The following is a 68,421-nucleotide window of genomic DNA, read 5'->3' as shown; positions in this document are numbered from 1 at the left end:
TTGTTTACATAATATATGTGTGTATACTGTGCATATTTATTATGTGTATATATAAATACACGTACAGTTTTAAACATATGTATATTTTTAAGAAAAATGTTACGTTTATATATTAAGTGTGTACATTAATGAGGAAAAAAAATTAACTTAAATGATTTTAGCAAATGGCTGCAATATAACAAAGAGTGAAAAATTTAAGGGGGTCTGAATACTTTCCGTACCCACTGTATATATTATGCAAACAAAACTTTTATTTTGGATGCGATTAATCGTTTGACAGCACTAATATATATATATTCATATTCTAGGTAATTCTATATTCTAGAAATTATATATATATATATATATAATTATTTTATTTTTGATTAGATGGACAATCATAGTTATATGGCTATTACATTTCTTGACAATTTTTGACAAACAATAACAGTCATTAGATACAGTAATATAATGTCAATTAAAAATGTATAACAAACTAAAAACACATGCATGATTCATGATGTATTCATGGATTCAGTACAAAAATAATACTGTATAAGGCTTACAGTATTCACATTTAAAGAAGTAAGAATGCTTGGTTTAATTTCCCAAACAACAAATACAGGCTTTTGGTTACTAAATCAACTTCGGTTAATATAAACAACTAAAAGTAATGTAAGAATTAACACGCAAATGTCCAATAATAAAAAGCAAATTTATTTCACAACTATTTTATAAAAGGACGTTCCCACTATTTCCAAGAAAAAAACATCGTCTTATATTCGGGTCGATACGGTATATCATGATGTAGTCATTTTTGCTTTAAATAAGGTCTTTATGATATAAAAATAAAAAAAAGCTCACTGAAGTAAACAGTCAGTGATTAAATAAGAATAAGAAACTAATTACAAGCCATAGGACAAAAAAAACTATGAATAAATTCTACATACATAGTGAAGAATATGCAATGTTTTTATACATTTGATTACTTTATACAATGTAAATTAAATGTTTGTTTGTTTTTTAGTCTAGTCTAATCTAATCTAATCTAGTCGAGCAGTGAGAGATTTTCTCTTTTGTTGTTTGATTAACATGAATGGCTGCTGTCACTTTAAGAGCTGCCCGGATCCAACATACTGTTAAAGGTTTTTATATGATTGTCCATTAACATTGAAGTCAGTGGTGGTGGCCGATGTAAAAATGTAGTGCTACAACTGAAAATATTCAGCTAAAGCAGGGGGGGGGGCATCTGTTTCGGCAAAAGCAGTTTTGGAAGGCCGAAATGGTGATGTTTGAAGCGTTTTGACTTTGAATAATCTACAGGTAAATTAGTAGCAATAACAAACCATAAGGTAACGATAACAAAAAATTATGCTAGAGTAGAAACAAGTAAAATTTGTATATATCTCAGTCTGCCAAACAACTTTACTTGAAGAACTGATTTAATATTACACAAATGTAATTTATTTATTGAAACTTTGTTTTCGGTTTCAGTTTTCAGCTAGATGAAAACTGTATTTATATTTCAATATTTCGGTAAACAAACAAAAAAAAAATCGATGCATTACAGTAAAAACATTGACTTTTTTTCTCTCAAAGACAAAAGAAAGTTATACAGGTTTGGAACAACTTGAGAATGAGTATCAAAATTTCTTTTTTGAGATTTTGCGAAATACAAAAATCTCAAAAACTACTTGCCAAACTTCCATTTTGACATTTTGAAACATGACATTTTTCAAATCGGTTAAACATTATATAAACATTGTTTCTTACTCTCAAAATTTTTTAAAATATATATATATTATATATATATTTCAAGTTGGCCCAGCCATTTACTTCAAAAATGTGAACTTGTTTCCAGGATTTAGGATTGGTCCCTGCATCCCTCTATTGGCTGTTCCCGCTTCTCCCATTCATTGTAATAGCAGTGGTCCATCTCAGCTACACACAGTCTCTGGTTAAGCTCATTTATATTTGTTTTAGATCATTATACATGACATTACAGTGCCTTGGAAGCCTGCCCGAAACCTGTGTTCTTAGGAGGAACTTTGATACACAGATGCAATGTTTAGTCATTGTGCAGCTTGTTGTCCAGTCAGTCAATCTAGGCCACTTCTGGTTGCCAGATGTCCATAGTTAATATGGCCAAACTGTACCTGCAGTTACATGCAATGACATTATTAATGATTTAGTGTCCAAAGCATCTATAGGAATTGTTTTATTTCCCCAAGTATCTTTTCAAAAGATTTTGTTCCAAGTAATTTTCATAGTTATGTGTAACTCATATGACCCTGTGTTTATGTTATATATGTTTAATCTTCACAAAGCTGTTTTTTTCTTACGGGTTCATCCCACCATTTCTAATCTATTTCTAATGACTGATGTCCAAACGCACCAGCATCCGCTGCTCAGGCCAGTGTCCCGTTAACCCAAATTCATATCAGCTGCTCAGCACGAGCAGGAAACATACATGTGACACACCCAGATATGAAATTGAAGTTCAGCGTTTATCAGTACAGATACACTAAGCTCCATGTTAGACTACATGCCACTGTGTTATTGTAATACTTATGTAGATTGCTTTGTTTGAGTACTAAATGCTTGTGTTTTTGCTGCAGAACTCATGCCTGTGTTTGTTGGGTCAGGTGCAGTAGAGAGTGCCATGCAGGAAGGAGAGGAGAGGAAGTGAGGCGATGGGCTGCACCTCAGCCAAGCAGTTGTCATCTGTACCCAGTGATGAAGAGGGCCGGGGTAAGGCCTACAGCAATGGAGATGCCTTCTCCGGTCAGTGTCCCAGCTGTGTGTCCACAGATATTCACTGATATAGAGCCGGAGTCAGTGTTGAATTTCATTGAAAATTCCAATTTGGTACCTGACTTAGAATTGACTGCATATATTGAACTGGGTGAAAAATTTGAATTCTTTAAATTGTGTATTAAATTGCAGTATAATATTGCTCAAAAACATCTTATTGTACACACAATATGAAATATATTTTATATGTATTGATCAAATGTGACAGTAAAAACGTTTTCATTGTTCTTAAAGATTTTTATTTCCAATAAATTCTGAGAATGCAAAGAATCCTAAAAAATGTTTCTTGAGCAGCAAAGCAGCATATTAGAATAATTTCAGAAAAAGAAAAATGGAACACCGATATAGATCTAAACGAACGTGAGAAGTGGTATAATTTTGAAGCTCTTCTTGGTCCCGCAGTGGGAATACAGTTTATAACAAATCAACTTTTACACTCCTATTAGTGTAAGTGGTGATTTAGCAGGTGCTTTTATCCAAAGTGAATTACAGTTCAGTTATTAACGACAGTGCCTCTGGAGTGACCTGGATTTAACTGCCCTTAAAACAGTGACGACAGGTCATGCCTTGTTCTTCTGGGGTTGAATAATCAACATCAAATAAAAACGTACCATGTTTACTTTCTTACTATGTTACTGGTATTACTGTACATGATCCATAAATGCAAGTTATTTCAAAGAAATGTCTTTGTGAGTATTGGTGGTAATTCGGGGGTTATTTTGTTAAATATGTTGTTTAACTCCGAAAGATCACATTACCGAAGTAAAATGGATTGGAAGGTGATTTTAAGTGTACTATACTCTTTCTGTTTAGATGAGTACAGAGTGAAAGGAGTTGAGAAAGTGAAGTACATGCATGGAGAAGAGGAGCGCACGAACACACAAAACCAAGAGAACTTGGTAAAGATTGATACATAGTATTATGTATCTCCAAATAGTCACAAATAATCATAGTATCCTGTAGAACATACATTTTTCCTCTTTATGTCTTGCAGGAAAAGAGCACATTTTTGCACAAGGGCAGGCACAAAGATGCCACCGGGAATAGTAATAAGATAAGGTGAGTATGTGTTTGGTTTCTGCTCTAGTATTCAGTAATGGAGAGATGATGACCAATGAGATGTTCACCAAGCCTTCATTGTTCCTCAGTATCCACTCTTCAGAGAGCCAGCAGGAGTTCTTCAGGATGCTGGATGAGAAGATTGAAAAGGTGATTGAAGTAGCATCACTATTACTATTGCTCAAAGGTTGAGAGGCTTTCTCAAGTCCCTAAAGCCCATGGTATACTTTGGTATTACGCTAGTGCATGTGATGTAAATTTTATTACAATCATAGTATGCATGTACTGTACACACGCAGCGTTTTCTAACCATGTGTTCACATGCGCCCTTTAATTTTTTCACACTTTACACATTGTTTGTCCTATGCACACTTAGCTTAAGCATTTGTGTAAAAACTAGAGTATACTTTAGGGATTAAATGTTTCAGGCTTAAGCATTTGCGTGAAAACCGAAGTATACATTAGGCTTAAAGGGTTAGTTCACCCAAAAATGAAAATTAGCCCATGTTTTACTAACCCTCAAGGCATCCTAGGTGTATATGACTTTCTTCTTTCAGACGAATCCAATCGGAGTTATATTAAAAATTATCCTTGCACTTCCAAGCGTTAGAATGGGAGTAGGCGGGTGTTTTTTGTCAACAGTCCAAAAGTAGTCAAATAAAGCACATCCATCCATAATAAAACGTGCCTCACATGGCTCCAGGGGGTAAATAAAGGTGCGATGCGATTTTGTACGAAAAATATCCACATTTAAAACATTATAAACACTTTTCTCTCACTTCCGCTAACTTGTAGGCGGAAGCCGTTCTGGGCAGATGATGTAGGACGTAGCCGGTGATTAGTGACAAATGCGGAAGGGCGGAGGAGAGACAGCAAAACAAAAAGCCGGTCACGAATTAGAAGCACAAACTGAGGATTTGTAAAGAAGAATGTCAGAGGAGTTCCATTTAAGCCAGGAGGAGACTGGTTTTCCTTTGGTAAAGTAAGGAAACTTTGCTTCCTTTGGTCCTATAAACAAACTCGCGAGATTAGCATCTCCCCGGCGCATGCGCTACGCATACGTCCTACGTCATCCGCCCAGAACGGCTTGCACGAATGACAGTTAGAGGAAATGAGAGAAAAGTGTTTATAACGTTTTAAATGTGGATATTTTTCTTACAAAAACGCATCGATTCACTACAGGAGGTCTTTATTTACCCCCCTGGAGCCATGTGAGGCACGTTTTATTATGGATGGATGCACTTTATTTGACGACTTTTGGACTATTGAAAAAAAACCACCCGTCTACTCCCATTCTAACGCTTGGAAGAGCAAGGATCATTTTTAATATAACTCCGATTGGATTCGTCTGAAAGAAGAAAGTCATATACACCTAGGATGCCTTGAGGATGAGTAAAACATGGGCTAATTTTCATTTTTGGTTGAACTAACCCTTTAAGTGTTTGTGTTAAAACCAAAGTATACATTAGTCATAAGGGTTTGCATAAAAACCCGAAGTATACTTCAAGCTTAAGCGTTTGCGTAAAAAACGAAGTATACTTTAGGCTAGGGCTGGACGATATGGCCAAAATTTATATCACAATATATTTATTAATTTCGGTCGATATGATATAATTCCAATATCGATATGAACAATATTAAGTATACTTCAAGCTTAAGCGTTTGCGTAAAAAACGAAGTATACTTTAGGCTAGGGCTGGACGATATGGCCAAAATTTATATCACTATATATTTATTAATTTCGGTCGATATGATATAATTCCAATATCGATATGAACAATATAAAAAAAAAAAGCCTGAGAAAAACTGCCCAACTTCTGAAAAACGAATTTACCAAGTCTATGAAACCTCCTCCTATACAACTTTATAATATTTTAGAAATAAAAATGATACAAATAAATTAATGTTTACCTCTTATTTGTATTTAGCCCTCATAGAAACAAGAAATGTGAAATCACCGTCAAATAAACAAAAGGCTCTCAGACTCACCTTATTAATATTAATATCTTTAACTTTCAACTATAACATAGGCAGATTATTCTTATAGATTGAAACAAAAGTGCTTCAGCCAAGATAAAGAATATGAAAAGTGCTCAGAGTTGCTGCGGAAAACAGAAAAAAAAGAGTGAGCAACAATGAAAACATGTTGCTGGAGAGGGGCTCATTGAAAATGCAAATTCATTCTCTGCCAGCAGGAGGCGCTTTTGTAGCGGCAGAAGCAGCGGCTTCCCAGGTAACGGCTATAAACAAAGCAGCGCTGCACTCATAAATGCTACTTTATCAGATAAAATGAAAATGCCATCGAAACTTTTCTGAAGACAGCCAGTTCCATTCAAAGATTCATTCATATAAAACACCCGTGCCACATTTTGATTTTGAAACGTGCAGTGCACATGTTTATTCTACGAAGTCAACCACCACAAATAAATCAATGTATGGGAAACACTGGTGATGTATATCGGAAATGTGTTTAAAGCGGTCATATGATGCGATTTCAAGTTTTCCTTTCTCTTTGGAGTGTTACAAGCTGTTCGTGAATAGATAAGATCCCTGAAGTTGCAAAGACTAAAGTCTCAAAACCAAAGAGATATTCTTTATCAAAGTTAAGACTCTGCCACGCCCCCCTAAAACGGCTCGTTCTAACACGCCCCCACATATCTACCTCACTATGTGGAAATATTTGCATAATGCGGCCCAAATGTTCACGCAAAGAAAGAAGGCGTGGTTTCAGTAACCGCAGTTAGTGTTGAAGCAGCATGTCAGGGAGACGCTGTGTGTTTCTAGGCGAAAGCAAAAGCACTTTATTTGGCCTTCCGGAAGTAGATGCATTTAGGAATCTTTAAGATCACTTACAACAGAACAGCAATGCATTTTATGGACGACCGTTTCATGAACCTAGGAGAGGAGGTCATTCTGACTTTGCTATGACAATCTGGCGCCTCTGAATCAGTGACTGTTTTGTTACTAGTTGAAGTATTTGCTATTGACTGTTCAAATGCAGAGTTTTGCGGCAATCCACCTGTCACTCAAGTGGCCACGCCCTTAATTATGCAGAACTTAAGGCTTAATATAATTTAAACGGATGAGTTATAAAAAAATTCACCCCCTCACAGTTGTCATGAAGGGCAAAATTAGCTATATCGACCAAAATCATTTTTTGAACCAGGCTGTAAACATATTTTTTTCTGCTGTAAAGTTGGGCATTTTAACATGGGGAGTCTATGGGATTGACTCCCTTTTGGAGCCAGCCTCTAGCAGCTGCACAGTTGACGAATTACAGTTTAAGTCACTTCCGTGTTGGTTTCACGAGAGAGACCGGAAGGTTGCCGCTAGTTAAAAACTGAAGTATACTTTGGATTTAAGCGTTTGCATAAAAATCGAAGTATACTTCAGGTTTAAGTGTTTGTGTAAAAAAACGGAAGTATGCTTTGGGCTTAGGTGTTAGCATCAAAATAAAAGTTCACTTCAGCTGAACTATGAGTAATACACTTCAGAAAATGTGAAAATCTAGCATGTCTATTTTAATTGCTGTTTTTTGTTTTGTTTTTTGAGCTACCTTCCCTTGTAATATGACTCTTACATTTACAGGGACGGGACTACAGTTCGGACGACGAGGATATGACATAGCATGCTGAGATGTTTGACTCACGCCAACATTGAGTCAGTCCTGTCCCAAAGTTCTTTACACTTGCTTTCCATGCCTCCTTACCCAACAAGTATTAATCTTCAAGAGTGTGGGTTCAAGTGACATTCAACCCAGTTATCTACTCCGTTTACAATCTACACACTCTCCCAAATGTCTTACAGGTCAGTATTTGAGACTCTTAAGGACTAGTATTTAAACGGTATGGTGGCATGGAAAGACCATGGTTAAGGAGACTGGGATTTGGCGCAAGATTTGAATGGGAAAGCCATTTTCAGACTGTTCCTCAATCCCTTGCCTTACACTATCCATAAGCCTTTCTCCTACTCATAGACTACATAGAGTGGAGAGAGCCATGCTGAGAATCCTGGATTTCGCCCTCCCTTGACATGGACACTACACACGCTGAACTAGCAGCGGAGATGATATCTCCCAAGGAGGACATGCCTACCGAGAGACTTGCGTGATTCTGTCCAGCTCATGCTGTTGAGACACAGTAGGTGAAAGCGTATGGACAGAAACACAAGGCCATTTCTAGCATTCCAATTGTTTTTTTAACAAAGTATTTTTCACCCACAGTGTATTATGTATATGTCTTTTTGACCTTTTTCTTTGAGTTATGTTACAACGCTCAGGACAGCAGTGCTGTATGAATCATCACTAGATTTGTTGGTTAGATGAGGGCAGTGCAGTTCCTTCAGGGCCGGTCTTGAGGACGTGTTGGGTGGTGGAGATAGATCACAGCATCTAGCCGTGTTTAGAGATGCCAGTTACAGCATCTTAAAGGGGTCCTATTATGCTTTTTCACATTTTCAACTTTAGTTAGTCTGTAATGTTGCTGTTTGAGCATAAAAAAGATCTGCAAAGTTACAAAGCTCAAAGTCCAATTCAAAAGGAGATATTTTATTTAACAGAAATCACTTTTTTCGACGAATGGGACGAGACCTGGTTGAGCTGCATTAGAGAAGGCAACGAGTGTTATCACTATGTCAGAAACACGCTAGCTTTCCCAAGGCAGACGAACTTAGAGGGGCTACAATCATCCGGGTTTAAATCGCTCTCAAATTGATTTGATTTTGACGCAATATTTACACTGAAGCTCACATGTGGCTATGGTAAGGGGCGTGACATTTCCCGACCAGGCGCCGAGTGCTGCCAATCACAGCACACACTGGCCCAGCTAACCAATCACAGCACACACTGGCCCAACTAACCAATCACAACACACATTGGTCCAGCTAACCAATCACAACACACACTGGCCCAGCTAACCAATCACAGCACACACTGGCCCAACTAACCAATCACAGCACATTTCGTATTTCAGAAGGCGGGCCTTCATTTGATACAGGAACTATTCGAGCCGTTCATGCCAGACTGGGGAGAGAGGGGTTGTAATAATGTAAAATATGTGGAAAATAATGTTTTTTTTTTTTTTTCAAACAACCTAGTATGAGAGCCTGTTCTAGTACACCCCCAAAACAAAATCAAGACTTTGTAAAAGAGCATAATAGAACCCCTTTAAGGTCATGTAGTTTTCAAATACTCATTTTACTCTATATAACAGGTGGATATCATACGTTCGCTTCACATTTATAGTCACTATTCCTGAGTTAAAAACCAGTACAAGTTTCAAAACCAGCCTTCAGAAAGTTTTACATAGATACGTTTTTATTACCAGGAAGTGTTTCTTCCTTTTACAGTATGACAGTATTTTGCCTTAAGCACACAGTGTTTTCTTTTCTGAAATGAGATACAACAGTAAGCCATTAATTTCTGTATTTTCACACTAAAGTGAACAGTATGCCACATGTATGCTTAAGTTCTCTATGTACACAGTTGGGCCAAACAAAATTGCCAAAAATGTGATGCTGAGTGAAAGAATAAATAAATACACAACTAACCAAGGAAAAGCATCAGGTTTATTGATGTTTTTTTTTTTCAAATAATGAAGTCAATGGGGTCCATTGTTGTTTTGTATTTTTTACAGAAAAATTAAAAAGTCATTAAGGTTTGTACTAACCAAGGAAAAGCATCAGGTTTATTGATTTTTTTTTTTTTCAAATAATGAAGTCAATGGGGTCCATTGTTGTTTTGTATTTTTTACAGAAAAATTAAAAAGTCAATAAGGTTTGGAACAAGGGGTGAATAAATGACAGGTTTTGGGAGAACTATTCCTCGGTTCACCCAAAAATGAAGATGCTGTCATCATTTACTCACCCTCATGTCTTTCCAAACCTGCATGACTTCCATTCATCTTTCAAATGCATATGAAGAATTTTAATGAACCTGGGAGATTTTTGTCCCTAAACATTTAGGCTTCAAAAAACATCGTAAAAACAATCCACATGATTAATCCAAGTTTTCTGATGAAACCTGTTCGCTTTATAGATTTAAGTAATGCTTTTATTCACACATAAACATTGATCGACACATACATTGAGCACATCAAAAATGGTCAATGAAAGCTCAACTGAACTTGCTTTATGCTTGAGAATGAATGAGGTTTGTTTTTGTTAGTCATGCAAGCACTTGAGTGACTCTTCTGAAGACTTGGTTGGATTAAACCACTCAATTCATATGGATTACTTTTTTCCGATGTCTTTATGAACTTTTTGAAGCATCAAAGTTTTGGTTGCACGGACTTTCACTGGAGGACAGAAATCTCTCCGATTTCATTAAAAATATCTTTATTTGCGTTTCAAAGATGAATGGAGGTTTTAATGGGTTTGGAACAACATGAGGGTAAGTTAAGGAGAATTTTAATTCTGGGTGAACTATCCCTTTAAGATGGATTTTATACAGGATTCAGATATCCATGTATTTTTCAGCTTTCTGTTGTTTTTTTTTTCCCACATTTCATTACACCAAATACACAAAATAATGTTCTTTTTAGCAGCATCATATGACCCCTTTAAAACGAGTTGAATGAAAAAAAGTATTTGAAAATGAGACAAAAAAAACCCCCAAAAGTACAAGACTGTGTACTTAATTGAGAGAAGGTAAAAACTGCCGTCCCATGAAGCATAAGAACACAGTCAATTATGAAACACTGCAGTACATCTGTCTAGTGTGCGTTCACATAGAAAAACAATGGAAAACACATACTGTGTGAACAGTCCCTTTGGGAAACCTGTTTGGAAACAGTTCTTTCAATTCCGTTGGTATCCGCTAGGGGCTGCATAAATGTGTCATAGAAGCTTTAACACACCATGGCTCAAAAGCTGCTGCTTAGTAATGAGAGTGTTATAGTAAAAGCTGACTGTCTCCTACTCTCTGTGTTTGATGGATCTGTGTGAAGGCAGAGGGTAGACCATCTGGACTGTTTCTCCTTCCTTCTCTCGACCCTCCAGCAGAACCGCCTGCAGCTCTGGGCAGGAAACTCCAACCACCTCTTTCCATTTACGCACTGCAAAAGAAAAAACACAAAAGGGTTATCAATGATTTGATAAACTTTATGTTCCACTTCTAACTAAGTACTGCTGACCTTCCGTCAGATCCATGTACACCAGGAAGGCAGCATATACTTGAGCACTGTCACCGACATCTAAATGCATCAGGTCTTGATACTAAAGAGAAGACTGAATTCAATTACACGTCTCCAAATATGCAGTGCATCAATTTATATTAACAGGAATGTTACTCGCTCTTACGACGGCGTGCTGCTGGATCCAGCTCGGAGGATCCGCTCGATTTACTTCATCCATAATAATATTCAACTCTCCTCCTTTTATTTCTTAAACCGCAAACTGAATAAAAGCACGACACAAAAACTGTTTACAGATTCACCACGTGCGCATATATCCATCTGCACTCGCAAATTACGAATCCTACTAGTGCAAAGGCATGTCTCATGAATATTAAACAAGTTGCGTGGTACGCGTCCAATCACGTGAGTGAGCTCATTCATTATGCAATATCCGAGACGTTCATTCGCCAGCTTAACTGGAGCGTAGCGTCTGCCAGCAAATCAGCGTTGTCTACTGTGCGAACGTCATATGACGTAATTAATATTCATAAACCTTCGCCATAGTAGCGTTCTTGACTGCACAATTTATTCGTCCTAAGTGTTGTTTACGTCCGTTAAAAGGTAGCTCTAGAGTTAGACAATGAATTTATAGTTTTTGTATGGACGTAGCTGCTCTCAGACCACCGTCCAAAACGGTTTAATGCTTCTCTACCCCGTGTACATGCTGATAAGTTTTTGGACACAACCAGATTGTTATTGTCCTCCCTTTATTTGAGTCCGTGTGGAAAACGCTACAGTATCTCAATGAGCCGACATTGAGTCTCTGATTTTAGGACAAATCTTACACATTGTCTGTTTTTTTTTAGCAGTCAAAAACACAATTAACCATTCAAACACTTTATTCGAATTTCAAGACGAATTACCTGCTTTACAATAATAACATACTTATAAATAATGTATGCATTGTCTGCAGCTTAAAAAATGGACTTCTTACATTCTTGTCCTTTTATTGGTCCACATATACGATTAATATATATACCATTAATACACAATAGAAACAGTGTGAATATTTTGAACACTGCCGTTCAAAAGCCTATCCAAAATACAGTAAAAAAAAAAAAACTAATATTGTAAAATATTATTGCAATTTAAAACTATTTTCTATTTTAATATACTGCAAAATGTAATTTATTCCTGTGATGCCAAGCTGAATTTTCAGATCCAGTCTTCAGTGTCACATGATCCTTCAGAAATCATTCTAAAATGCTGATTTGCTGCTTAAGAAACATTTCTAATTATGATCAATGTTGAAAACAGTTGTGCTGCTTCATATATAACCGGGCTACATTTCTTTCAGGATTCTTTGGTGAATAGAAAGTTCAAAAGAACAGCGTTTATTTGAAATGGAAATCTTTTGTAAATTATCAATGACTTTACTGTTACTTTTGAATAAAGTATTAATTCCTTCTTACTGACCCCAAGCTTCTGAACAGTAGTGTGTATCCTAATCAAGTCCTTACTAAGGTCCTGAGGCTCAGTGTGGCATCACAATATTCACTGTTGTATTATATATCAGATACGTCCAGACCACTTGAAAGTCTTCAGGAGCTGCGCAGCTGGTCACCGAATCTTCACTTCACTCTTAACCTTCTAAAACCACAACAAAGATGCAACACAGACAGACTGCGTAAAATGGGTACTTTTATCAACATATAGTTTATAGTTAACGGTGCATGAACGAATTCTTACCTCCTCGTTTTCTGTAAGTAAAACTGCAGCAGCCAGTGCACAGCAAAGGGCCAGATAACTGTCAGTGCTACAGTGATAGGGGACATGTTTAAAGGCCACCAGGGCAACCTCTAAAAACCAGGATAAACACAGATGCGATTAATAATTTCTATTAATATAAACTGGCATTTCAGACAATGACATTCCAAGTATTTAAAGTAACATAAACAGACCTTTTTTGGTGACTTAGAGTGCTGAGTTTTGAGAGCAAGGATTTCAGCCTAAAACAAAACATAAGCAAATAGATTAAGTATCAACTGTAACTGTACTCAAGGTTTTAATAGCTATTTAAAGGGACAGTTCACCCATAAATGACAAAGCCTACTTTATCATATTTGACACACAAATTCATTTGGCCTCCAAATTATCAACATGATCAAAAGAATAACTTTTCTATTGTTATTAATATTTTAAGACGAACATTTAGTAGACTGAAGCAACTTAGGTTTACTTGATCATCCATACACCATTATTTAGGGAAAAAAACATGTTAAAATGTTAGCCTCAAATATGATCCAGTTTGATTTACATCAAAAGCTATCAGAATTACATCTTTCATTCTGACCATATAAATACCAGCAACTGCACCAAAATTCATATTTTTGCACAGTTTGACCCTCTGAATTGATCCCTCCTCAAGTATGAGCTCCATATTCTCACTATATCCAGAGACATAAAATCCAGATGTATTTAAATATTATATATTTGATCGATCATATTTGATACATCTGAATTGTATTCATTTTTATGTATCAATATATCAAGCATTTTTAGATTTTAATTAAAGTTTCAATAAACAAACAAACAAAAATCAGACTTATTTCATTGACCTTACAAGCTCATAGTGATGAAAGGAAATAAATGCCACATGCAATAGCAATAGAGGCTTGCCTTATTAGGAAATGATTCCTAGCAGAAGTATAATAGTATTCACTCGCATTGTACGTTTATACAAATGCTGGTGGAAAATTGGCTTGTTGATCACATTATTGCTTGTTGACGTCACGGTGCTCAAGACTTATTCAAACACTGACTCGAGCCCAACCTCTTCCACTGCCTGCTGAGATTCTGTCAGTTCGGACCGGTCCAAGTGTCGGTGGGTGGGGGACGGGGAGTGTAGCTTCCTGTGGCTTTCCATCCTGACTCCCACACTGAGGCTCTCTGTTTCCCCCTTGTTGCATGCGGGCCCCAGCCACGCTCACATCTGCCAAATGGACCCTAGGAACTCCCGAACCCTAGGGAAAGCATCACATACTCCCATTTATACCGCTCTGACATGACAAACAAATACATTTCTTCCTTTAGTTCTCGCTCTCTCTTTCTCTCCAAAAATGTCACAAGCTTATCCTAACTCTGTATTGATGGACTGCAGTTGATGTCACTTAATTCATGGTTTTGCCAAGCATTTCGAGTCATACTTGGTTTTTTGCCAAGGACCACTTAACACTTTCAAATCTCCGGTGATGTATGATGCATCGGAGTGACCTCATAACATGATGGATTCGATGGACTCAACCCAGATTATAAATCACATTAATGATTGTTGTTTCAAGGGTTTGTCTGAATTTGAAGGCTTCAATACTAAGGTCAACATGAAAGTGTTTAATAAGTTAATCAGCTTATTAATAAGAACATTGAAAGAACTAAAATTGAGCATTATACTATAGAGTGAATTTCACAAATCCAGGTCACACAGAACCCTCAAAATTAAAAGAAATGGTAATCCTATTTATGACAAAAATCTTAGGACAATTTTGAATATTTTTAGAACCTGTTCTTTTTGTAGTTCCAAATATTCATATACACTAGATTTGTTTGCATTATATTTATATAAAAAGATTTGTATATTCTTACAAAAGATTATTACTTTAAATCAATTTTAATCAAATCTATCTATCTATATATATCTATATATATATATATATATATATATAAACTGAAAAAAATGTATCACAGTTTCCACAACTGTTGACAATAATAATAAATGTTTAAGAAATCAGCATATTAGAATGATTTCTGAAGGATCACGTGACACTGAAGACGTAATGATGCTGAAAACAAAATAAAATGTAATAAATTACATTTTAAAATATATTAATAGCAAGAGACTTCTTTCAAAAACATTTTTAAAAAATGATTTCTGACTCGAGCCATAAAATTACTGCAATACAATTGTTTTTTAAAAATCATAATAGAATTGGATTTATTTTAATTATGCAAAATGTGTGTTTTTCTTTTATTTATTTTCAAGCTTCTTGAGCCCGTGACAGACTTGAGAACATCACTGGAGACTGTACCTTCTCTTGAGTTGCTGGATTTTCCATCGAGTCACTGTACATCTCATCGTCTGAGTCATCTGCGTGATATTTGGTGAGAATGATGTCATCAAATCATATTTTTCAAACACAGATTATAACAGACACGCCGTTTACTTTATATGCCAATGTAGTTTCATTAAATGACTGCTCAATCTTAGCCCCCAAGTTTTGTATTCTCCAACACAACTGCTCGTTGGGATAAACCGTATACCTTGGGCCTAGAAATGGAATTAAACACCAGAAACTATACCATAAGTCAATTCCTCCTCTTCCTCCCCCGTGTTCAGAGAACTATGAGCGTCATCGGTTGAGGAGGACATGCTGTTCTCCTCACTTTCATTAAACACTGATGAACCTCCTCTCCCTGCTGCAAATGTGCTCGAGTCTGCAGAATAAAAAAAGAGCTGAGAAGTCCTCAAATACAGTGTTATGAATCCTTTCAGATCACCGTCTTGAAAATACAGACACAAAGCTGTTCCTGTACCTTTCCTCCTCTTCTCCATCTCCAGCTCATCTTTCTTATTTTCCCCATTAATTTCACTTTCCCCCGCTTTAAGTTTCTCAGCAGCATCATCATCATCAGTTTTTTCGCCATTAGTGTTTCCTGTTTCAAAATTAATTAAATGTTGATTAAACAGGCGCAGATAAGGACAAATCTTATGGTTAATAAGTACTTTTAATGCTTCTAAATAAAGTACCTGTGGATAAGGGTGCTGCTTTACTGAATGCATCATCTTCATCATCATCATCTTCCGCCACCATCTCATAAAATGGGTCAAGAGCGTCCATTAATTCTGCCATCCTGTCTGTGACCGGGAGGGTTTCAATTATCTATGATAAAACATTTGATTGTTTCTGGTTTAAACTCTTTTTATTGATACCTCAATGCGATAGAGCTTCATCTCTGCAATCTATACAACTACCAACCTGCTGTATTTCCTGAACATATTCCACCATGGCTTGGTCCTTTGACATGTTTCCCAAAATTTTCCATGCCTCCCTGCAAAGAACACACATGTGTTTGGGTTTAATATTCATATTTACAATAAGTAAACATTCCAATTGAATAGATACACCATATTCATATATAGAGGCATGTAGATTTAAGTTAAAAATCATCTACCAAAAAAAACCATATTTTGAAGTGAAGTGACATGTGGCCAAGTATGGTGACCCATTTACAATAAGTAAACATTCCAATTGAATAGATACACCATATTCAAAATGGGCATGTAGATTTAAGTTAAAAATCATCTACCAAAAAAAAACATATTTTGAAGTGAAGTGACATGTGGCCAAGTATGGTGACCCATACTCAGAATTAATGCTCTGCATTTACCCATCCAAAGTGCACACACACAGCAGTGAACACACACACACCGTGAACACACACCCGGAGCAGTGGGCAGCCATTTATGCTGCGGCACCCGGGGAGCAGTTGGGGGTTCGGTGCCTTGCTCAAGGGCACCTCAGTCGTGGTATTGAAGGTGGAAGAGAGCGCTGTACATTCACTCCCCCCACCTACAATCCCTGCCGGTACGAGACTCGAACCCACAACCTTTGGGTTATGAGTCCGACTCTCTAACCATTAGGCCACGACTTCCTCTGTGGTGATTGATATTTACCATTTAGCTTTACCAATAGGATCCCAAGAGTTGGGTTTCGGGGTGTTACACGGTCCTGCTGTAGCTTGTTTGTAGTAACTGTAGAACATAACCAGCATATCATCAGACAGGTCATAGGAGCCTGTGTGAAATGAGGAAAGAATGATTAAAAGAAGATATTTCATTGTTGTTTAAAAAGAAAACCGTGTAGTTCAATGCTTGACACTGATGTTTAATACTTAATATAGAGGTATTACCATCTTCAGGTACACTTCGGATCACTTTAACAGCCGCTTCAAACCTCCTCTGAATGGATTTGGGATCTTCCATTGCTCTTCCTGTCATGCACAGGTCTACATCCTGATTGACAGATTGTCAGAAAATGCAATAAACATTTAACCAACAGACGTGGACCAATAAGCATATCATGCTAATAAGGTAATAAATGACATGCAGACTTAATACTTATTTAATATGTTAATTGTATATTGCACACCTTCGGTTAACTAGTCATATCAGGTTAATTAATTAACCTTTAAAAAATTAAAAATAAACCTTTCGCCATACTAAGAAATTACTGTGTAAACTCTTTTAAAAATGCTCGAAATTTTAGGACACTGAACAACAAAAAGCAACCAGCATAAACCAGCAAAGGACCAGCATAAACCAGCATCCCAGCGTCAAAACATACCTAACCAGCATATGCAGTTTTTTTCAGCAGGGTTATCATCACAGTATAGCATGATTAAATTATTTTATATTATGAAAAGCCTAGGATTACCTCTAAAGAAACTTAAAACAGCAGCACATTCTTAATGTCTAAAAAACATTGCCCGCAACGGTGTACAAAAACTCATTAGTCTTAATACAGCCCTCGGTGCAACTCTGCTGCTTGTCCAATGTCACATTCTGGTCAGAAAGCTGTTGTAGAAAATCGCAGCATTTCTCATCGCTGAGAAAATCGTACTCCTCTCCCATTGGCCAATAACGACTTCTCAGAGCCGAACAGCCAATCACAGCCCAGTGCGTAAAGCGCTGCGTTGAGAATCGTCGGCCTGCTGAAAAAGAGGAGCCAACGGGAATCCCACAATGCCAGGCGAGGGACCTCCTGTCGGAGAGTGAAGCTCCGCTGGTTTCAATGAAAGAGGGGGAGAAGAGCAATGCAGAGGGATGTAAGATGGCAGAGCTACAAATGTTGTTAGAGGAAGAAATTCCGGCTGGAAAAAGAGCCCTTGTAGAGAGCTACCAAAACCTTTCAAGGGTCGCGGAGTATTGCGAGAACAATTATGTGCAGGTACGCATCGAAGAAATTACCTTCTCCTTTCATGTATTGTCTGAATCAGTGTGGATGTGATTGAAACGCGAGCACTGCATATGTAGCGCTACAGAGGATCCTCATCGAAACGCGCATCGAGGCGTGATATCTTCCTTGAATATGAATGCTGAGCGTTTGGATTTGGACGATATTTGCGTTGTTTAAGGCTAATGCACGAATTCACTTTCGGAGGGTGTGTCAGAGACGTGCCGCTTTCGCTACGATGGATAGAGACAGATCTTTTACACACAAAAAATATATATAATCGCTTAATGGTCAAAATATCGCCTCAAAGATTGTTAGTTTTAGTTCTAGTTTTACGATATCTAATAGCATATTGCAGGTCGAGCCGCGTCAATGTATCGACTGCGGATGTGTTTGAAGCCGAAACGTCATTTTTCGAACTACTACGTCATGCTCTGGATGCTACAGTGTTTCGTTTGTTCGCGGGATTCTGCTGCTCGCTTTCTCTAGAGGTCCAGACGGGTGGCATGCCTCTTGGGTGACCGTGTGAATGTGATGAAAGCCCAGATATTCGATATTGGTTTCAACCTCTGAACGCTGTTGAACTTCATCCACGTTTTATATGCCGCTGGAACGTGGAATAAACGCGTCTCGCCACCAGTGCAGTGAATATCGGTTATGCGTATGTGTGTGTGTTGCCTGTGAGGTAGAATGGCGAGACGCCGGTGATGGTGTGAACTAGTATTGCTGACACACCTGTGTGTTAATGTGTCTGTCTCTCACTCGAGCCTTTTCACTCACACACCGACAATAAAAGCACATGACGGCGAGAGAGACACTTTGGAAACATTGCTTCAGGTGTCCAAATGTTGCAGTATATTCTTTCAAAGTAAATGATCATCCTAGAAGTTCATTTAACATAGTGATCTTTTGTTATAATGCATATCTATTGTTTTATTAAAGCATGTGTGTGACATTCTGCAGTGATGGTGAGTGGAATAAGAAAGAAATGATCATTCCCTTTTAATCATAGGTTCATGTATCACCAAAGGGACATTTAGGTTGATGATGATCAGTTGTTTAGTTAAACCTTACCTTAGTATTTGTTTAACCCTCAGTTGGACTGACACAGCTTAGACACAGACCTTTACCTGATATTAGGTCTTAAAAGAAATAACATTCACTTTGAAATTCATCTTGGTGAAATTTCTGATCGGTGGGAATGCCATTTGATTTGATTTCATCTCGTAGCCTAGTTTTTGTTGATCTCTCCCTACCCATAAAGCCAGCTGTCCGCAGACTGTCAATACTTCATATAGATTCAAATTTATTGAACTTAGGAAAAGCAATATAAATGTATGAGGAAGAGGTTTGTTTAAAAAAAAAAAAAAAAAAAAAAGGAGTTCGGTTTCACAGCTCTGTCCCTACTTTTTGTCAAAATGATAAATACGGCTTTGTTTTGGGGAAGGGTTTGGATTTATTTGGAAATATATAGCAATATTTTTTGCTGATAAAATGATTGGACATTTCATCATTATATGATCTGACATCAATTCTCTTAGCCAGCAATATAATATTTGCCGATACCTTAGACCATGATGCGATATGATTACAATTTGATTTGATTCAAAGGCCTTCAAAATGATATATCATCCAGTTAGAATTTTTTAGCCTATAACTATACACATTATGAGTGAGTGAAGTGACACGTGGCCAAGTATGGTGACCCATACTCGGAATTTGTGCTCTGCATTTAACCCATCCATGTGCACACACACACACACACACAGCAGTGAACACACACACACCCGGAGCAGTGGGCAGCCATATTTCTGCGGCGCCCCGGGGAGCAGTTGGGGGTTTGGTGCCTTGCTCAAGGGTCTCACCTCAGTCATGGTATTGAGGGTGGAGGCTGGTTATTCACTCCCCCCACCGACAATTCCTGCAACCTGCAACCTTCGGGTTACAAGTCCAACTCTCTAACCATTAGGCCACGACTGCCCCGAAATGTATACAAAATTAATATAAGATAACTATTTAATTGAATTCTCTGACAGTTGCAAATCCAGTTGGGACGTGCATAACAAAAATACACGTTAGTTTTCTAAACGATGTAAGAAAATTAATTAAAAAGCACATGAGATTATCAGGCATCTGTTGACGGCTCGTTATTGCCTTGTGCAATGAAAACAGTGACAACAGTCGAGAGTTGTTCAGTCTTCTGTGCTCTAAAGTGTGCAAGTCTTATAGATTTGAAGTTACAACCTTAATGTGAGAATAGTTTTTGCCTCATTTTTCACATTTTTGCAGGATCACAGTATGGCTATAATACACTGGTATATTCTGACTAATAAAAAGACATTTTAATAATACATTTAGAAAGATACAAAAAGTATGAGAGCAAGAATGTTGGGAATCTAATGATATGTTTTGCATATTTAGTGGAGAGCCTCTGTTTTTGAACCCTCATGTGAGTTGATTTAGCAATGATACATTCTCAGATATTCACAGAGGACTCATGAGAGGACTAAATGATTCAAAGATGTTTCTCTTGTGGCTTTGGTGGGGTGTCTCGTTCTGGTCCAAAGCAGGGCTGTCTGGCACTAGACAGAAGTTAGTCATATCTTGCACCCTGCCCTTTGAATCAGTATTAAAACCAGTTGTGACTGAATTCTAGAATCATGCGTCATGCAGAATGAATCATGGTTTAGTAATGTGTTCATTTGGGCATGACAAAGAATTTGTACACTATCTTCAAAATTTAGGGCATTTTTTTTCTTTTGAAAAGAATTTATACTTTTATTTCGGAAGGATGCTTTAAATTGAGTAGAAATGAGAGTTAAAGGGATAGTTCACCCAAAAATGAAAATTCTGTCATCATTTACTCACCCTCAAGTAGTTCCAAACCTGTATGAATGTGTTTGTTCTGCAGAACACAAAGGAAGATATTCTGAAGAATGTGGGAAACAGAGCAGTTCTGGGCCATTTTCTCCTACTATGGAAGTCAATGGTGCCCCAAAACAGCCTGGTTACAAACTTTCTTCAAAATATCTCCCTTTCTGTTCGGCATAACAAAGAAATGTATACGGGTTTGGAACTACTTGAGGGTGAGTAAATGATGACAGAATTTTCATTTTTGGGTGAACTATCCCTTTAAGGTTTCTTTCCCACCAGATTTGTCTTTTTCTTTTTTTTCAAGAAATTATTACTTTTATCCTGTAAGGAGTCTTTAAATTAATCAAAGTGACAGTAAAGGCATTTGTAATGATACAATTTACCATTTCAAACAAATGCTTTTTGAACTTTGTCTATTCAATCCTGAATGCATCAGAGTTGTCGCAAAAATGTTAAGCAGCACAACTATTTTCAATATTGATTACTATTAATAATAATAAATGTGTCTTGAGAAGCAAATCAGCATATTAGAATGATTTCTGAAGGACCACGTGACACTGAAGACTGGAGTAATGCTGAAAATTCAGCAGAAATAAATGACAAAATGTATATATATATATTTTTAAATGTCAAATCAAATTTAAAATGTACTACTTTTTCAAAATAGTACTGGTTTCACTAGCCTATATTTTAATCATGTAAATGCAGTCTTGGTGAGCATAAAATATACCATAAAACAATTTACAAACCCCAAACTTTTAAATATCAGTGTACATTTATAAATATGAATAGGAATCATAGTCAAGACTTGTTATGACATTTTGGACATAATAAGTGAAAGCCCAGCAGTACCTGATAAATGATCACGTTATTAATTATTAAAACATATTGCTTTACGGCGTCTAAATCATAAGTCATTCATTGGTTTAGAGCTGTTGGGCAGCAGTCTAGTAGGACATTGTGGAATATCATCACAGCCAGGACATTCATGTGTCCATTCATCTGTATTTCCCCTGTGGCGACAGACACATGGTCTTGAGAACAGCTGAGAGGGACTGACGTGTAGAGGCAGGTGGTGTTTGAAGCAGACCTGCATGCTTGTTGCAGGCTAATTGTTAACAATATAAGATTAGAATCAGCTCTATGGGTTTCATGTATACTCGTCAGCTATAGTATTCATGTCACAGTATTCTGACATGGTCACAATCAGTATGCTAATTCTTTTACATTTTTTTTGTTTAAGTGATTGCAGCAGAGAATTCATTGCTATTCATAATTGGTAGATGCAAGACCAAGAAGATTTGGTAATCATGCAGCAAAGTGCTGCTTACTATTGCTCATATTTGAGGTTAGGAATTTGAACAAACCCATATATTTACATTAAAGGAGTGAAGTGAGCCATATTTATGGACCAGAATCACAGAGACTTGAAAAGTGGGCTTGTTTTTTGACTTTGAAGCAATGGGCGACCACGTAGAAATGTGCTAAAATCATATAAAACATTATTTCCATATGTTTAATGTCTTTAAAAGGCAGAGTGAGAAGTCCACATGTGTTTAGTTTTAATGTTTGCTCATGTCTGTGATGCTAAGCTAACTAGTAAGTCACTGATGAAACAGGAAATTGTTTGAAATGTGAAATGTTTAGAATTAGAAAAGTCTAAAATGTTATCTCAGTTGCATCATGCTCTTGTCTGAAAACTGTTTAACTAAAGTTTTTCATTGCCTGCTGGTTTCATCAGATTTTTTTATGATCATTTGTCACATTAGTTTACAGAATTTCCTGCTTTATTACATGACTGTATAAAATACGTCTTATTGGTCATTCACAGCATTCTGTGGTCAAGTTTTTGTATAATGACCGCTAAACCACCTGTCTCATATTTGTCATATTACACTGCAGTCACTTTCTTATTTCTTCTCAAATCAGTATATTACTGGGGTCTTGATACTTGGTTTTTTTTTTTTTTTTGCAATAATATCTGCTGAATTTATGTCATCCCTTAAAGGGATTCCAAAAATGAAAATTAGCCCATAAATTACTCACCCTCAAGTCATCCTAGGTGTATATGACTTTCTTCTTTCAGGCGAATCCAGTCGGAGTTATATTAAAAATTGTCTTTGATCTTTCAAGCTGTTTTATGCCACTCAGCGGGTGTTGCAGTGCATCAGTCCAAAAGAAGTTAAATAAAAAGCGCCCATCCATTAAAAAAAAAAAGTGTCTCACACGGCTCCGGGGGATGAACAAAGGCCTCCTGTAGCGAATCGATACGTTTTTGTAAGAAAAATAACCATATTTAAAACTTAATAATCAATTTAATCTAGCTTGCGCTCAGTTGTACACTGGAAGCAGTTCCGGGAGCATGACGTATGAGTTCAGCGTTGCGCATGCACGGTCAGAAGTGACGGAACGCGGAACAGCAGCGGAGAGATCAAAACAAAACACCGGTCACTTATTAGAAGTACAAAATGAGGATTTGTAAAGAAGAATGTCGGAGGATTTCGATATAAGCCAAGAGGAGACTGGTTTTCCTTTGCTAAAGTAAGGAAACTTTGCTTCCTTTGCTCCTGTAAACAAACGTTGGTTTTCACGAGACTCACCGGCGTATGCGCAACGCTGACCTCATACGTCATGCTCCCGGATCTGCTGCTGTGTACAACTGCTGGCGCAAGCTACATTAAAGTGATTATTACGTTTTGAATATGGATATTTTTCTTGCAAAAATGCATCGATTCGCTACAGGAGGCCTTTGTTCACCCCCCGGAGCCGTGTGAGACACTTTTTTTTAATGGATGGTCGCTTTTTATTTCACTTCTTTTGGACTGATGCATGCAACACCCACTGAGTGGCATTAAACAGCTTGAAAAATCAAAGACCATTTTTAATATTACTCCGACTGGATTCGTCTGAAAGAAGAAAGTCATATACACCTAGGATGACTTGAGGGTGAGTAATTTATGGGCTAATTTACATTTTTGGGTGAACTAACCCTTTAAAATCGTATCCATGCTATTATCCAGATTTTAGTGACCTTTTTTTTTTTAAATGGTAGATGTTTATTTAAAGCAATTTACAGTATATATTACCGTACGGTTGTTAAGATTCTTTTTATGTTTTTGAAAAGTCTTTTATGCTCACCAAGTTTGCATTTATTTGATAGAAAAAGCATATTAAAATAATGAAATAATGATGTAAAATATTGCTAAATATTATTACAATTTAAAATAACTTTTCTATTTTGATATTTTTAAAAATATAAGCTATTTCTTGTGATGCAAAGCTGAATTTTAAGCATCATTACTCGGTGTCACATGATCCTTCAGAAATCATTCTAATGTGCTGATTTACTTAAAAATATGTCTTATTGTTATCAATGTTGTGCTAACAGTTGTACTACTTAATATTTTTGCGGCCACTATGGTACATTTCTTCAGGATTCTTCGATGAATAGAAAGTTCAAAAGAGCAGCATTTATTTGAAATGAAAATCTTTTGCAACTTTATAAATGACTTTACTGTCACTTTTAAAGAATTCATCCTCGCTGAATAAAAGTATTAATTTCTTTTAGAAAAAAATCATCCTGAGCACAGCAGCTCTTAGTTTGGGAAATCATTTCTTGTGGATGATTGTGTTGAAACTATTTTTCACAAGCACCTTAGGAAGGAACATCTTTTTTTTTCGTGGAACATCAAATAATATATTTTGAGAAATATTTCAGTGTTTCTTGTCCATACAGTGGAAGTCAATGGTCACCAAAACTGTATGGTTACCAACATTCTTCAAAATACTTTTGTGTTCTGCAAAAGAAAGAAAATCAACAGCTTTGGAATGACATGAGGGCGAGTAACTGATGACAGAATTTTCATTTTTGTGCAAACTGTGTCTTTAAAACTTGCAGTATCATTATTTTGTATTCTCTGCTTAGGCACAAGACAAGAGGAAAGCCCTTGAGGAGACCAAAGCCTACACCACCCAGTCCCTGGCGAGCGTGGCCTATCAGATCAATGCCTTAGCCAACAATGTGCTGCAGCTGTTGGATATTCAGGCTTCACAGCTGCGCAGGATGGAGTCCTCCATCAACCACATCTCTCAGGTCAGCCCTGGGCACCATAACACCATCAAAACACAACCAGGTGTTCCTTCCTTACCCAGCATTCATTAGAGATTTTAAAAAAAGACCAGTTATCTTCTGACTACTTTTAACACAGTGAAAAATGTAGAATCAGGGTTTAAGCTGAATTTTTTCTTTCATTGTTATAAATCCAGAACTTAAAGGCACAATATGTAAGTTTTTGCCGCTAGAGGTCACATTTTCAAAACAATAACAAAGGCGAAGCTTGATGGTTATAAAATTCAGTTGGCATTTATTCATTTGTTCGTTCATTCAGTTAAAAAGTAAATAAAATGTAAATAAACACAACAGTTGTAAAAAATATTTGACAATAATGTAAATGTTATTATTAAAACCTTCTGGCTGCTCCCTGTTTAAATTGCTTGGAGGTAGGTAAATGACCAAAATCCTTTCCATGATATTAGTATTTTTATTTTATTTTTATTTTTACAATGACACAGCTCATTTGCGACCACAGTAAAGAACACGATCTTGCTATAGTAATTCTGCCTGAAATCAGAGCTGCTACTAATTGAAATTAAAGCAATACTCTGTATTTATCAATATTGTCGCTTAAATGACTTCTAATTGAATTTGGAAATTCAAATCAGGCTCTTTGCTAACCAACTAGTTTTCACTTAAGACAACCATTTGGATCTTTACTAATGCTTTCTGAGAAATATTTACTCTTGCTTACAGCAAAACCTAAAATGAACACAAATTATCGACATAACTTAAAAGCCGCTTTGAAACAATTTTTCAAATTTTCTTTCCTAATTTACCTGCCATTGAGTCCTTACATTTCGACCCTTGCAATTTTGTCATATTAGCGTGTGAGAGGAGCAGTGTTGGGTGTAATTAGTTACTGTAATTGAATTACTTTTCCCTTGAAAAAGTAAAGTAAGGGATTACTTTTACCGTAAGCCGTGATTTTTGTCATATTAGCGTGTGAGAGGAGCAGTGTTGGGTGTAATTAGTTACTGTAATTTAATTACTTTTCCCTTGAGGGGGAAAAGTAAAGTAAGGGATTACTTTTACTGTAAGCCGTGATTGTAAAGAGCAACTCAGACACTTTTAGTCTCCTCTGTACATGCATCACCATTTGAACACAATGTAGGAGTGAATTCTTTCATCCAAAGTGGGAGATGGAGTGTGTTTATTAAGGGTAATAAGAGATCCCGTTCCCTTATTATGTGCTTGAGTAGATTTGCAGAGCCTTAATGGAAACTAGATCTAATGATTTGCTGCCTTCTGAAGCTAAAAGGCTCCTGTGAACTAGTTTGCCACCACTTGTCTCTAAGAAGATAGACACAAATGGCAGGCAAATTATGTCAAAAATGGCAAAGTCTCAGATCCCAACATAATGCCAATAACACTTGATCCAGTGAGAAATTTTTTGTTCTAAAATATTGGATTCTGAATCAAAGCTATCTGAATGGTCAGTGAAAATTCAAATTCCTTGCAAGTTCACAAACAAAACAAAGAAAAGTGTGAGAATCTGATTTTATGAGCAGATTAGGAGATCATAAAAGGTATTTGTATGTAAAATGTACATTTGTTCCAAAATTGTGTTATTACTTATATAATACATAATAAACAAACCTTAAAAAATTATATTTATTCTACATTTAAAGTATATGTTTTTATGTTCACCAAAGCTGGATTTATTTGATTAAAAAAAAAACACAGTGAAATCATTAATATTGTGTAATATTATTACACTTTTTGCCATTACTCCAGTCTTCAGTGTCACATAATCATTCTTAAAATATGCTGATTTGGTGCTCAAGAAGCATTTATTATTATCAGTGTTGAACTGGCAAACAGAAAGTTCAATAGAACTGCATTTATTTAAAATATGTATTTTTTTATAAATCATTATAAATGTGTCTTCTGTCACTTTGAATTAATTTATTCATTCTTCAGAATATTTTCTTTTGTGTTCAGAGTAAGAAAGAAACTGATACAGGTTTGGAACAACATGAGGGTAAATGATGACAGAATTTTCGTTTTTGGGTGCACTATCCCTTTAAGTGTAGTTCAAACAGTTTAGAATCGCGACTGGATCATTTTTTAATTATTTTTCCTTGTTGACATGAATAAAAATTATGCACAAACTACACCTGACTGCTTTACAGTATTAACAGAATTCAAAAGTGGATTCAACAAACTGATAAAGAAATTGATCCATCATGATCTACTGTGTGTGTGTGTGTGTGTGTGTTTGTAGACCCCTCTCGGGTTTCCCTTACTATATTCATGTTATTAAATTATTCATGTCCATCAGTGTCAGCTCTGAGCTGTTATAATGACATTGCTCTCTGGACCCTCTTACCGATGTTATCACATTAGATTATCGCTATCTGAACTGAGATGTAATTAAGAAAGATGTCTTTGCCTTTTTACTTTGACCTTTATGTGTCTTTTATGGTTTTTATGGGATGACGCCATGATTGGTGTGGATGGTGTGTTGTCAACATTATTCACTAGCTGTTCAGCCTTTTCATTCCCTATACATATAATTGAGGCAGATCTTGGCAGCTCACCCCGAGACCTGTTTTAACTGCTTCATTAGTTTGGTACTGATGTGCGTTGGCCTTTTCCCCCTCAGCGGAGTAAACGCCCGCAGGCTGCCCTCATACTGGCTCTGTAATTAGGACACTTAACTCATCAAATGATGCTCTCTCTGTGTCCGTCACCTGTGATTGACATGCCCAGAGGACACGCCTCTCTCCTCCGCCATCAGTCACAACTTTGTTGCCATTATCATAATTGGTGGATGTCGGATTGATACCAAAATTTCAAAATTCAATAACCGTACTAGTAAAATTATAGTTATCAATCTCAATGTTACCACAGCAAAATGTAATATGTTACTGAACATACTAGTATTTTTTTGCAACAAGGTGTTTAAATTACAATTTTTAATTATTTAAAATTCTTACTGAATAAAAAGGTAATAGCAAAGTAAGTACTGTGTATACCTCATAAATAAATGTATCGATGTATGGATAGACAGAACAGAGAGAATGTATTTTTTATTATTTTATTTTTATAATATTTCACAATATTACTTCACTGCATTTGGCGAACATAAGAGACTTCTTTCAAAAACTTTAAAAAAAAAAGAAAGCTGACCAACCCCAAGCTTTTAAATGTTAGTATATACTTCAGTCATAAATGTAAGATTTTTATTCATTAAATATATATTTATATATTTTTTACATATTCGTATTTGACTCAGAAGCAATTACCAAATACTGTTAAGCATTATATCATATTTATTAATGACTTACTAAAAAAAGGTATTATACATTGTTAGCAACATGTTTGAGGAGTATGGGAGTGTAAAATTAAATTTTTCCATAATGTTATGGCATATTAACTCATATTAGCTTAGCTAGATTGTTGTGGACCTAATACCAACAATTCTGCGAAATACGTATTTGAGGCAGTTTCCTTTGAATGATGGTTAAAGCTGCAGTCCGTAAGTTTTGCCTCTTGGTCACTATTTCAACCAATTATTTAGTTTGTGTGGGTTGTGAGTCGGCAGCCTTACACAACCCACAATGCATTCTGGTTCCTATATCACTACCACTTGTTCTTTATTTCCAAACATCAAACTTTTTTTGTACAGTGTTGTTGTGTAATGAACATTATAGTGCATCTACGTAATTCAATATGAGAAGACTTTTTTCATTTATTTGTGAAAAACTGGTACCATTATAGGAGTGTAATGGCTTATGTTCAGTATAAATATTTCTTTGTAGTTTACGTCATGCTGTATGTTTGCAACTGATTAGCATTTAGAATAAACAGAAATTGTAATGACTGTAAAGGATGTCATCATGTTGTTTTCCCTGTCAAATGTCTTTCAGCAAGGGAATAACCAGCCAGCTCGGGGAGGTGGAGGAACATTATCCAGGACTAACCCACCCACACAGAAGCCCCCAAGCCCACCCATGGCAGGGAGAGGTACCCTGGGGTAAGTCACTATATTACACTTTTCATGTGGCAATGCTGTTTCTGTGTACCTCCATTATTAGAATGTTATAAAATATGCTGTCTCATGTGATTTTGTTATTTGTACTGTCACAATTCTTGTGTTATTAGGAGTCTGGCATCTGAACATCATCATTTTTTCTATGTAGTTTCTACTGTAACAAAGGTGTGTTTTTTTTTTTATTTCAGACGAAGCACACCGTATAAGACGCTGGAGCCAGTCAAACCTCCTGTGGTGCCTAATGACTACATGACCAGTCCGGCTCGCCTGGGCAGCCAGAACAGCCCAGGACGCACTGCCTTGCTCAATCAGAGACCCCGAACGCACAGGTACAGCTCACATATGCACAACACATTCACAAGACAACGCAGGCCTTCTGATGGGACACTGTGCTGGGCATACTGGAATATACACTACTGTTCAAAAAGCTGAAAGAAATTAATGCTTTTATTCAGCCAGGATGCATTCAATTGATCTAAAGTGACAGTAAATAGTTTTATAAGACTTTTTAATAAAAGATTTGTTTTCTGTTCATCATAGACCCTTAAAATAAAAATGTAATGTGGTTTCCTTAAAATATTAAGCAGCACAACTGTTTAACATTGATAAAAGTAAGAAATGTTTCCCAGATTAATTTCATGTGAAACTGAAGCCTGGAGTAACAGCTGCTGAAAATTCAGTTTTGCATCACAGGAATAGATTACATTTAAAAAAAGAAATAATAATAATAATAATTAAACAAAAAAAAATTGTTAGAATATTTCACAATATTACTGTATTTTTGATCAAATAAAAATGCAAAATCTCACTAACCCCAAACTTTTAAATGGTAGTGTATGCTGAAGTCAAAAATGTCTTTCACGAGAGCTAGAATATAAACCCAGGCTATCTGTAATCAGAAGCACATTTATAACTGGAATGTTATTGAGTGTCATCCACATGTTTCATAAACACATAATCCTTTATGGATTACAATCCGCCATCAAAATGATACATTTAATTATTCTGGCTGCTGTGAGAAAAGGCTATAAACGATCAGCCACCTGCAGGATCCTCACATGTGATAGCCTAGCAGCCGGGACAACTTCTTTATGTTTACAGACGTGACGTAATGACGCAGTGCCATGCTCGAATTTCCAGCGAAAACCTAACCGTACCACTCAAATTAGATCAGTGTTTGTTTGTTCTTTATTCAAAGCTCTTTTGTTTCGCTTCTCCTCTCTCACTTTTTCATTGCGTTAAAGTGATTAAATAACACGATTTATCTTCTCTCTTCCTTAATGCTTTCACTTAGTGGCTTAAAGCAAAGGTAAGTACAGCCTTACACAACCCACAATGCATTCTGGTTCCTATATCACTACCACTTGTTCTTTATTTCCAAACATCAAACTTTTTTTGTACAGTGTTGTTGTGTAATGAACATTATAGTGCATCTACGTAATTCAATATGAGAAGACTTTTTTCATTTATTTGTGAAAAACTGGTACCATTATAGGAGTGTAATGGCTTATGTTCAGTATAAATATTTCTTTGTAGTTTACGTCATGCTGTATGTTTGCAACTGATTAGCATTTAGAATAAACAGATATTGTCATGACTGTAAAGGTTGTCATCATGTTGTTTTCCCTGTCAAATGTCTTTCAGCAAGGGAATAACCAGCCAGCTCGGGGAGGTGGAGGAACATTATCCAGGACTAACCCACCCACACAGAAGCCCCCAAGCCCACCCATGGCAGGGAGAGGTACCCTGGGGTAAGTCACTATATTACACTTTTCATGTGGCAATGCTGTTTCTGTGTACCTCCATTATTAGAATGTTATAAAATATGCTGTCTCATGTGATTTTGTTATTTGTACTGTCACAATTCTTGTGTTATTAGGAGTCTGGCATCTGAACATCATCATTTTTTCTATGTAGTTTCTACTGTAACAAAGGTGTGTTTTTTTTTTTATTTCAGACGAAGCACACCGTATAAGACGCTGGAGCCAGTCAAACCTCCTGTGGTGCCTAATGACTACATGACCAGTCCGGCTCGCCTGGGCAGCCAGAACAGCCCAGGACGCACTGCCTTGCTCAATCAGAGACCCCGAACGCACAGGTACAGCTCACATATGCACAACACATTCACAAGACAACGCAGGCCTTCTGATGGGACACTGTGCTGGGCATACTGGAATATACACTACTGTTCAAAAAGCTGAAAGAAATGAATGCTTTTATTCAGCCAGGATGCATTCAATTGATCTAAAGTGACAGTAAATAGTTTTATAAGACTTTTTAATAAAAGATTTGTTTTCTGTTCATCATAGACTCTTAAAAATGTAATGTGGTTTCCTTAAAATATTAAGCAGCACAACTGTTTAACATTGATAAAAGTAAGAAATGTTTCCCAGATTAATTTCATGTGAAACTGAAGCCTGGAGTAACAGCTGCTGAAAATTCAGTTTTGCATCACAGGAATAGATTACATTTAAAAAAAGAAATAATAATAATAATAATTAAACAAAAAAAAAATTGTTAGAATATTTCACAATATTACTGTATTTTTGATCAAATAAAAATACAAAATCTCACTAACCCCAAACTTTTAAATGGTAGTGTATGCTGAAGTCAAAAATGTCTTTCACGAGAGCTAGAATATAAAAACACCATCAGAACAGCCAAACATCAGATATTTTTTAAAGCTTGCAGTTACAGTTACAAGAAATAGTCTCAATTTTTAGATATAAAGTCACGATTAGGAGAAATAAAGGCCCAGAAATGAGCTTCTGTGTGTTTCTAACCTTAAAAAAAGATTTATGTTGGTGTCATGTTGTTTTCCCTGTCAAATGTCTTTCAGCAAGGGAATAACCAGCCAGCTCGGGGAGGTGGAGGAACATTATCCAGGACTAACCCACCCACACAGAAGCCCCCAAGCCCACCCATGGCAGGGAGAGGTACCCTGGGGTAAGTCACTATATTACACTTTTCATGTGGCAATGCTGTTTCTGTGTACCTCCATTATTAGAATGTTATAAAATATGCTGTCTCATGTGATTTTGTTATTTGTACTGTCACAATTCTTGTGTTATTAGGAGTCTGGCATCTGAACATCATCATTTTTTCTATGTAGTTTCTACTGTAACAAAGGTGTGTTTTTTTTTTTATTTCAGACGAAGCACACCGTATAAGACGCTGGAGCCAGTCAAACCTCCTGTGGTGCCTAATGACTACATGACCAGTCCGGCTCGCCTGGGCAGCCAGAACAGCCCAGGACGCACTGCCTTGCTCAATCAGAGACCCCGAACGCACAGGTACAGCTCACATATGCACAACACATTCACAAGACAACGCAGGCCTTCTGATGGGACACTGTGCTGGGCATACTGGAATATACACTACTGTTCAAAAAGCTGAAAGAAATGAATGCTTTTATTCAGCCAGGATGCATTCAATTGATCTAAAGTGACAGTAAATAGTTTTATAAGACTTTTCAATAAAAGATTTGTATTCTGTTCATCATAGACTCTTAAAAATGTAATGTGGTTTCCTTAAAATATTAAGCAGCACAACTGTTTAACATTGATAAAAGTAAGAAATGTTTCCCAGATTAATTTCATGTGAAACTGAAGCCTGGAGTAACAGCTGCTGAAAATTCAGTTTTGCATCACAGGAATAGATTACATTTAAAAAAAGAAATAATAATAATAATAATTAAACAAAAAAAAATTGTTAGAATATTTCACAATATTACTGTATTTTTGATCAAATAAAAATGCAAAATCTCACTAACCCCAAACTTTTAAATGGTAGTGTATGCTGAAGTCAAAAATGTCTTTCACGAGAGCTAGAATATAAAAACACCATCAGAACAGCCAAACATCAGATATTTTTTAAAGCTTGCAGTTACAGTTACAAGAAATAGTCTCAATTTTTAGATATAAAGTCACGATTAGGAGAAATAAAGGCCCAGAAATGAGCTTCTGTGTGTTTCTAACCTTAAAAAAAGATTTATGTTGGTGCAACTTTAAACTCTCATAATCTCCATCTTTATTTCCTTTTCCTTTCTCAAAACACTGATGTGTCAGTGAAGTTATGGCATTCACTTACCCTTATTTATTGGTCATTTTTTAAGTTCTATGGTGCTGTAGCATAAATCTGGAGGTCTTCTCTTTGCTGATAAACTTGATTCACCTCTGTCATTGCTTTCCCAGCGGGCTTGTTATACTCACTGAGGAAAACTGAAGGTGAATTACCCAAACTTTTAAATGGTAGTGTATGCTGAAGTCAAAAATGTCTTTCACGAGAGCTAGAATATAAAAACACCATCAGAACAGCCAAACATCAGATATTTTTTAAAGCTTGCAGTTACAGTTACAAGAAATAGTCTCAATTTTTAGATATAAAGTCACGATTAGGAGAAATAAAGGCCCAGAAATGAGCTTCTGTGTGTTTCTAACCTTAAAAAAAGATTTATGTTGGTGCAACTTTAAACTCTCAAAATCTCCATCTTTATTTCCTTTTCCTTTCTCAAAACACTGATGTGTCAGTGAAGTTATGGCATTCACTTACCCTTATTTATTGGTCATTTTTTAAGTTCTATGGTGCTGTAGTATAAATCTAGAGGTCTTCTCTTTGCTGATAAACTTGATTCACTTGAGGAACTTGAGGAAAACTGAAGGTGAATTTGGTTGAAAATAACAGTACCCTTTGGTTTATCACATTTATTCTCCAGATTCAAGTTATAAAAGGTTTTGATAGTGCCATAAATTACTTTATTGATGGGCTGAGAAATGGATGCCACTTTGTGAATTTATGACAATGCATGCTTGTTGGTTTAATAGCTCTTTGTAACTCTGTTGTCTTTCTTTGTCTCAGTGGCAGTAGTGGGGGCAGCGGCGGGCGCGAGAACAGCAGTAATAGTATGGGAATCCCTCTGGCTGTGCCAACACCCTCACCTCCCAGTATTGCACCAGGTGACAGCTCACATTTTTCACAGTGGCCATTAGCGCTGGGCGATGAACAACATCATATCAAGATGATCAAATTTATGTCGATAACATTGAAAATCAACATGGAAAAAAATATTGTGATTAATATTTTTGGGCATATCGCCCAGCCCAAGTGGCCATGCTAGTTTTAAAACGGGTTATTTTGGTAATTCCTCCCACCCCTGATTGAGTCATCTATTTTTTTGTACTTATCTTCTGTGACTCTGTCCTGTCTACAGTAGTTCCTCAAGGTCCAGGTTTGGGCCCAATCCCAATGTCTCAGTTTGGAACAATCTCCCGGCAGGTCTCCAGACACAATTCCTCTACCACTTCTTCCTCTGCCTCTATGGTGTCAGCCACCGGCACCTACCGGCGCGCCCCTGCCGGCTCCTCCCAGTTCTCTGTGCCTCAACCCCACCTGAACGGGGGTCCCACATACCCCCAGAACACAAGTGAGTTCAGTTCCAAGTTAGGGAGAGATATTTAGTGACTCTAAAAAGTACTTGGACAACTAAAGGGATAGTTCATCCAATCATGAATGATAGTTCAAAAATGAAATTTTACTGTTCATTTACTCACCCTCAGGCCATTCAAGATGTAGGTGTTTTTTTCTTTAGTAGAACAATAAAGCAGATTTTTAACTGAAACCGTGGTTCTTGGTAATTCATAAAATGCAATTCAGCAGCTACTGTCTTACTGAGAGTCAAAAAAAAGCTTATCAGGCCACAAAAAATTAATCCCCGTGACTCCCGACAATATATTAAGGTCTTATGAAGCGAAACAATCAGTTTGTGCAAGAAACTGAACATTATTTATAACATTATTATCTGTAGCCTCAGGTAAACGATCCAGAGTGATGTCTGGTTCGGGCGAAATGAATGTTTTTTTGTTTGTTTCTCATGGTCTATGTAAAAAGGTGAGTTGATTAGGAGTAGTTTATTAACTTTATATGCTTTACACATGGTAAAACACCTATATTTCACATAATTATATGGTACTTTATTAATATAATTGCGGATGTCATTTTTTGATTTCGTAAACGAACTGGTTAATCAGTTATTAGAACAGATTTCCCTGTTTGGTTGAGGCTCTGGATTGCAGCTAATAATGTTGTAAATAATGTTCAGTTTCTTGCACAGACCAATCGTTTCACTTCATAAGACCTCAATATATCATCAGGAGCCACGGGTATTAATTTTGACTCTCAAAAATGACAGTAGCCATTGACTTGAATTTTATGAATCACAAAGAACCTTCTTTACTGTTCTACTGAAAGAAAAAAAAAAGTCACCTACATCTTGAATGGCCTGAGGATGAGTAAATTAACAGCAAATGTCTGTTTTTGGGTGAACTATACCTTTAATTTGCACTGAATGCCATTGCATTAGATAACAAATATCAAGCTCAAATGTGTAATTTCTTAGCCACTAGCAGCACCAATCACTTCTCTGTAATAAAGAGGTTACTAGCAGACCTAGTAACCGATGATCTGCCTGCTTTTCTGCTTTTCATCTCTTCATGTCACAATAACACACAACGGCTTTGTCTGTTTATATGCCTGTGTGTAACTCTTTGGGCTTGTTTTTGCCTGTTATCATCTGTCTGTCTGGCTGAATGTGTGTGAATGTGTGTGTGTGCATCTGCGCTCCGTGTGACTCCAGTGTCTGTCGCTCCACCACCTCCTCCCTTGGCGCAGCTGACGCCCCAGATTCCTCTCACTGGCTTTGTGGCCAGAGTTCAGGAGAACAGTGAGTAATGCACACAGAAGCATAGTGCATAGACCGTCACATATGGTCTCCGTTCACCTACCTGCAGCCTGCACTGTCTGAATTATTCTCCGAACCTGAAATGTAACATTTAATATTTATATTTATTAAAATTATAGATATTTTGAATAGATAGAATTTAAACTGTAATAAAATATAATAATATAGCTTTTTATTGGTGGTGTTTTCTAAGGTAAACATCATTATTTCTATTGCTCATCTGTAGGGTCAATGACAATCTATTGATTTAATTTATTCAAAACTAAATTCATATATACATGATTAACATGTTTTTCATTTCTAAATTCAAGTTCAAATAAAGTTCAAATTTTCACCGTGGTACAACAGTCCTGATATCATATTTAAGAAAAAGTCATTTGAAAAAAGAGTGTTATTGGCATCTCTTTTTATTATTTCTTAGAAAGAATGTAACAAAAAATTGATCCGTTGAGGAATTATAGTATACACATGTGAAACTGTTTCGTTACAATATTTAAAAAACATTAAAAAGTGTTTTCTTAACATTTTCTTCTACCCGGGAATTATTTGATTGCTTTAAATGTAATGCGTACTGTGCCACTGTCAATATTAAGAGATGTATTTCTAAATGTAGGATTCTGACATTAAAACTGAATTATGTCATAGTGAGGGTTTCCCCTCTTCTTTGTCCTCCAGTAACAGACAGCCCGTCTCCACCCCCTCCTCCGCTACCTGAGGACACGCCCTTGTTTGAGGAAGCAGCTCCACCTCCTCCACCTCCACCTGTGGATTATGATGAAGAAGACGCAGCTCTGGTGCAATACAATGACCCCTATGCTGATGGAGACCCTCACTGGGCCCCAAAATCCTACTTAGAGAAGGGTAAGAGAGCGCCCTCTGCCTTTGAGCTTACATTTTCTCCCTCTACAATGAAGCACCTTGGATGGATGGATAGATAAATAACCCATGTCATACTAACCGTGTCTGCTCCGTTTCAGTGGTGGCCATCTATGACTACGCAAAGGACAAAGATGATGAGCTGTCCTTCATGGAGGGCGCCATCATCTACATCATCAAGAAAAATGATGACGGCTGGTTCGAGGGCGTGAGTAATGGTGTGACCGGACTGTTTCCTGGCAACTACGTCGAGTCCATCATGCACTACGCTGACTAATGCTAAATCCCAGAGACGGCGTGCAATGCAGCCAATCAGTTACAAACATTGCAAAGTGCATTAGGATATGACTGAATGTTTGTTTTCGTCCAATCGCCAATGTATCCAAGCATCTGCAGTGCTCAAGGTTTGAGGAGACAGAAGAATATGAAAAGAAACAAGTCTCGCTGCTTTCTGCTTAGGTTGCCTCATATATTTTGTACATATATTACAGTGAGACGTTGCCTGTAGGCTGTTGCTAGTGTTTGTTTTTGTGCGTGTTTTGTCATCGTATAGAGACCCGTATTTGCCAAGTGTCCGCTAGGGCTAGTTAGTTTTGATTTTTCCAAAACGTTTTTTTTTTAATCTAAACTGTCAAGCTCTTCCTTTACCGTGAGGAAGAAATGTTTGAATGTCATTTCTGGAATATTATAATGCCTGGTAAATAATTAGGCGACAATATAAAAATGACAATTACGTCTTTACCTACGTTTCGCCTTCAGGTTTTGCTAATGTTTTGGCTAATCATTTTACCTCATGACTGTAAGGTGAGGGAAAAGACCGATGCAGTAATGTGCAGAGATTCTCCTGCATATCAGACTAAACTTCATAAACCTGTCAAAAACATGACCACACTATATATATATATATATATATATCACCCCAAAATAGACTAAAGAAATTATAATTACAAATGATATTTTACTCCTAGACAATGATGCCTATTTTTTTGCATTATGGCATTATTTTCGTGGCAATTAAGCACATTTTCCCCAAAATTTTTACTATAATGCAAAACATTTAAAAAATAAAATAAAATCTAATTCTCATTGCTGTAATATCTTTCTTGTACTGCCATTAATTAATGCTGATTTAATTATGAAAATTTAATTATAATCAATAATGGGAATTCTAAGAAAAAAAAAAAGTTACATGCAAAAATTCTTGATGGTCCTACAGGCATCGTTTCCTTTATGCAAAACAATTCTTTTTCTTTTGTGACCTAGACATGTTTTCATGAGATTCACCCATATACAATGAGTATAAACTGTGCCAAGCTGGTCTTTGATGGCGTTTTTGTTGAAACTGCTGAAGTATTGTGAACTTTATTATGTTGCACTGAGCGGGTGACACTGGCTCAATAGCGGAACCAGTCTCTCGCCCACAGATTCGAGTTTGTTACATAAAGTAGCAGAAATTAGTTTCAGTGATTGTATATTTCATGTAGAGGGACCATGCAAAGCTGAATTTGTCTTTCTGTTTTGGCCAGTTCAGAAGTTTTGCTGAATTTAGATTTCATGAAAAAAAAAAAAAAATCAAGTTTAGTGTATAGTACTGATGAATGTGAGCTCATAACTGTTAGCATGGCACAAACATCGAAGATGATTCTGGTTTCTGGTTTTTAGAAGCGTCTCAAACTGCTGTTGAAGGCGAGCAGTGTTTTAATTTATTTAATCCAATGAAATATCTGTGAGAATGTAACTCACATAGAGCTGTCTGAACAATGAGCAACTAATGTTAAGCATTGCAAGGCCTTGTAATATGATGTGCAAGTGATCTGTAATTTAAATGTTCCTTTGCAGATTATCTGCAAATAATATAATCTCTATTATCGTTTTGTATATATAATCTGTTTTTCTTTTTATGTACAGTCTCTTTTTATAATAAAGCACTCTCCTGTGCAACATACTGTTTTAGATATGCTAGATGACAAAAGGAAGAATTAGATTTTAATTGATTATTAATTCAGCGCAACATAAAAATAGCACATTTTTAAAGGGGTGGTTGACTGTTTTTTTTCTAGGCTTGATTGTGTTTATGGGGTGCAGGCTAACATGTGTTAATGCTTCGTTTAAAAAAAAAACGCTTATTTTTCACTAACGTTAAAAAAAGTGAAATCGCAATCAACCACCCCTTTAAGCAACGGTACCTGGCAGGATTTAGTCAGTAGTCACTGTCGTGGGAATTTACAATACAAATATAAATCTAATCTGACTTTCTACTACACCAACTCGGGGGGGATCTCTCATTCCCGAATACCCCAAAGTATGGTTCTAAAGCAGCGCAGCATGGCCTCGCCCCCTTTGCTGCCTTTTCCCGAGGGCGGGGTTTATCTGGGTTTGTGATGTCACGAACCCGGGAAGTAACTCGTTGTAGTCCCTACCAGCCGTCTTTGTAGGCATTAAACTGCCAGAATTTTAAAAGACGATATCTCCGTTTGCATTGAACTTTCAGCTTCATAACTTTGCAGATATTGTTTATGCTCAACCAGCAACATTACACACTAGCTAACGTTAAAAAAAGTGAAATCGCAATCAACCACCCCTTTAAGCAACGGTACCTGGCAGGATTTAGTCAGTAGTCACTGTCATGGGAATTTACAATACAAATATAAATCTAATCTGACTTTCTACTACACCAACTCGGGGGGGATCTCTCGTTCCCGAATACCCCAAAGTATGGTGACGGTGTCCCGTCAAGGATCTGCTAAAGCAAGAAGCCGTGGTTTACAGTGAATTTATAACAGCTAAGGGGCGTTGTTAGGCACGACGCGAAGCGGAGTTATTCCATAAAACGATTATTCCATACGTAGTAAGGTTTCACAGAATAAAACAGCAAATAAAGTGTAATGATATTAATAAAAACAGTATTCTTCCACCAAACAATGTAGTTCCTCAGAAACAGTTGTGGTTCCAACAAAGTGGTTGCCGAGCAACACACAGTAGTAAGATGTAGTTTCGAACGCGGCTCAACCTGCCAAATTATTACCCCTCTCGTTGAAATCGCTATCTGATTACCTAATCCTAACCCCTCCCCCAAACCTAACCCTAAACCTACCAATACTAGGGGGGTAATAATCTGGCAGGGGTCAGAATTGGGCACAACACCGGAACTATCTGTTTTATAATATCACTTTCCAATGAGTGCTGGGCAGGTTACTTACAAATTATAGTCCGTTACTGATTACAAATTACTTGATGAAATTGTAGTGTAATGTAATCTATTGGATTACACATGTTGGGTAATGTGTTCTATGTTTTTATTACTTTTAGATTACTTTTGACCTAGCTCAACATTATTGATAACATTGTTTGTTATCAACTCCATGAAGTGTATTAAACATTACATTATGCCAGGCTTTCTCAAACTGGAGTTTGTAAAATAAGATGCAGGGGGTTTATTAGTTGATAAAGAGCAGATTATTTAAATCATAAAAATGCCTAATTTGACTAATTAGCTCATTTTAAAATAATAATCAAAATAAACACTTAAAAACAGTAATACTTTATTTGTTTTTCTGCATGTCAATGTGATTCACTCACGCTTTGAGTGCCCAGAAAAGCACTATATAAATGTAAGAAATTATTATTATTATTATTAAAAAAAGTTATGCATTCTGTTTGGTATGGATGTGTGGATTACATTAGAAATGTGTAAAAAAAAAAAAAAAAACGAAAAGCCCTCCAAGACATAAATTGGTGACGATAATAATAATAAAAAAACAATAATAATCAAATAAAATAATCATCTCATCTGACTTTGATTAGATTTGCATTGTTGAGGAATAAAGTGTACCTCCACATGTTTTTTAAGATCCTTTGCAGTCGATAGGAAACCTATTGATAGTGCAAAACAAATGCCATACGTGACCCTGGAGCACAAAAGCAGTCATAAGTCGCTGGGGTATATTTGTAGCAATAGACAAAAATACATTGTATGGGTCAAAATTATCCATTTTTTGTTTATGCCAAAAATCATTAGGATATTAAGTCAAGATCGTGTTCCATGAAGATATTTTGTCAATTCCTCACTGTAAATATATTAAAATTTAATTTTTGATTAGTAATATGGATTACTAAGAACTTCATTTGAACAACTTTTAATATTTAAACAATTTTTTTTAGCACCCTCAGATTCCAGATTTTCATATCGTTGTATCTCTCAGCCAATATTGTCCGATCCTAACAAACCTTACATCAATGGAAAGCTTATTTATTCAGCTTTCGGATGGTGTATAAATAAAAATAAATCAGTTTTGAAAAATGGACCCTTATGACTGGTTTTGTGGTCCAGGATCACATATGAATAATTTCCAGCCATTGTGTGAATGATGTGTAATGTATTTTCTAAAAGGTAAATGTAATCTGATTACGTAATCCAGATTACAAGTAATCAGTTACTACCAGCACTGCCAGTGGGCACCAGGTCTTTAGCATCTGTACACTTGTTTCAGCTAGGTGTAAAATCTTTAGTGCTTCTTTTTCCAAGCTACAGCATAAAAGACAAAGAAAATTCAGAAACTAATAAACTTATTAAAACTAATAAAGGAATTCACAAAAACACTTTCTTTGCCACTATTTTAAAGAAAACATTTAATTCTCCATCAAAGATTCCCACCCACAGAATCTGTTCATCTCTAAATGGACAGCAGAGGGTGATGTGGGTATGAAAAAGAAAGTCCATTTCTATAACCTCACAATGATTCCCAACCTCGGGTACCAGTAGAGTTATCCCCCCATAAAGCAGAAATACTTTAAAATGGTCAGTTTTAGTGTTTTTTTTTCTAATAAGTCCAATGACCTTTTTTATGAAGTAAAATGTACATCTCAAATCTTCATTTTGTCAATGACACTAGAAGTGGAATATACAGTATGTGCATAAACATAAACATGCACTGGACTGTACAGGCAGCTTCCTTATCCACCTTTTTTTTTTCAACGTGGAAGCAAGGGTGAGACTTCCGGTCCATTAGCCGCTATAGGGAAATAACCAGGAGGATAAGAACGTGCAGTAAACGGTAAAACTGTTTGCACTATAAACCAGTGTGTTCATAATTAAGATAATACATTAAAATATGATAAGACACACCAACTTTCAATATCAAGCAGCAAAACGAACTGTTTTGTTCAGCTAAAAATAGCTGGACGGAGTGGACGCAGATGAGACCGGAAGCCAAAAAAAAAAAAAAAAACGAAAAGCCCTCCAAGACATAAATTGGTGACGATAATAATAATAAAAAAACAATAATAATCAAATAAAATAATCATCTCATCTGACTTTGATTAGATTTGCATTGTTGAGGAATAAAGTGTACCTCCACATGTTTTTTAAGATCCTTTGCAGTCGATAGGAAACCTATTGATAGTGCAAAACAAATGCCATACGTGACCCTGGAGCACAAAAGCAGTCATAAGTCGCTGGGGTATATTTGTAGCAATAGACAAAAATACATTGTATGGGTCAAAATTATCCATTTTTCGTTTATGCCAAAAATCATTAGGATATTAAGTCAAGATCGTGTTCCATGAAGATATTTTGTCAATTCCTCACTGTAAATATATTAAAATTTAATTTTTGATTAGTAATATGGATTACTAAGAACTTCATTTGAACAACTTTTAATATTTAAACAATTTTTTTTAGCACCCTCAGATTCCAGATTTTCATATCGTTGTATCTCTCAGCCAATATTGTCCGATCCTAACAAACCTTACATCAATGGAAATCTTATTTATTCAGCTTTCGGATGGTGTATAAATCAAAATAAATCAATTTTGAAAAATGGACCCTTATGACTGGTTTTGTGGTCCAGGATCACATATGAATAATTTCCAGCCATTGTGTGAATGATGTGTAATGTATTTTCTAAAAGGTAAATGTAATCTGATTACGTAATCCAGATTACAAGTAATCAGTTACTACCAGCACTGCCAGTGGGCACCAGGTCTTTAGCATCTGTACACTTGTTTCAGCTAGGTGTAAAATCTTTAGTGCTTCTTTTTCCAAGCTACAGCATAAAAGACAAAGAAAATTCAGAAACTAATAAACTTATTAAAACTAATAAAGGAATTCACAAAAACACTTTCTTTGCCACTATTTTAAAGAAAACATTTAATTCTCCATCAAAGATTCCCACCCACAGAATCTGTTCATCTCTAAATGGACAGCAGAGGGTGATGTGGGTATGAAAAAGAAAGTCCATTTCTATAACCTCACAATGATTCCCAACCTCGGGTACCAGTAGAGTTATCCCCCCATAAAGCAGAAATACTTTAAAATGGTCAGTTTTAGTGTTTTTTTTTCTAATAAGTCCAATGACCTTTTTTATGAAGTAAAATGTACATCTCAAATCTTCATTTTGTCAATGACACTAGAAGTGGAATATACAGTATGTGCATAAACATAAACATGCACTGGACTGTACAGGCAGCTTCCTTATCCACCTTTTTTTTTTCAACGTGGAAGCAAGGGTGAGACTTCCGGTCCATTAGCCGCTATAGGGAAATAACCAGGAGGATAAGAACGTGCAGTAAACGGTAAAACTGTTTGCACTATAAACCAGTGTGTTCATAATTAAGATAATACATTAAAATATGATAAGACACACCAACTTTCAATATCAAGCAGCAAAACGAACTGTTTTGTTCAGCTAAAAATAGCTGGACGGAGTGGACGCAGATGAGACCGGAAGCCAGACGCATATAATTTATAAATGGCCGCCCCCATTTTTATGACTAGAAAAAGTTTATGTGATTCAGAAAGAGACTTAACTGAGTTCATGATAGCTTGTGTTCCTAAGTTGCAGTTTTATGAGCAAAACCTCATGTGCAAGCTTAAGGCTTGGCTGAATTTCTAATAAAAACAGTTTTATAGCTGGGAGGGATCTTACTCTGATGTACACGGAAAGGAAGCTTTATAATGTGGAATTTATTTTGATGAATCATTAGGACATTGTTTTCATCAGTGTTCAACGAAGAGCCTGCCAACTGCATTTACAAGAATAAACATTTCCTAATATAAAACATCCTAAGGTTATGTAAAAATAAGTAATTTGAGACATTAAAAAATACAAAAATATCAAAGTAAAATATATCATTTAGTAGAGTGAGTTTTAGGGAACAGAATATTTAGTATTGCAAGGCACAATTTGTAAATTACCTTGCATACCACAGCATACAGCAGTGTAATTTAGTATTTTATCATAGTTGATACAGGCAACTAAATTAGAATCAAGAAATGTGAAACAAACCTGAAACTGAAACTGCACTGGACTGTTCAATTAAATCAGTTCCCAAAAATAAGTCTGTAAAATATCATACGGTTTTATTTACCATGCAGTCATGCAAAGAACACAATCAGTATAAAAAAAGAATATATTGACTGCAAATGCAAGGGGAAAACATCCCATTTTAGTCCATTAGGCTTTAATGAGTACTTTTAAGAGAGAGGACAACATCTATTGCTACCATATGAAAGTGAAAACTGGATGTAAACAGCCACGTCTGGTTTCTCCTGTCTTGCCAAGAGCTCAGCCGCCACATCTGTTTGTTCTAGTGGGGAATCTTCAGGATCCTGGGTTGAGGTGTTTTAGAGCCTCTGTTGGCCACATGCTCTGGGAATAAAATGCATGCACTATTACAGAGAAATTATGAAAAGTAATATAAAATACAATCATTTAAATGACCAAACAGGGGCCTTTATAGCTTTAAAAATGTACAAATAAAAATGCAAATTAGTACAAATATTATTATATCACAAAGTTCTGTCATTATATTCAGTATTTAGTGTGCTTGTGTAGGTCTATATGTATTGCATCTGGCAAATCAAACAGTAGCTGTTACATGAAAGGACATAATAAAGACACAAACATGTCTTTCATTCATACACAATTACACATCAGTTGCATTTAAGAGGTGTGCATGACTAGACGTGAACATGGTGGTTGTCAGAAGTAACACCAGAAGCTTTAAATGATCCCACAGCAGGTTATGGCTGGCAGATGAAAACAAACACGTGTCAGTTGTAATTACAGATGCTTAAGCATACAATTAACCCTGTACTAGCACGTGAAAGAGCTCAAATGATGATTTATCCCCATTGATGTATTTGGGAACACTGTTAAATATATATACTTTACATATTCTTAAGAAACATATAATTGGGGAGATACATTTCAGAGAAGGAAAAAAAACAGTTGCTGGTAGCCATTGACTTCCATAGCATTTTGTTCAATACTATGGAAGTCAATGGGGACCAGCAACTGTTTGGTTACCAACATTCATCAAAATATCTTATTTTGCGTTCAACAGAAGAAAGAAACTGGAACAACTTGAAGGTAAGCAAATGATGACAGAATATTCATTTTTTGGGTGAACTATCACTGTATTGTGAAACCAATACAACAATAACAATAAATAATAATAATTGATGAGAATGGTGATGATTGAATTCCCCTTTGAATTTTGATGCCTATTTGTGTCCATCTAACACCATGAGAAATCTACATTCTCTACATTTACCTGTCTAATATGGAGCCGATTTTAAAACTCTTTCTAAACTGACCATTAAAGCTGACATGAAAAGTATTATATCTGGGTGCTCTATGGGTTAACTGAGGCTTGGCGAAACCTGTTGCCAATTAAGCGTGTGGAATGCCTCATATAGACATTTCCTCAGAACTTCCACCACAGGTTTCAGAGCACACGTTCCCTTCCAGACAGACAATATAACCGCTTTAGTAGTTTAAAATGTTTGTTTTATTCACATTTTTGCTTTCACGGGTGGGAAACAGTTGTCGGAACTGACCATGTGGACAATGTGTTTGGCTCCGCTCTGATTCATTCTCTGGATTACAAGAGACCCAAGCTTAAGTGTCTTTAGGATTTTTCTATTCTACGCAGTGCACAAGCTGCAATGGAAACTCAGAGGTTTTTATTTCTCATCTGTCTGATGATGTGTGGAGGAGACACTGAAAGTGCACCTGAAATCTGCACAGGAGCGCACTGCCAAAGGTCTCCATCCAGATCACCTGATCACCAGAGCAGATATTCAATTTATGCTCCAAGACGCCCATCGGTTCCCTACACGGTAATACATCCGCAGCACAGTAGGACTGGCAGTCCGAAAGTAAACCCAAGGACCATCACGGCTGAGGTGTTCAACCCACAGGGATGCACGGGAGGAGGTTGTCATGGCTCGCCAAGACTGACAAATAATGATACGAAAGAGTGCAAGGGAATCGGATGTAAACTACCTGTAAGGATGCGACAAGATCCCAAACAGCATTCCACAGGGACAGATGTTGGGAGAAGCAGACTTTCTTTTGTCCATATGCAGGACAGAGCCGAGCAAGTATTTGGAGAATTTCCGGAGTTGGGAACTCGAGGGGGGCCACCAACTGGAATTCAGTTAACATGCGACATCAAACCAGGTAAACAGTGATTGTGTGCTTGGTATTATGAGACCAGTCCTGTGTTTCTGTAAAAGAGGTAATACACTTGTTAAATTGCAAACCATGTGGTCATGGCCATGCGAAATTGATTAGATGTTGGATTGTTGCCTGCTCCCTCAGGCAGTTTGTAGAAGCATGTTAGTTTCATGACAATATTAAAGCGTGAATGTTATCAGTAATTTATTGTGACTCAAATCTAAAGCAACATTTCAACAAAAAAGTCATGCTTTTCTTGAAATTTTGACCAGGCACAAATGAGGTCCATTCTGAAGATGCATTAGTGTTGCATTTGCACTTGGCAAAAGGTCAGGATAAACTGGTGGCCCAGTTGCAAGGGCAGCAAGCTGCAGTTAAGCAACTTCAGAACACGCTGAGAGAACAGCAAAATGCTCTACTAGCCCACCAAAGAGAAATACTGGACCAACAGCGGATTATGTTTGAGAAGATGGAAGAAGTCAAGACCCACTACAACCTTCTTCTTGACGGGGTCAAACAGTTATCTGTGCAAGGCCCACAGGGCATCATTGAGAGCCATTTGGATGGTCTCCAGTCCCAGGTTAGGACCTTTTCTCAGGAGGCTTTCGCAATGCATAAGATGAACATGGATGCTAGTGTTACAGATGCTGACAGACCTCTACTTGGCTGTGGATCCTGCCGAGCAGATGAGTACTGCGACTTCAGTGCAGACCGGCCACATTGTGAGAAATGCACTGTTTGCCCTCCAGGATTCTTTCTGGTGGCTCAATGTTCCATTCACGCTGACAGGATTTGCCAGGTACATCTTCTGCTCTATTGATGTAGCAATACGCTGTCATTGAGGTTTATGCAAGTTTAAATAGTGCAAATGAATACACTTGCTGACAAAGCTTGTAGTCAAATTATCAGGTAAACATCTTATCAAATACAAGTTAACAACTAAAATTGTCCAACAGGACAGAGACGAATGCCTGGAGATACCAAACTTATGTAAAGAGCGCAACCAGTGCCTCAATACACCAGGTAAGTTGGCTTTTTTATAATCCCCAAAAAACCTAAACCGTTTCAATGATCAATTACAATTTCTGAGCAGCATGAAATCATACTGCTCAAGGCCCACTCATAACTGCTGACGGACTGTCCCTTATTAGCATATTACCAGAGATAGTCTTACTATATGGAGATGAGAGGGTCTGTATTACTTACTGTTGGCAAAAGTGTAACGGTTAACTTGGATCACGTGTGCCTTAATAACCAATCACTTTACGGCCTTGCTGTCACTGAATTTCATTGTACGACACTCATTTGCCGTTTACGGATACCATAGGAATGAATGGGAAGTGCCGTAATCTGAATCCCACCTGTCGCAAAAAGTCAGTGACTTCTCTTGTAAAACAGCTTTTTTTTTTCCTGGTAAACTCTAAAAATAGTTCAATCCACTTATCTAGTGTAAGATTAGTAGATAGGCTGTCCATTCATTAAATGATAAGCATTTCCTCTAAAAAGCAGTTTATTCAGCGTAGTGAAGACTCTCCTCCATTGACATCCATTCATAGCTCATTAGCATTTAAAGAGACATGCACCGAAATGGCAGAGCTGTTTTTGACAAGGATAAAAAACGGTGTTGTTTTACATGACCATTTAGGAATCTTAACCATTTCATTAAGAACCTAAAGAATCATACAAACTTGTGGAAAATGGGCATCTGATGTCCCCTTTAAGATTTACTTTCTAAGAGATTTACTTTCTAAAAGATTTACTTTCTAAGCATAGTGCATTGTTTCAGGGGGATTTCGCTGCTCCGGCATGTCGGAGAGGGAAGCAGCCGTCAGGATGTGTGGGCACTCTTATTTTTACAATTCTGAGATGGAGGAGTGTCAAGCCTGTACAGAATGTGATTCTCAGCCAATGACATCCCCATGTTCAGCCTTGAATGATGCCGTGTGTGCCAACCCCTCCGAAAGCAAACTCTCGCTTTCTTGGTCTGGAAACGTTGACCTAGCCAAGGGTACTGCGTTTCCTGAAAAGCAACTTCACATCCGTGGTAACAGTGACGGAAGCCTTCTTTCCTGCACTGATGGTTGGATAGTACTCCACCAGCATGGGCTTGTTTGGGTTGACCATAACCTTGCTTTAAAACATGGCTGCCGCAGCTTCATTCAAGCGTGTTTAAGACTGAACGCCAGTGAAGATGAAGGTCGGGATCTGAGTGGGATGCGTTTGGAGCAGCGGGAGGGCAAATCTCTCCAGAGCGCCAGTGTGAGTGGAGCAACTTCTGTGGAGCCAGGTCATGTACTCTACCTTACTCTCAAGAGCGCCACCAACCAGTGTAGCCCAGACAGTGAAGACGTGCACCTTCAGAGCAGCCTAATCTCACCTTTCAGCTTGCTCTGGTTGTCCCATGACACAGGTGCGGTTGCAATGACTGCACAGGCCGTTGCTTCTGCGCATTACCATACCAACTACCGTCCTGCCTTCCGTACATCATCAATCTCCGACCCCTACATGGTTGGCTTGACCCATGATAACCGAGGGGTGCGCTTCAGAGAAAGTGGCACTGTGAAGTTTGTCCTCCAGCAAGCATTGTACTCGATGGGTCAAGCCTGTATCTCTGAGGGTTTCTACTTGCTTGCATACGTGAACCACAACGGAAGCAGCGCTGAGCTGACCCGTGCATTCAAGCCCGGCGTTCACTACAGAGACACATCTATTTCTCTCTCAGCAGCCACCACTGTGGATTCTGGGGATATGCTCACCTTTGAGATCCTTGCACCTGCACAGTGCAATGTGCGCTACTTCGGTGACGACTCTGGGATTAGCATGCTCAGTCTGGTGTGGATCCCTTCAGCCGTGTCCACTGCCTTGTCGGCCTCTGTGTCCAGGAAAGGTCTCCCCTCTGGCGCAGTGCGGAATAAAGCCTTGTTCTTCCATCAGACAAGTCCAGCGGTTCCACAAGTTGCACTAGCTGGAACCAAAGATCACAGAGACTTCATCTTTCGGGAAGCAGGGACGGCAAGTGTGGCTTTAGATCTGCGGCTTATCCACTCATGTAGTCTAATCAAACTCACCTTGCTCCAACAGAGCGGGTCTCAGGGTGTTCAGCCAGCTCCTGTAGTTCAACAGATTGGTGGACACATGCCAGAAGGAAGCGTATGGGCAAGTGTGGGGCTGAGGGTATCGTTCCAGGTGCGTAATGGCACTGTGATCTTCGCTACGGTGGACTGCGTCAGAGGGCGCATCAACCAAATTGCCCATGATGCTGGAAGTAGCATGTCTATCCTCTGGACAGTTGCATAATCCTAGCATGAATCTGCTAGCATGACGTCAACCCTGTAGAAAAAAAAGCAGCATATGCTGGTTAGGTATGTTTTGATGCATGGTAGCTGGTTTGAGCTGGTTTAAGCTGGCCCTGAGCTGGTTATAAGCTGGTTATGAGCAGGAGCTAGTTGCTTAGTACCAGCTCAAGACCAGCTTAAACCAGCTCAAACCAGCTGCCATGCATCAAAACATACCTAACCAGCATATGCTGCTTTTTTCAACAGGGAAGCTACTTTTAGATTATGTTTTTATTTAGATGCAATTGATTGGGTTTCTTTTGAAAACATTTTCTAAGCTGTCCAACCAATTAGTAGCTTGTTTCAGAGTAAATTTCTGGTTTAAGTAGCATCGTGTCATCAAGTATACTTTTGAAAAACTTTGCTGAGAAAAAAATTGTGAAAATAGTATGAAATATTCTTCTTTTCTTTTTTTGCTTACAAATCTTTGTGTAATAGGTCTTTGTATGGTTTAATGTTGTTAAAATAATTGCATCTACCTGTTCTATTCAGCAGTTTTCCTTTCATTATATTTGCACTTCATAAAACTTTACATTATCTAACTGTATTTCATTCATTATTTGCTTTGTTGTCCTCATAAGTGAGGGTATGTCGTACAGCATGTTTTATATCTTGCCTGTATCTTTGAATAAAACATTCAGTGGTAGCCGTATGTTGCTGTTTTTCATTCAGTTTCCAACAGAAGTGTATAATCAGTCACAAAACTTTGATTTACTGTCATAACCATTTATTACATCTTTGGAGGTTTTAGTTTCAAGACTTTTTTCAAATGTCAATCCAGATCCTTGCACAACAAAAGCAGAAAAAAGGTAGTAAACATTTTCCAAATGTAGCAGCAGGAATCAAATGCAGGTTTTTGTGGCACAAAGAACCAGATGGCTTTGATTGTGCTCTTTAATATGCAGGTTTTATATAAAACAGAATAAAAGTAGCCCTCTGGCCTCCGTTATATATGCGTGTTGTTATTCTTAAAGCAGAAATTATGATATTTCATTTATTACAGGTAACAGTAACACCAAATCAAATGCATCCTTAATGTTTCTATAAAAAGGCCATTGCTGAAAGCATATCCTGAAGATAAACTTGAACTGAAAATAGGTTTATAATCTTAGGAAGCATGTACATAGACTTGCGGTTTTCCAAGACATTTGGTTAATATTAAAAGCTTTACTGGGAGCAGGAGATGACGTTGATTTAAAGTTATTCCATAAGGAGAAGAGTGTGATAGACTGAACCCTTCAAAGGGCCAACGTGAAACACTAAATTATGGCTACTTTAACAGGGTCAGGTCAGTGCTCACAGACGGCCCTCACCATACAGCCCGCTCTAAAACTTCACACAGATGGAAATCAATCAGTGTTTAAGAAAAGAAATAGATGGCTAATATCCGATTTAACCATTTGCTTGTTCAGATCCCATCGATTTAGAAAATCAGACATGCAAATTTAAATTAATTCGCTTAGCTACGATAATCTTCATTCCTACCCAATTTTGAATAATATTTTGAATGTTACTAATATAGTGTATAATGTATAATCTAACGCATTACATGCGCTCTGTCAGGACAGCTGACGTGAGCCTTGTGGCCTTCTCTGAGTGCAAGGGTTAAATGTCTGGTGAAGTGATGGTACAGGTGTTCAGTGTTAGAGGATGTGATAATACTACTGCTGTGTTGAAGCGTGTATTGACTTGAAGTAAAACATCTGGAAATGTTTAGGTTTCATTCCTTAGGTTTACACTAAGGGTTTGGTGAACTGTCCTCAGCCTGTAAGTGAGAATAGATTGATAAATTATTCAAATATCATGATTTTGATGTACCTAGAGTAGAGTCTTTTAAAGAAATGCTTCATCTAAAAATGAAAATGATTTTTTACAAAAGATGTTTGATATTGTTTCGGTGTTTTTTTTTTAAGTCAGTTGTGATATATGTTATGTGGACTTCAAAATATCTTCTTTCAGAGAAAAGAAAGTGTGCATGAATATTTTCCCAGAGATCTTCCAGCCAAACTCCCAATATGAAGAGTTACATTTTCTTAGTACTATTTAAATTTTATTTAATAATCATTCATTCATTTTCATTAACAAGCATTCAAATATATTGTGAAAAATTAACCTTTAATTAATGTCCATATATAATTTTTCTTTAATTATTAAAAAAAAATGCAAATTTGTATATATGTTTACTGACCCCAATGCAATCTTTTGCAATCCCTTGTCTTCAGGTAAAGCAAGAAGAAACAAAATGATTATTATTTTCTAAGTCTATAAAAAAAAGAATCCACAACAGGGGTGTGTTTAATCGAATTTAACATGCTTTATTGATAATGTGCACTCAATATTCTTTAACCACTAATGGGATATTGCTCTCTAACTTGATATTATTAATCAATTTCTTCGCAGTCCTTTTCACATGATCTCCAAAAACAGACATATATTTTGAAGCATTGCAATAATAAGTTCAAAGCGCTGCTTTACAATATTAACAGTCACAACCGTATAACAACTGCTGTTCAGAAAATAAATGCCCAGTGTTACAAAGCATTATCAAAGCCTGACGCACTAACCACCTTAGCTCTTCAGCAAGAAACTTTTAATATCAGCATCAGCCATACATCGACATATTTGGTCTATAGATGTGAAAACATACAAAGATCCTGTGTGAACAGACAGAGTATTAAATAAAGGATCACCCTTCGTGTTCCATGATCTGTCCTGTAAAAGAAATGGATGATGAAGTACTGAGCTGTTACTCATGACTTTGTCAAGGCACGTGTGTAGTGAGTTAATGCAGAGGTCAAATTTACCGCAATAAAAACTCTAAAACTGTCAAATGGAACACCTTTATGTGTTATGGCAACGTTGTGAGATGATTCAACCCATAATTAAGTGCTGTCCTAATTGCACTCATGACAAAATGAGCTAACATGTGTTCTCTTGTACAGTAAGAGGTGATCCTAAGTGATTGTGTATGTGTTTTTATAGGCAGTGTTTTTCAGGACTTTCTTTCATCAGTAGGGTTAGTTATTGGCTCCACCTGACGGTGACTCAGTGAAGTATTTCTATGAGGAGGCGCTTGAAATCACCGCCGCACTCTGAGCTCAGGGCATCCTTCAGGGTCACGTCATATTTCTCCAAGTACATGTCTTTGATGGTCTCCAAATCCACCTGGAAGTGAACGTGAAAGTGACTGTATCATTTTTCCTTCTAGTACTTTCATGATATCAAGGCCATAATAATCTCTACCTCAGAGCGTCCCACAATAATACGTATGCCGTCAGAATGAGAGTCCAAACAGCTGATGACAACGTCACAATACAAGTAATCCACACCACACCAGTCCATCAATTAACATCTTGTGAAGCAAAAAGCTGTGTGTTTGTAAGAAACAAATCCATCATTGAGGCGTTTTAACTTCAAACTGTCACGTCTGACCAAAATATGGTTCCATAATCTATAATAACGCTTCCTCCGGTGAAAAAGTCTATCTACTGTTGTCTCTCACATCAGAATCCACCAACATATTTGTTTAGGGATTTCTGGACTGTTTTAATTTGTAAACGGTGCTTGATCTCTGCATATTTCTCTCCTGATTCAGACAAGATTACTTTTTCACTGGAGAAAGCAATTTTATGGATAGAGGACTCATGTTTTAGCCAGAAACAACAGTTAAAAACATTGTTTAGACTATTGTGATGTTTTTATCAGCTGTTTGGACTCTCATTCTGACGGCACCCATTCACTGCAGAGGATCTGAGCAAGTAATGTAATGCTAAATTTCTCAAAATGTGTTCCAATAAAGAAACAAAGAATGGCCTGAGGGTGAGGAAATGTTCAGCAAATATTATTTTTTTGTGTGATCTTTTCCTTTAAAGCATGAAATCAAAATTGACCTTATTTACTTTGTAAGTGCAGATTACTCGTCTTGTGGTGAACAATTCATCTGTGCAAGTTACTCAACAGCAGGAAAAAATCTGTCTTTAATCAAGATCAGAAAATGTGCATCCCCTTGGAATGACTTTCCTTCTCTGATGATTTCAGTTTGACTGTTTGGGAAGAACATCTTTTAACCAGTCCTCTCTAACTGCCAGCCTGCTTCAAGTTAGAAATTTTAAGGAGGTGTATTAAAAATAAGCCCGCAACGCGTAAAAAGACAGTATAAGTCATTATAATCAGTAATTATGTCCAGACTGGATGCAACGAATGCCTCGTTTATAATGGGTTTTAATGGTTTTGTTTTGTCGCACCGGGACACGGCATCATATGGTAAGGGGCGTAACATTTCCGTCACACACTTGAGGTATTCGGCCAATCACAACGCACTGGATATCTGGCCAATCAGAGCACACCTCGCTTTTCAGACGGATGAGCTTTGTAAAAATCGACGCGTTTCAGAAAGGCGGGGCATAGAGGAGAAACAATAATGTACATTATGTGGAAAATAATGTGTTTTTTTACTTTAAACCGCATAAACACATTTCATTACACCAAATACACAAAATAATGTTCTTTTTAGCAGCATCATATGACCCCTTTAAGTCGCACGGATATATTTGTAGCAATAGCCAAAAATATGGGTCAAAATTATCCATTTTTCTTTTATGCCAAAAATCATTAGGACATTAAGTAAAGATCATGTTCCATGAAGATATTTAGTAAATTTCTTACCGTAAATATATCAAAACTTAATTTTTGATTAGTAATATGCATTGCTAAGGTCTTCATTCGGACAACTTTAAAGGCGATTTTCTCAATATTTAGATTTTTTTGCACCCTCAGATTCCAGATTTTCAAATAGTTGTATCTCGGCCAAATATTGTCCTATGTCCTATGTATAAATCTCAATTTCAAAAAATTGACCCTTATGACTGGTTTTGTGGTCCAGGGTCTCATATCATCATATTGCAAGTAAAAAAACAACAACACACAATCACCCATTTTTTATGTCAGTGTTTTCCAACAGGTGATTATTTTTATTCAACCTACCCATTCCTTTGCAGGCCTTACGGATTGTCTTGATGTCTGCCACCACATCAAAGTCCTCATAAGGAGTTACTGTGGGCTGAAATGAAGGTTGTGTAAAAAAGATCATGTGTTATGCAATTAAACTACTGCGGTTTTAAATTACATTTACATCAAGAGATTTAGAAATAGGTTAAGCAGGTCATTCCTTGTTATATAGTCAAAAGATGTGATGAGTGAGTCCATCAGCATGTTTTTGAAGGGTTGTGCATGAGATCAGTGCAGCAGCAGAGTCTGCAGGGGGAGGAGGGGCTCTGTATCTAACACACACAGCTGAGTCATGGCATCTCTGAGCTTCGCCCACTGCCCTAATAACAATGTGCACTTATTGATAACAGAAACAGTTATTCTTTTATAAACATTCCTCTTCCTCTAAGAGAGTATAATACTGCTCAAATCACAGTAGAATACAAGAAATAGTAGGAAATACAAAATTTGTATATGCAATACAATAAAGAAATAAAGTATATAAAAATGTTATATTATAAAAATATTTAGTTTCGACATTTTAATGATACACGTGTAAGAAAAGTGTCAAAACATCGAAATAAAACATCAAAACGTAACGCTAGAAACTCGATTGCGTGTAAGTATTTTTTATTTAGTCAGTATATATTTGCTGCATCCGTATAACAACCAATACCGTTCTCTGTAGTGAAATAAAATGAGAAAAAGAAACAAACTGCAACGTGCTTTACTCACTTGAACGTTGCCCATCTCGTGATGCTGATGTGATTCTCTGAATGCGCGAGCGCTCCGGCCTGACGTCACTGCCGCTGACGTCACATGCGTTTTACATTTTTATCCGATTTGATTTTTTTTATTTTTTTTATTCAATAATAACCATGTTCTCAACAGCGTTATTGGTTTATATATATATATATACATGCAAATAAAATGTGATATTACTGCTTGTTGGCAAAAACCAAACCGACATTCTTGAACTGCTGAGATTGTACACACAAACATATCTTTCTTCATTCACCAGGATGGAATGAAACAAATGTGCGTCGGCTGATACAAAATGTAGTGAGCAGAATCATTTGATTTAAGACAAGAAAGTCTTTGTTAATTGTGTCCGAGCAGCACCAACCTACTCGGTGCATGAACAGTGCTTTGATTTCGTGTTGACCAGAATACTAACATTTATAGCATATCTATGTTTCCTTGTAAAGTCATATATTGTGGTAAGCCTTGCAGCAGATTATCAAATATTTTTTATTAAAGTTATTAAATGCATTATTTTTTTACAGAGCACAGCTTTTTTTAAAAAGCAGATGCACATAGACAGAATTGCTAAAAGAATAAACAGAGGCATGCATATGATCTGTCCTGCGTGAATAGCAGGAAATGCGTCGGTTTCTATAATGGATAGAAATATTACTTTCAGCATTAATGATGCATGCATGCACAGCATGTTTACAAAGATCTCGCGCATATCTGACATGTGTAACCATTGATTCTAACCGATTAGGCAAACACTCTTATTCCATGTGAGCTAACGCATGTGGTGATTTTTATTAAATGGTATCATTTATAATTCTGCTCTACTCTATAAACATATGTCTAGAATTGTGTTGGTCCATGTCCTGTTCTTTGACATTGAGAGCATTCATTCATCCACATCACACCAATCTCCGTAACTACGGCGAAGACTTGGCTCATGAATATTAATTAGGGCGCTTCAAAGAGGTTACCAGAGCCGTTGAGCTCTGGAGGTTACTAAGCAACGTCATTTACCGTTATTAATATTAATGACCTGCGCTTTTATTGAGCAAAAATAGAGAAAATAACTACATACGGAGAATGCAGTATGACTATTTATACGATAACAAATTAAAATGCCTCCCATCTTTATGCTTAAACAAACCAACATGCAAAAATATTCGGTTGCGCTGTCGCTCGTTATACGCATGCGCACTGTCAGCTCCGTGTCAACTGACTTCCTGTCTGAGGGAGGGACTGCTGCTAGTGTCCCGCTAATCCTTCAGATCCCGAAAAATACCACCGCGAGGGAACGGTCCATTCCGCGCCTATCCGTGCGGACACTAAGTAGGTATGGTCATGTTTTTAAAATAAGATTACGCGAGGACGGAAAGTGTTTGAATTTCGACCGGGAAGAAGGGTTTTCATCATCGGAATGACCAGCGAAATTTCGATACAGGTCTCGAGGGAAGGAACAGACCAGTTCACGAGCTCACTTACTATTAATGACTCTTCGTCAGTTTGAATAATTAATATCAGCTACAAGATGACGGATGCGCGGTTGGCGATGTAAAAACACGCACATTTAGAGAAACATGTCTTTCAGTTGGCAGACATCTTGTACTAATTATGCCGCGATTAAGCCACACTTCCTGTTCAGAGCCTGTAACGTGCATTGAGTGAATACTAACATCACTTGCCCTTACAGGTTTTGCATTGCAAACACTTATATTTACATAATCTCGCATTTTTGACGACATCAGGACGTTTTGGAATTGCAGAGCCTTGCACCAACAGATATACTCTTTTAGTTTTCAAGATATGTGACCCTGGACCACAAAACCAGTCATGAGATTTGTACACCATCTGAAAGGTAAATAAATAAGCTTTCCATTAATGTAAGGTTTGTTAGGATAGGACAATATTTGGCCGAGATGCAACTATTTGAAAATCTGGAATCTGAGGGTGCAAAAAAATCTAAATATTGAGAAAATCATCTTTAAAGTTGTCCAAATGAAGTACTTAGCAATGCATATTACTAATCAAAAAGTAAGTTTTGATATATTTACGGTAGGAAATTTACAAAAGATCTAAATGGAACATGATCTTTACTTAATATCCTAATGATTTTTGGCATAAAAGAAAAATTGATCATTTTGACCCATACAGTGTATTGTCGGCTATTGCTACAAATATACCAGTGCTACTTCTGACAGGTTTTGTGCTCCATGGACACATATATGCTTTTAACATGGGTGACTATATTTATTTTATAGCCAACTAGTGTTTTTATCTCTTAAACTACGTTATTTGGGTTGTCACACAAGCCCAAACTGTTGAGAGTTCACTGTCCTGCCTGCTTTATCTGGTCTCACTTGCAGGGCTGAATGCCTCTCAAATCTTATCAAGGTCCCACAGAGCTCTTCTATCAAGCCAGTGAGCGTCATATTCATTGTCTTGTGAATTATAGGAGTGAGGTCCCACCATGGAATGTGAGGTCTGAGGGGCAGCCACCATGATTGGAGGACTGTTCATCTACAACCATAAAGGGGAGGTGCTCATCTCCCGTGTCTACCGTGATGATATAGGGTGAGTGAGTTCATCAGTGCTCTTAAAACTGCTTCTGATCTCAAGGACTAGACTTGTGAGTTGATAAGCTTTCTCAAAACCACATAATTCTGAGACGGGCTGGTAAACGGCACCAAAACACACAACCACCACCAAAAGCTGCTCAGAACACCCTAGCAACACTTTGCCAACACGTCTACCAAATTACTTTTGCACAGGCAAACTCTAAATGTATTGCTGTTAGAAATATTAGAATACATTTTGGCGCGAATAGACTGGCCTTATTATGGAAGCCCGTTTCCGCCACTGAATAAAAAATAAAAAAAGGTAATTGCGACTTTTTATCTCACAATTCCGACTTTTTTTTACAGAATTGCGAAATATAAACTCGCAATTGCAAGTTATAAAGTCAGAATTGTGAGATATATATATATATATGTATATATATATATATATACTCGCAATTCTGAGAACATATCAGTCTTTTCTCCACCTCAGAATTGGACTTTAACTTGCAATTGTGTGTTATGAAGTCAGAATTGTGAGATATAAACTTTTTATCTCGCAATTCTGACTTTATAAACTGCAATTGCGAGTTTATATTTCACAATTCTGTAAAAAAAGTCAGAATTGTGAGATTAAAAGTCGCAATAACCTTCTTTTTTTAAATTTTTTTATTCAGTGTCGGAAACGGGCTTCCATAACTTATTACCGTATTGGCCCGAATATAAGACGACCCTGATTATAAGACGACCCCCCTTTTTCTAGATGTACCTTTTGCAAAAAGGCTTTTTAAAAACCAAATCTTGTTTTTTCTCAGTAAAACACATTTTGTCTTCAATTATTTTCATATTGCATATTTTTCCTATTTTAATTTTTTTGGTTTTGAAAGTATGGTAAAAACTGGTAAAATGTACCAACAATCACATTTAAAAAATATACACTCTTTGATATACCATAAAAAAAAAAAAACAGGTAGCCCATCTGAATTAGGACATTTAGGCTATCCATCTAATAGTAGCATACCAAAATCTTATTAACAGTAGAAGTTAAATCTTATTGTAGTCTTCAAATCTGGGTACTGTCTTACGTTTTAAAATCACAAAGAGAGTTTGGTCCCATCAGGCTAACGTGACAGTCACGACTCATGCAGCTGTAAGCTTTTCTTTTTCTTTTGTTTTTACTCGTGATCTTTACAATACGCATTACATGACGTATTTCATGGCACACTCGTTTTATGCATATTTGGCGCCACCTATTGTTGTGGGTGTATTATTGACATGTCGAAGTCTAGACCCTGAATATAAGACGACCGCGTTTTTTCAGATGTATTTCCAAGAAAAAAACATCGTCTTATATTCGGGTCAATACGGTATTAATGCGCAAGCTCAGCAGGGTTTAAACTCTGTATCTTTGGGGTTATCCTGTTAGGGAAGAGGAAGGATGACAGGATGTTAGAGAGCAGGAAGCATTACTCCATTCCACACCATAACTAACTAAATTTCATTTTGTAACCATAAATGGGGAAGTATTGCTTTTTCTTTCCTTCATAGAACCCCAGATCAAGTTTTTGTCCTCGTATAGATTTCATCAGTGTGTTTCCATTACTGTTGTCCATTTACACATGCAGCCCATGTTTGTCTTTCTCCTTTTTCCTTGTCATTATTCCCCTCATGCTCTTTGTCCTTTGTACTGTTTTTCTCCATGTTCATTGTGGCTACTGTAGCACTAGGTAAGCGATCCTACTACAACCAATGACCCGAAAGCATGTTTTTAGACCTCAGCAAGCAAGCAACCAATCACTCTGACGCATGTCACCAGTGACCCCCAATCTAGGGTTGGGCAATATAGCCAAAAATAATTATCTATCTGTGTTTTAAGCCTTTTAATAATACTTCTACATTTTTGTATTTGTATTTTTTTTGCAGTACAGAGAAAGAGCAAACACCAAAAATATAAAATTACAGCCAACGAGTCAAAGACAAGACATAGCATTTTGTATATTATATTTTGTTTCAAAAAACTTGTGAAAATAAAATGTCAGAATATGGGTGAAATAATGTTCCATTATCATTCTGCATAACAGATATATTTATGTAAAAATAATAGTGCTGTCAAACGCTTAATCGCGATTAATCGCATCCAAAATAAAAGTTTTTGTTTACATTATATATATGTGTGTGTACTGTGTATATTATGTATATATAAATACAAACACATATACATTTATATATTCATATTCTTATATATAAATATATTTAATATATAAACAAAAATTTTCTTAAATATGTACGTGCATGTGTTTGTATTTATATAGACATAATAATCATACACATATATTATGTAAACAAACATTTTCATTTTGAACGCGATTGATAGTTTGACAGCACTAAAAAAATAACAACTTACTTATTCTGACTTGTACTTATTAAAATATATAAAAGAATAAGTGAAAGAGAGCGATAAAACAATATAACCATTAAAGGGATACTCCACCCCAAAATGAAAATTGTCAATCACTTACCCCCATGTCATTCCAAACCCTTAAAGGGGTCATATGGTGCTGCTAAAAATAACATTATTTTGTGTATTTGGTGTAATGAAATGTGTTTATGCAGTTTAAGGTTAAAAAAACACATTATTTTCCACATAATGTACATTATTGTTTCTCCTCTGTACCCCGCCTTTCTGAAACGCGTCGATTTTTACAAAGCTCATTGGTCTGAAAAAGCAAGGTGTGCTGTGATTGGCCGAATTCCTCAAGCGTGTGACGGAAATGTTACGTCCCTTACCATATTGTGATGCCTGCGGCAACCACATGTGATGACCCCGGGCTGGACTCCGCTTCGTCCACGGTGAAAGCCGATCCGGCGAGAATATCCGCTGAACGCAAGCAGCGTATGCTATTCTGTGTCAGCCACAACACAAGGATACGTTTTCTACGTGTATTTACCCTTTGAATTTGAACGAAAATAGTGCATCCGTGCAGTGCGGCTGACACAGAAGAGCGTACGCTGCTTGCGTTCAGCGGATATTCTCCAAAATGGCATTACGGTGATGCGGAGAGACACAGAGGAGACGAATTGTTGAATAAAGTCGTTATTTTTGTTTTCTTTGCGTACAAAATGTATTCTCGTTGCTTCATAACGTTACGGTTGAACCACTTATGGCAGATGGACTATTCTGACGATGTCTTTCATACTTTTCTGGGCCTTGACAGTGTTATTTACTTGGCAGTCAATCGGACAGTCACAAGCCTCCCGTTTTCATCCAAAATATCTTAAATTGTGTTCCGAAGATGAACAAAGCTTTTACGGGTTTAGAATGACATGGGGGTAAGTGATTTAATGTCAATTTTCGTTTTGGGGTGGAGTATCCCTTTAAAGCCCTGGCACACCAAGCTGAAAGTAAAGCCATTGTTGAGCATCTGTCAGCTCAGTTTTTGCAGTGTTTTCTGCATTAGTTAGGCTCTACTTTACTCTACTCTGCTTTTTGGCCTATTGGGCATTTTGAATCAACGAAGTAGTGCACAAGAAGAAAAGTGAAAGCAAGCAAAGAGGACACACACAAAAGGCTGTTCTAATCTCATCTTACTTGAGCATCCAAATACACGTTCGCTCATGCAGGAGCAGAAAGTACGTTCTAGTTGGACACTGGCTATAGTCTTCACAGTGTGTTCAAGCACAACATTTTAGCCCGGAAGCAGGTGATTCGAGGCGACAAGACAATCGGCTTTCATCGCTGCTAATTCTTTGTTGGTTTGGTGTGTCACAGCCTTTAAACCATTGTTACCAAAAAATAACATGCATAGACTTCCATGTACAGTTTGGAGTGAATGTCCATTAAATCAGTGTTTGGATCAAATGAACCATAGAAGAACTGATTCGTATAAATGAAGCAAACCTCTCAACAATACTGATATTCTCAAACAATATTCTTAGGAGTTGTGACATTAGGGGCGAATTATGATGCTTTCCACATGGGCACAAAACTGTCATAGTAACATGGTTTTTAGGACAAATGGAAAAAGCATGTAAAATTTTGCAAGAAGTTGCACCATTTCTTTGTTAATTTTGTATCATCTAAGCATATTGAATGTATTGTGAATATTGATATTGCCCAGCTCTACTGCAAGCATGTCACCTGACATACTTCAGTCAATCAGATACTGTGAAGATATGCAAATGCACCAGCAGCAGACTGAAATTACCTTGATGCCCTTTCCCTTTTGATTGCACTCAGGCATGAGATGACACATTTAAGAGAGTTTTGTGTATCTTGGATATTTTGACACATGCACCTTTTTGAATGAAATGTTTAATTTTGGCCTTTGCCTTGTTGTTTATCAGATAACAGTTGCTGCAGATTAAACTGGATGGAGTAAAAATATCTACCAAAAAATGTTTAAAAAGAAAAATTGGACTCTCTTTGTATAAATCTCTTCAAAAGAAGTTCTCTTATTTGTTTTAGACAGGCGAGAGATCTTTTGTCTGCGGGACCTTGTTACTTATCTTGAGGTTTGTGAAAGGTTGGGTCAGCAGGGACCATCCTTTAATGCTTTGTTCGCCGACAGAAGGAGTGTTTGTCTTACAGGGTTTACTGGCAGATGGTGACCATGTGCTCACTCTTTCTGCCCAACTCCATTAACTCTGCCTTGACCTGACGTTCTTCTCCTCCTCCACAGGCGCAATGCTGTGGATGCGTTCCGCGTGAACGTGATCCACGCCCGTCAGCAGGTGCGCTCCCCCGTCACCAACATCGCCCGCACCAGCTTCTTCCACGTCAAACGCTCTAACATCTGGCTGGCTGCTGTCACCAAGCAGAATGTCAACGCCGCTATGGTGTTCGAGTTCCTCTACAAGATGTGTGACGTCATGACGGCTTACTTTGGGAAGATCAGCGAGGAGAATATCAAGAACAACTTTGTGCTGATCTACGAGTTGCTGGATGGTAAGGCTGGTTCAGAAACACACAAACCATTTCCTGACACTGTTCTCCTTCAGTTCGATCTGATTCTCCGTGTGCCTGTGCTAACCACATTAGCTCAAACCAAATTCACCCTCCTCTAAATGGCATGCTTTCCTGGCAGTCATCCGCTGGTAGCGGGAAGGTGCATCTTATACCATGAGCCGGCCAGGAAACTTTGTCCAACAGCTGAAAAAATGAATTGTTACCTAAGTGAAACCTGGAGACAGAGTCGGTTTTAAACAGTTCTTGAGGCATTAAGTGTCTCATTCCAGAATAATGATTCATTTATTTATTTGTGTGTATTTGCAGAGATCCTGGACTTTGGATACCCACAAAACTCTGAGACAGGAGCACTGAAGACATTTATTACCCAGCAGGGCATCAAAGGACAGGTAAGAATATATTTATATATATATATATATTAGTGCTGTCAAACGATTAATCGCATCCAAAATAAAAGTTTTGTTTTTACATAATATGTGTGTGTATTGTGTATATTTATTATGTATATAAATACACACACATACAGCATATATTTTGAAAATATCTACGTGTATATATTTATATTCATATAATTTATATATAAATATATTTAATATATAAATGTAACATTATTTTTCTTAAATATATAGATGCATGTGTGTGTTTTTAAATATACACAGTACACACACATACATATATTATGTAAACAAAAACTTTTATTTTGGATGCGATTAATCGCGATTATCTTGAACAGTGATATAAAATTTCTTCCTTGATTTGCGTTGTTCACTAGCTTGTAGGGGTAAAACGGATCGTTGTTGATCATTTGCACGTGTTTTTAAGTCTTGCCGATTTAAACATTCAAGTGTTTTAAGTCATTCAGGCGCATTCAAAGCTGCGCGCACTCATTCAAAGCGCACACAGAGAGCCATGTTTCAGACAATGTGCGTACACAGAATTGATTCCTCTTTCGCGTATCCTTGCATCTGAATGAACACATACACACAAACTTATCTCAAAATAACCGTCTCGGCAAGTATTCTCGTAAACACAGTTGGTTATGTCTTAAGTGAACGTAAACAGTGGAGAAAGAAATCTCAAGTGCATCATTATATTGGATCCATGCATTCAGTCTTAAAGGGGCAGCAGCCTATAAATACCAGCTGTTCCATAAGCGCCACCTGCTGTCAGCGAGAGACAGTTGCGTCTCATTCACAAAGCTAAAATCAAACCATTCAGTTTTTTCTTCAAATTTCGAAATTATACAATCTAATTGCAATCTAAATAACATGTATTTAGCATCTTTGTTTGGATCATGATTAAAATACAGTGGTTGCCTCTGATTTTAAATGGGAAAAGCACAGCCAAAGCCTTAGTTTGTTTATATGAAGAGATTTATTTTATTTGTATTATTTAGTTATTTGATTTGGGATTTGTTTTAAAATTTCAAGTTAGTTTTATTATTTGACATTTCAATTTCTCAAAGAAATCTGCAGCATTTTGTTGGAGAAATAAAAGTACACCTTTTCATTTATAATTTGTCTTAAATCTCATTTTGTTGAAAAAGTTTTGCTCATTCTAAAAATGATCCGATCTGTCACTCAAAATCCTTAATATGATCCGAGCCATGAGTTTTGTGATCCACTGCACACCTAATCTCGACTTCTTATTTGAAGAAAAAATACAATCACTGAAGTTTTTAATTATGCTGATTTGTCCGCAGTGAAGTTCAGCCCATGTCTTTTTTTTATTCGGGCTACTTAAATGCAATATGATCTGAGCCGTGGGTTTTGTGATCCGTTGCACCCCTACTCTCTTGACTTGATATTTGAAGAAAAAAAGCGATCACTAAAGTTTTTAATCATGCTGATTTGTCCGCAGTGAAGTTCAGCCGATGTCTTTTTTTTATTCGGGCTACTTTAATTTTGGGCCACCAAAATCTGAAGAATGTCTGCCCGAAGGGCTATCAGCGATTTTGACATTTTACGAGCCCTGATATATATATATATACAGTGGCATGTGAAAGTTTGGGAACCCCTTGCAGAATCTGTGAAAATGTGAATAATTTTAACAAAATAAGAGAAATCATGCAAAATGCCTGTTATTTTTTATTTAGTACTGTCCTGAGTAAGATATTTTACATAAAAGATGTTTACATTTAGTGCACAAGACAAAAAAATATATATATTTTTTCTGTCCATAAAAAGTTATAAGACTTAAATGATATTGTATTATTGCAGTATTATTTAAGCACCAGCAGAGTATTCTAAATGAGACTACTTCTAATAAAATAATTATTAATTCTATTTTTAAAACATCAGAATTATGTTGGGAACCTCTGTTTGTTGACATCCTTCAAGGTAACGCCATTAGTTCAGATTTCTACTTGCCTTCCTAATATTTTCACTGTCCCTAGCACAAAAAATATATATATTTTGTTTATATTATAGATGTGACATTTTACATTTTTTTTAGATTAACATTTACATATTTTATGTAAATGTAAAAAATTATATATAATTTTTTTTATTCCATGCAATTGATTTTTATCAAAAACATTTAAAATTTTAACATTTAAACATTATATTATAAATTATATAAAATGTTTACAATTTAATTTCTTTTCCACATCATTTTTTTTTATCTAAACATTTAAAATTTCATAAAATGCACATTTAAACATTTGAATATTTATTTTTTTATATACTCTGTGCGTTTGTGTGTAAAAAAAGATTATACGTAAATGTTTTGTTTTTATAAAATGTTAAGTTTAGAGAGTTAACAGCCAGAATTTCCAAATGTTTACATGTGAAAGGGATAAAAATGCTTGTACATGATACATTTAGCCCTGGCTTAATAGAGCAAGTGGGCCATCTTATTTCCATTTTTCCCCTTTTTTTTTTTTTAGCTCTGCCCATGTTGTCTGTGCAGATTCTAATATAAAACATTTCTCTTTTCTTTCTTGCTTTTCTGGACGTGTCTGGCTGCAGCATCAGGTATGTGTAAATGTATTTGATTTGAGGTCTTTCTCAGATTACACTATAGTACTAGTAGCCTCAAAGTATGTGGACACTTCTACCACGCTTCAAAATAGTCTGTTAGTGTGACCTTCCTAAACCTTCGGTGGTCCATCATTGTCCTCAGACTAAGGAGGAGCAGTCTCAGATCACCAGCCAGGTGACCGGGCAAATCGGTTGGCGTCGTGAAGGCATCAAGTATCGCCGCAACGAGCTCTTCCTGGATGTGCTGGAGAGTGTCAACCTACTCATGTCTCCACAGGGTGAGACGGCACTGCCTGAGGACTCGTGAGTGTGTGTCTTTAGTTATTAGAGCCAAACCATTCACATACTACTGTGTTATCCCCACAGGTCAGGTCCTGAGCGCTCACGTCTCCGGTCGTGTGATGATGAAGAGCTATCTGAGTGGAATGCCTGAATGCAAGTTTGGCATGAATGACAAAATCGTCATTGACAAACAGGGGAAAGGAGGAACTACTGACGATCCTGGGAAAAGGTTTCAGAGTGCCTCATGCACTAATGCAGAGCTCTTGCTTGTCTGTCTCCTCTCTTATTTGCTTTGAAAATTACGTTTTGTCTTTGTCTGGATTTTGTGTTTCTCGATCCAGAATTTTCAAACATGTTTGATTGTAAAGTGTGTGGTTTATTTTGATTTTTGAAGCTGTCTGTTTTTGATGCGTCTCTCTTTCTCTGTGCTACCACAGTGAGTTAGGGGGAAGGTATTGTATCTTTATATTTCTGCGTTCAGTTTTATGTTAGTTGTGCTTTTAAACTGTACAACATATGAATGTCTTTTATTACTATTTCCATTTAGTTGTTTGTTTATATATTACCATTAGCATTTTTAAAATTGTATCATTATAAATTCAGGCATTTGATTTGATTTCAAATTCCATCTCGCCACTCTATTTCAATGCCAGATTACAAGAGCATTCGAAGATTTCATTCTAAACTACTCGATCCAGAATTTTCAAACATGTTTGATTGTAAAGTGTGTGGTTTATTTTGATTTTTGAAGCTGTCTGTTTTTGATGCGTCTCTCTTTCTCTGTGCTACCACAGTGAGTTAGGGGGAAGGTATTGTATCTTTATATTTCTGCGTTCAGTTTTATGTTAGTTGTGCTTTTAAACTGTACAACATATGAATGTCTTTTATTACTATTTCCATTTAGTTGTTTGTTTATATATTACCATTAGCATTTTTAAAATTGTATCATTATAAATTCAGGCATTTGATTTCAAATTCCATCTCGCCACTCTATTTCAATGCCAGATTACAAGAGCATTCGAAGATTTCATTCTAAACTATTTTTTTTAACAACATAGCAATGTACACTACCGTTCAAAAGTTTGGAGTCTGTCAAAAGTTTCTTATTCTCACCAAGGCTGCATTCATTTGATCAAACATATTGTAATAGCAGTAATATTATAAAGTATTGTTACAATGTAAAATAACTTATATTTCCTGTGATCAAAGCTGAATGTGTCAGCATCATTACTCCAGTCTTCAGTGTCACATGATCCTTCAGAAATCATAATACGGTAATATGCTGATTCACTGCTCAAATACATATCTTATATATTTTAGTGGAAACTATGATCATTTTTTTCAGGATTCTTTAATAAATAGAGAAAGTAACAGCATTTATTTGAATTATAGAAAATTATAAATGCATTAACTTTCACTTCCGATAAATCTTTAATGCATCCTTGCTGAATAGAAGTATTAATTTACTTTAAAAAAAAAAAAAATTCCTGACCTCAAACTTTTGAAACAGTAGTGTAGGTTTCATATTGGCGGTTATTGGCTATAATGAAAATGAGGTGAAACTTTCAATACATCCCTAGTTTTTAACAGTACAGCAGTGATTTTACTTGATTTAATTAGATTTTTGATATTTTTGTCAGTGGTAATACAGTTTATTCTCATATTTGACAAATCTCAAACTCTCACCGTCTTCGTTTCTCTATCATTTCTACCAGTGGCAAACAGTCCATAGCCATCGATGACTGCACTTTCCATCAGTGTGTGCGTCTCAGCAAGTTCGACTCGGAGCGCAGCATCAGTTTCATCCCTCCTGATGGGGAGTATGAGCTCATGAGGTCAGTTCAGCTTCCGTCTGTCTTCACACTCGAGGCTGACTCTGTCTCAACACATCCTCAATCTGCGTGTGCAGGTATCGCACCACTAAGGACATAATCCTGCCCTTCCGGGTCATTCCACTGGTTCGAGAGGTTGGGCGCACAAAGCTGGAGGTCAAAGTTGTCATCAAATCTAATTTCAAGCCCTCGCTCCTGGCACAGAAAATAGAGGTCAGTTAAAAGAGAATATATAGACACATCATTACACATTTTCACATCGTTTATGAGAAAGAGAAATGTTGTTTTGAACAGGTGCGTATTCCTACACCTCTGAACACAAGTGGAGTGCAGGTGATCTGTATGAAAGGAAAAGCTAAATACAAGGCCAGTGAGAATGCCATCGTGTGGAAGTAAGTGTCACCGTCATCTTGACATTCCTCTGTGTTTGTGTGTGTGTGTGTGTATATACTCATTCATGTCACCCCGTCTGTCTGCTCAGGATCAAACGCATGGCAGGAATGAAGGAGTCTCAGATCAGTGCTGAGATCGAGCTGCTGCCCACTAATGATAAGAAGAAGTGGGCCCGTCCACCCATTTCCATGAACTTTGAGGTGAGTGTTTTTGATTGCTACATCGCTAAATGCCACTTTCTACATAAAGGTGCAAAGTAGGTTTTTTTTTCGTCAACAAATGATTGGTAAAAGGAGG

At 36.9% G+C, this 68,421-nt stretch overlaps 6 protein-coding genes across 11 annotated transcripts in view; 4 read left to right on the top strand and 2 right to left on the bottom strand.

The window, feature by feature from the left end:
* The first annotated feature begins 2,253 nt into the window (after nucleotides 1-2,253).
* zgc:55943 (uncharacterized protein C1orf21 homolog) lies at nucleotides 2,254-8,334 on the top strand. 2 transcript variants are annotated; one of them, XM_016283651.1, is made up of 6 exons: nucleotides 2,254-2,540; nucleotides 2,625-2,763; nucleotides 3,607-3,692; nucleotides 3,788-3,852; nucleotides 3,942-4,002; nucleotides 7,441-8,334. In XM_016283651.1, exons 2-6 carry the CDS (start codon nucleotides 2,673-2,675, stop codon nucleotides 7,477-7,479), a joined length of 342 nt encoding a protein of 113 aa, XP_016139137.1. In that variant the 5' UTR covers nucleotides 2,254-2,540; nucleotides 2,625-2,672; the 3' UTR covers nucleotides 7,480-8,334. The 2 variants fall into 2 exon arrangements, with proteins under 2 accessions (XP_016139137.1, XP_016139136.1); XM_016283650.1 differs by lacking the exon at nucleotides 2,254-2,540 and having other exon boundaries at nucleotides 2,558-2,763.
* A 2,430-nt stretch (nucleotides 8,335-10,764) lies between these two features.
* tsen15 (TSEN15 tRNA splicing endonuclease subunit) lies at nucleotides 10,765-11,618 on the bottom strand. Its single transcript, XM_016283652.1, has 3 exons — nucleotides 11,149-11,618; nucleotides 10,983-11,064; nucleotides 10,765-10,904 (listed from the first exon to the last, which is right to left on the bottom strand). The coding sequence occupies exons 1-3, from the start codon at nucleotides 11,200-11,202 to the stop codon at nucleotides 10,765-10,767; spliced, it is 276 nt and encodes a 91-aa protein (XP_016139138.1). The 5' UTR covers nucleotides 11,203-11,618.
* Nucleotides 11,619-12,407: 789 nt separating this feature from the next.
* Nucleotides 12,408-17,032, bottom strand: acbd5b (acyl-CoA binding domain containing 5b). Its single transcript, XM_016283720.1, has 11 exons — nucleotides 16,932-17,032; nucleotides 16,696-16,816; nucleotides 15,998-16,070; nucleotides 15,769-15,901; nucleotides 15,555-15,674; nucleotides 15,321-15,455; nucleotides 15,050-15,108; nucleotides 13,787-13,987; nucleotides 12,926-12,973; nucleotides 12,714-12,823; nucleotides 12,408-12,614 (listed from the first exon to the last, which is right to left on the bottom strand). The coding sequence occupies exons 1-11, from the start codon at nucleotides 17,017-17,019 to the stop codon at nucleotides 12,596-12,598; spliced, it is 1,107 nt and encodes a 368-aa protein (XP_016139206.1). The 5' UTR covers nucleotides 17,020-17,032; the 3' UTR covers nucleotides 12,408-12,595.
* A 363-nt stretch (nucleotides 17,033-17,395) lies between these two features.
* abi1b (abl-interactor 1b) lies at nucleotides 17,396-37,599 on the top strand. Of its 2 annotated transcripts, XM_016283649.1 has the most exons (9): nucleotides 17,396-17,968; nucleotides 24,774-24,941; nucleotides 28,838-28,944; nucleotides 29,151-29,291; nucleotides 33,820-33,917; nucleotides 34,172-34,384; nucleotides 35,594-35,680; nucleotides 36,374-36,559; nucleotides 36,676-36,851. In XM_016283649.1, exons 1-9 carry the CDS (start codon nucleotides 17,813-17,815, stop codon nucleotides 36,849-36,851), a joined length of 1,332 nt encoding a protein of 443 aa, XP_016139135.1. In that variant the 5' UTR covers nucleotides 17,396-17,812. The 2 variants fall into 2 exon arrangements, with proteins under 2 accessions (XP_016139135.1, XP_016139134.1); XM_016283648.1 differs by lacking the exons at nucleotides 17,396-17,968; nucleotides 24,774-24,941; nucleotides 28,838-28,944; nucleotides 29,151-29,291 and adding exons at nucleotides 31,806-31,908; nucleotides 32,115-32,255 and having other exon boundaries at nucleotides 36,676-37,599.
* Nucleotides 37,600-45,503: 7,904 nt separating this feature from the next.
* Nucleotides 45,504-49,366, top strand: LOC107593883 (uncharacterized). Its single transcript, XM_016283760.1, has 4 exons — nucleotides 45,504-46,041; nucleotides 46,311-46,837; nucleotides 46,995-47,061; nucleotides 47,825-49,366. Exons 1-4 carry the CDS (start codon nucleotides 45,525-45,527, stop codon nucleotides 49,333-49,335), a joined length of 2,622 nt encoding a protein of 873 aa, XP_016139246.1. The 5' UTR covers nucleotides 45,504-45,524; the 3' UTR covers nucleotides 49,336-49,366.
* Nucleotides 49,367-56,325: 6,959 nt separating this feature from the next.
* Nucleotides 56,326-68,421, top strand: part of ap2m1a (adaptor related protein complex 2 subunit mu 1a) — a 13,711-nt gene continuing 1,615 nt past the window's right edge. Inside the window, exons 1-12 of one of the 4 annotated variants that reach the window (XM_016283644.1) lie at nucleotides 56,326-56,444; nucleotides 57,568-57,686; nucleotides 62,350-62,615; nucleotides 62,943-63,025; nucleotides 65,606-65,611; nucleotides 65,760-65,895; nucleotides 65,984-66,128; nucleotides 66,337-66,351; nucleotides 67,615-67,734; nucleotides 67,809-67,944; nucleotides 68,026-68,123; nucleotides 68,213-68,324. In XM_016283644.1, coding sequence (XP_016139130.1) covers nucleotides 57,613-57,686; nucleotides 62,350-62,615; nucleotides 62,943-63,025; nucleotides 65,606-65,611; nucleotides 65,760-65,895; nucleotides 65,984-66,128; nucleotides 66,337-66,351; nucleotides 67,615-67,734; nucleotides 67,809-67,944; nucleotides 68,026-68,123; nucleotides 68,213-68,324 — 1,191 coding nt within the window. In that variant the 5' untranslated portion in view covers nucleotides 56,326-56,444; nucleotides 57,568-57,612. Of the gene's footprint in view, nucleotides 56,449-56,481; nucleotides 56,971-57,567; nucleotides 57,687-62,349; nucleotides 62,616-62,942; nucleotides 63,026-65,605; nucleotides 65,612-65,759; nucleotides 65,896-65,983; nucleotides 66,129-66,336; nucleotides 66,352-67,614; nucleotides 67,735-67,808; nucleotides 67,945-68,025; nucleotides 68,124-68,212; nucleotides 68,325-68,421 lie in introns of those variants that run through there. The other 3 variants (XM_016283643.1, XM_016283645.1, XM_016283646.1) reach the window with 3 other exon arrangements.

This window comes from Sinocyclocheilus grahami, unplaced genomic scaffold (genome assembly GCF_001515645.1).
Source record: "Sinocyclocheilus grahami isolate Dianchi unplaced genomic scaffold, SAMN03320097.WGS_v1.1 scaffold176.1, whole genome shotgun sequence".
NCBI classification, from domain to species: Eukaryota; Metazoa; Chordata; class Actinopteri; order Cypriniformes; family Cyprinidae; genus Sinocyclocheilus; species Sinocyclocheilus grahami.
The sequence above is the reverse complement of the archived record's forward strand: the minus strand, read 5'-3'. Positions and strand labels throughout refer to the sequence as shown.

Bases quoted from the DNA above. Each gene is read 5' to 3' on its own strand.
- tsen15 (XM_016283652.1), bottom strand. From the start codon at position 11,202: ATGGATGAAGTAAATCGAGCGGATCCTCCGAGCTGGATCCAGCAGCAC. The intron at 11,065-11,148 runs GTAAGAGCGAGT...TCTTCTCTTTAG, and splicing joins GGATCCAGCAGCACGCCGTC to TATCAAGACCTGATGCATTT. The intron at 10,905-10,982 runs GTCAGCAGTACT...TTTCTTTTGCAG, and splicing joins GTACATGGATCTGACGGAAG to TGCGTAAATGGAAAGAGGTG.
- LOC107593883 (XM_016283760.1), top strand. From the start codon at position 45,525: ATGGAAACTCAGAGGTTTTTATTTCTCATCTGTCTGATGATGTGTGGA. The intron at 46,042-46,310 runs GTAAACAGTGAT...AATTTTGACCAG, and splicing joins AACATGCGACATCAAACCAG to GCACAAATGAGGTCCATTCT. The intron at 46,838-46,994 runs GTACATCTTCTG...ATTGTCCAACAG, and splicing joins ACGCTGACAGGATTTGCCAG to GACAGAGACGAATGCCTGGA.
- zgc:55943 (XM_016283651.1), top strand. From the start codon at position 2,673: ATGGGCTGCACCTCAGCCAAGCAGTTGTCATCTGTACCCAGTGATGAA. The intron at 3,693-3,787 runs GTAAAGATTGAT...TATGTCTTGCAG, and splicing joins CACAAAACCAAGAGAACTTG to GAAAAGAGCACATTTTTGCA. The intron at 4,003-7,440 runs GTGATTGAAGTA...TTACATTTACAG, and splicing joins TGGATGAGAAGATTGAAAAG to GGACGGGACTACAGTTCGGA.
- abi1b (XM_016283649.1), top strand. From the start codon at position 17,813: ATGAAAGAGGGGGAGAAGAGCAATGCAGAGGGATGTAAGATGGCAGAG. The intron at 33,918-34,171 runs GTGACAGCTCAC...TCCTGTCTACAG, and splicing joins ACCTCCCAGTATTGCACCAG to TAGTTCCTCAAGGTCCAGGT. The intron at 34,385-35,593 runs GTGAGTTCAGTT...GTGTGACTCCAG, and splicing joins CACATACCCCCAGAACACAA to TGTCTGTCGCTCCACCACCT.
- acbd5b (XM_016283720.1), bottom strand. From the start codon at position 17,019: ATGACAGGAAGAGCAATGGAAGATCCCAAATCCATTCAGAGGAGGTTT. The intron at 16,817-16,931 runs GTAATACCTCTA...CATTTCACACAG, and splicing joins CCGAAGTGTACCTGAAGATG to GCTCCTATGACCTGTCTGAT. The intron at 12,974-13,786 runs GTCAGTGTTTGA...GTTTTGTTTTAG, and splicing joins GTGGAAGAGGTTGGGCTCGA to GCTGAAATCCTTGCTCTCAA.